Genomic DNA, 70,745 nt, shown 5'->3' on the forward strand with positions numbered 1-70,745 from the left:
CAGGTGAATGAGTCTCTCGATACTTGCACTCTGCCCATCTTGTTTGGCACTTGATGTGAGAGAAGTGTCACTGCACGCAGCAGCATTGACCCCGCCTTAAAACTGAGTTATCTGGGGATGTACTGTTACTTGCTTTGAGGATAGAGTGGTAGATTGACACACAGTGGCCTTCCTGCGGCGTTCATCCCTAATGGAGCTCCCTATTTCCCGGGCTAGCTGAGTGACCGGCTCAGCTAGACCATCTACACGGGCATTTGGATTAACACTAGATGAAGGGATTTCATCCACATTTTTTTTGTGGAGCAAAACATGGGGGAACCTCCTGCAGCTACACGCTTTACAGGGGTTTGATCAGAGTATGAGAAACACCTCCCCCTCCCAGCAGTGAATTTGGGTTCATCACCATTATAAGATGCCATAACACTAAACCACTAATGTTACGTTAAAATGTCTGTTGATGACCACACTTCTATGTTAGTTAATACATCGTTGTCAGAAAAAAAACAGGAAAGAAAAGACTGCAGTTCCGCTTTTTCCCACAAGGCGGCAATAGTACCTCATTGATATAATTAGTCTCTCGAGCAGCAGCACTGTGGTGATTGAGCTGAATCCGGGTCTAGAAGGCACCAATGTAACCGGTGCTATACTGCACCGCTGTAACTCTGTGTTGTGTGTGGTTGATTGAGACTATAGATGTGGACATGAACAAAACACTGTGTGTATGACTTTGTGCTTAAAAGAATCAAACTTGTCTGAAGACGACAGAAAAAGCATGCCTACCTCTCATAGTGCATCAAAATGATTTGAGCACGAGCACGCAGGGCATAACGTAAGTACACACTCCCCTACTCCCAGGATACAGGCATGCATGATAACAAATCAACATGACACATTAGTATATGAACCTGGTGAAATTCACACAGTACTTTAACAACTGTTACACACAGTCTGTTTACTACTCACTTAATCAGAATTCTTAGACCGGCAGGTAAGCGTGCTCTCGAGCGTCTAGATCTTCTTTACCATTCTGCCATCAGATTTGCCACCAATGCTCCTTTATAGGACACGTCACTGCACTCTACTCCTCTGTATTCTGGCCATCTCTGTATACCCATCGCAAGACCCACTGGTGGATGCTTATTTATAAAACACTCTTAGGCCTCACAACCCCTATCTGAGATAACTACTGCAGCCCTCATCCTCCACATACAACACCGTTCTGCCAGTCACATTCTGTTAAAGCTCCCCAAAGCACACACTGGGTCGCTCCTCATTTCAGTTTCGTTGGCAGTTAGCGACTGGAACGAGCGGCAACAAACACTCAAACTGGACAGTTTTATCTCAATTTCTTCATTCAAAGACTCAATCATGGAAAATAAAATAAAAATTAGAAACAGGGATTTTCATTTGCCATTGCAAAATGCTTTAAAAACATTTTTGTTGTTGTTTGCCCCAATGAACACAACCCTGGTCTTTACCTCTGTGCCCTTCCCCCACAGAGAGCCCTATTCTTCACAGTGGCGTGAAAAACATGAAGGTGCTGAAGACCACTCAGTCTGGCTTCGAGGGCTTCTTCCGAGACCGCTTCACCACTCTACAGGAGGCCACGGACAGGTGTTTCTGTACCTCTGTCTACGCCAGGTGGCGCTACAACAATGTCCAAAATGTCAACTTTGACAGTGCATGGTAATTCCCTGAGTTAATGACATTTACATTACATTTACATTAATGACCTGTGTAAAAGAACAGTTCAGTTCATTAATACTGTACATAGTGCCCCATAATACTCTTGACCTAACACCTGTGATATGTAAAACAGATATCATTTACACATTGGAAACAAAGCTGTCGATTAACTTTTTACTGCAGTGGGCTAAATCAGGGTCACACAGAGGGATTCTTGGTACTCTTAAACAAATCTACTTTGAAACAAAAGTAATCTGTAAGGTGACGTCGACAGACATGGCATCTCTGCTTCTAGATCCTAAGCAACTTTGCAGTATTTAAAAAAAACAAAAACATTATTAGCACAGAAAGTTTTTTGTGTTATTACATACAGCCGGAAATAACTTTTCGAAATCAGAGCGGCGGTAACTCACCAGCATTGCGACCAGGAATACAACTTTCCCAAATTGGATTATTTGTTCGTACCCCCCAGGGCAATTGAACTTACCCCAGAGGCCGCTCCAAGACGCCACCGGCAGAGAAGAGGTATTTGGAGTGGACTTCTAGTACAATTCAGGAGGCGTGCACACCATTCACCACTTCTGAGTATATTGCCTGCTAATGTTCAGTCTCTGGACAATAAAGTAGACAAGCTCAGGGTGAGGATCTCCTTCCAGAAAGTCATCAGGGACTGTAACATACTCTGTTTCAAGGAATCATAGCACTCTCGGGAAATACTGTCCCCGTCAATACAGCCAGCTGGGATCTCAGTTCATCGTGCAGACAGGAATAAAGAACTCTGGGAAGAAGAAAGGCGGTGGTGTATGTTTCATGATTAACTAATTATTCATGGTGTGATTGTGATAACATACAGAAACTCAATTTATTTTGTTCACCCAACCTAAAATACCTCACAACCAAACGCTGACCGTATTACCTCCCAAGAGAATTCTCTTCGGTTTTAGTCACAGCTGTGTTTATTCCTCCTCAAGTCGATACCACTACAGCCCTCAAGGAACTACATGGGACTTTATGCAAACTGGAGTTGGGGATTTTAAGAAGAAAATGTGTTCATTTCTTCGCCCGCTTTGAGGATAAGACAGTGCACCTACGTGGCCCGCTCCCAAAGACTGTGGGGTCTCGTTCTCCGTGGCCGACGTAAGACATTCAAGCGTGTTAACCCTCGCAAGGCTGCCTGCCCAGACGGCATCCCTAGCCACGTTTTCAGAGCATGCGCAGATTAGCTTGCTCAAGTTTTTACGGACATATTCAATCTCTCCCTTTCCCAGTTTGCTGTCCGCACTGTCTCCAAGATGTCCACCATTGTTCCTGTACTCCCTAGACCCACTTTAATTTGCTTACCGCCCCAATAGATCCACAGACGATGCAATCGCCATCACACTGCACACTGCCCTATCCCATCTGGACAAGTGGAATACCTACGTCAGAATGCTGTTCATTGACTATAGCTCAGCCTTCAACACCATAGTGCCCTCCAAGCTCATCATTAAGCTCGGGGCCCTGGGTTTAAACCCAGCCCTGTGCAACTGGGTCCTGGACTTTCTGACGGGCCGTCCCCAGGTGGTGAAGGTAGGAAACAGCACCTCCACTTCACTGATCCTCAACACCGTGGGCCCCACAAGGGTGCGTGCTCCCTGTTCACCCATGACTGAGTGGCCATGCACGGCTCCAACTTGTGAAATAATGAACAAACTGATAAGCTTGGGGAAATATTCAATATTCTACTCTTTTTTGCAGGAACTCTGTCAAGGAGACAATAATTGAGAAGTTTGCTGGCCCATACGATCGTGGAGAATACTCTCCCTCTGTGCAGAAAACCCTCTACGACACACAGGTCATAGTCCTGGATAGGGTGCCTGAGGTAGGTTCATGCAGAATAAACAAGAAGTCACTTTATGTCCAACATTCCACTCCAAAATGAAAGTTTGTCTTTCAAACCTTTAAAGTAGTAGTGTTCTGTTGAGAGAAATCCATGTCCTAGGCCATCTGTTTTATAGATCATAGCAATGCAAACGATATGCCACAATCAAAAATGGAATGGAACGTATAAGCACGGTGTAATTTGTAGATATGTGCGGCTTATCTTTTCCGTTCATTTAGGCATATAGCTAGATCTACACAACTGATGTCGAGGGATCTGTCATCTTTGACATTAGGCTACTTTTGAGGTCTGAAAACACTGTCAATTTTGTATTTTGGCTTGTAAAGTCCCTTTAATCTGACTCTGACTGAAGCTAGAGTGGCAAACTGCATGCTGATAAAGCCTATCTTCTCTCTTCCTCTAGTTTAGGGACAGTATATAGCCTAACTCACACACTCACATGCACACATGCATACACACTTTTAAACTAAACAAATATTTTTTTTTTTCCGTGATTACTGATCAATTCATTTATAATAATTAGGTTTTGTTATTTGTTATTTGGCTTCCAACCACACCTGCACAAGTATAAAAAACAAATAGTGGTATTGTCCATCACTTGTTTTTCCTTGGTGCAAATAAATAAAACTATTCATAAAGAATCTCAGAGTAGGAGTGCTGATGTGGGATCAGATTCTCCCCGTCCAAGCAATATCAATCATTATGATCAAAAAGGGGAAACCTAGATCAGCACTCCTACTCAGAGACGCTTTAAGAATATGGGCCCTTGTCTCAAAACACTAAGTGTTACTGTGTATGTCTTTTTCAGATTGAAGAGATTGAGATAGTCATGCCTAACCAACATTATTTCACCATTGACATGACGAAAATGGGTCTCACCAATAACAATGAAGTGAGTTGCAACCGGAGAGATACTCAGATGGCCTGTTGCTTCGAGTCAATGCTTCTCCTTGACCTGCCTTTAAGGAAGAGATGAAAAGAAAATGATTTGTTATGCGTTCTTCCTCTATTTAAACTTTTTTTTACACTAAATTGTATATGGGAAACTTTGAAAAAAGTGTGATGTTACAACTACTACTACAACAGTTGGCAGCATTTCTATGATTTAACAAGTTTATCACCACTGGTTGCTCACTGTGGGTTGAATATCTAGTTAACGTATTACCTTTTCCTTCAAGGTTCTTCTGCCATTGGACAATCCTTCAGGGAACATCATGGGCACAGTACGCAGGAAGCTGCAAGCAAAGCTATGAAAAGGAACACAAAGCTACCCGAAAAGACTTTAATCAAAGTGAGAACAAAATGATAATTAATGTCCCATCGGTTAAGGTCTCTCCAAACACAACATACTGATCAATCTACAAGGTTGTGTTCATTAGGAATTAAACGGAAAGCAAAACAAACTGAAACGGGGAGGCTTAATCTGTCCGCTGTTGCAAATGTATTTCCATTGCGTGCCTGTTAAGTGAAGTAAAACATGTACAAAGCTGTATCCTTGCTAACAATATTACTTCCCTGAAATTACAAACAGACACGTTTGTTCATATTCTCCATTTAAGAATTTCAAGTGTAGAAAGTGATTCAACCCACATGGTAAATCTTATCCTAAAGACGAGTCAAGGTGAAACTTTTGGTTTACACTAATTGCAATTGATCAAATAATTGTGTGTGCAATTACATATCATTCATATTTTATGAGACAACAAATATAAATATACAGTTGAAGTAAGAAGTTTACATACACTTTAGTGAAATACATTTAAACTCAGTTTTTCACAATTCCTGACATTTATGCCTTGTAAAAATTCCCTGTTGTAGGTCAGTTAGGATCACCACTTATTTTAAGAATGTGAAATGTCACAATAATAGTAGGGAGAATGACTTATTTCAGCTTTTATTTCTTTCATCACCCAGAGGGTCAGAAGTTTACATATACTCAATTAGTATTTGGTGGCATTGCTTTAAATTGTTTAACTTGGGTCAAATGTTTCGTGAAGCCTTCCACAAGCTTCCCACAATAAGTTGGGTGAATTTTGGCCCATTCCTCCTGACAGAGCTGGTGGAACTGAGTCAGGTTGGGAAACGTCTTCTTCTGTAGGCCTCCTTGCTCGCACACACTTTTTCAAATTGTCTATAGGATTGAGGTCAGGGCTTTGTGATGGCCACTCCAATACCTTGACTTTGTTGTCCTTAAGCCATTTTACCACAACTTTGGAAGTATGCTTGGGGTCATTGTCTATTTGGAAGACACATTTGCGACCAAGCTTTAACTTCCTGACTGATTCCTTGAGATGTTGCTTCAATATATCCACGTAATTTTCCTCTCTCATGATTCTATCTATTTTGTGAAGCGCACCAGTCCCTTCTGCAGAAAAGCACCAACACAACATGATGCTGCCACCCCCGTGATTCCCGGTTGGGATGATGTTTTTTCTGCTCGCAAGCCTCCCCCTTTTTCCTCCAACATAACAATGGTCATTATGGCCAAACAGTTTCATCAGACCAGAGGACATTTCTCCAAAAAGTACAATCTTTGTCCCCATGTGCAGTTGCAAACTATAGTTTGGCTTTTTTTATGACGGTTTTCTTCCTTGCTGAGCGGACTTTCAGGTTATGTAGATATAGGACTCTTTTAACTGTGGACATAGATACTTTTGTACCTGTTTCCTCCAGCATCTTCACAAGGTCCTTTGCTGTTGTTCTGGGATTGATGTGCACTTTTCGCACCAAAGTACATTCATCTCTAGGAGACAGAACGCTACTCCTTCGTGAGCGGTATGATGGCTGCGTGGTCCCATGGTGTTTATACTTTTGTTTGTACAGATGAACGTGGTACCTTCAGCCATTTGAAAATTGCTCCCAAGGATGAACCAGACTTGTGGAGGTCTACCATTTTTTTTCTGAGGTCTTGGCTGATTTCTTTTAATTTTCCCATGATGCCAAGCAAAGAGGCACTAAGTTTGAAGGTAGGTCTTGAAATACATCCGCAGGTACACCTCCAATTGACTCAAATGATGTCAATTAGCCTATCAGAAGCTTCTAAACCCATGATGGAATTTTCTGGAATTTTCCAAGCTGTTTAAAGGCACAGTCAACTTAGTGTATGTAAACTTCTGACCAACTGGAATTGTGATACATTGAGTTATAAGTGAGGTAATCTGTCTGTAAACAATTGTTGGAAAAATTACATTAGTCCTAAATAAAGTAGATATCCTAACCGACTTGCCAAAACTAGTTTGTTAACAAGAAATTTGTGGAGTGGTTGAAAAACAAGTTTTAAGGACTCCAACCTAAGTGTATGTACACTTCCGACTTCAACTGTATAACAAATGTATATAATTTCTGCTCTGTATGTAATTGTATCTCTTTAAACGGTTTAGATTGTTGTAACTCAGGGCACCATTGAAAAAGAGACCTTGTTCTAAATTGGGATTTTCTGTATAAATAAAGGTACAAAGAAAAAGGAGTGCACAATCATGGCAACACACTCTTTGAAATAAACATGTTTGATAAACACAATAAATCTATGTAGAAAATAAAGACCTGCAATATTTAGTAGGTGCACAGCATTTACCGCTACAACTTATTTCAATTGGAGTTTAAATGGCAAAATCAAAGTAATGTAACTAACTACTACAGAAAAAATACAGCTGTTGAATAAACAAATCAACTACCACATTTTTACTGAGTAAAAGTAATGCTTTAGCAGGTCTAATCAATCTGCAAATACAATATAATCATTCAGGTCTGAACTGTGAATTGAAAATAATTATCTGACTGTATAGGCTAACAAAAACTGGATTACATTAACTCCCAACGTGCTATGAAAACAACAATTGTGGATCCAATCACTGTTTTAAGAAACTTTAAAAGAGCATCTACTCATCTAATAAAGCTTGGCGATGAACAGACAACTATCACAAAGTTGACTCTAGTCTATTGCATGCAATGCCTTTGCAGCTCTGCCCACACTTCTTGATACTACCCATCCCGCATGCGGGAGCGTAACGTAGCCTCAAACAAATTAGCATAACGCAGCGGACATAAATCTTCTTATTCATGAAAATCACAAATGAAATATATTGAGACACAGCTTAAGCCTTTTGTTAATCACACTGTCATCTCTGATTTTTTAAATATGCTTTACAGCCAACGCTAGACAAGCATTTGTGTAAGTTTATCATGGCATAATGCTAGGGTTAGGGTTAGGGTTAGGGTTAGGCTCTGGCTAGGCTCTGCTAGAATCAGGCAACATTATCACAAAATAAGAAAAGCAATCAAATTAAATCATTTACCTTTGAAGAACTTCGGATGTTTTCACTCAGGAGACTCCCAGTTAGATAGCAAATGTTCCTTTTTTCCAAAAAGATAATTTTTGTAGGCGAAATAGCTCCCGTTTGTTCTCAAGTTTGGCTGAGAAATCGACCGGAAAATGCAGTCACTACAACGGCAAACTTTTTTCCAAATTATCTCCATAATATCGACAGAAACATGGCAAACATTGTTTAGAATCAATCCTCAAGGTGTTTTTCACGTAACAATTCGATAATATATCCGTCGGGGCAATTGGTTTCTCATAAGAAGCGATTAGAAAAATGGCTACTTGTGTACTTTACGCAAGATTTTCTGCGGGAGCCACCATGTGACCACTTGCTAAATGTGGTCCCTTATTCTTCAACATAAATGCGTAAAAAGACGTCAAAATGCTGTAGACACCTTGGGGAATACGTAGAAAACGTAAGCTCATTCGTAGTAGCTCATTCACAGTCATATAAGGAGTCATTAGCATGAGGCGGTTTCAAAAAATGCACACTTCCTGATTGGATTTTTATCTGGGTTTCGCCTGTAACATCAGTTCTGTTGCACTCACAGACAATATCTTTGCAGTTTTGGAAACGTCAGAATGTTTTCTATCCAAAGCCGTCAATTATATGCATAGTCGAGCATCTTTTCGTGACAAAATATCTTGTTTAAAACGGGAACTTTTTTACCAAAACTTAAAATACTGCCCCCTAGTTAGAAAAGGATCCAAAGGCAGGAAAAGGAAAATAATAGGTGGGAACCTTTTGGGAACAGGATTCATTACTACACTGAACAAAAATATAAATGCAACATGCAACAATTTCAACTATTTACTGAGTTACAGTTCATATAAGGAAATCAGTCAATTTAAATAAATAAATTAGGCCCTAATCTATGGATTTTATATGACTGGGCAGGGGCACAGCCATGGGTGGGCCTGGGAGCCAGGCCCAGCTAATCACAATTAGTTTTTCCCCACAAAAGGGCTTTATTCCAGACATAAATACTCCTCAGTTTCATCAGATGTCCGCGTGGCTGGTCTCAAATGATCTTGCAGGTGAAGAAGCGGGTGTGGGGTCCTGGGCTGGCGTGGTTACACGTGGTCTGCGGTTGTGAGGCCGGTTGGACGTACTGACAAATTCTCTAAAACAAAGTTAACCCCTGACACGCAGGCGTCCCATCTAGACATCTGGAAATGCAAATGCGCTACGCTAAATGCTAATAGTACTAGTTAAAACTCAAACGTTCATTAAAATACACATGCAGGGTATTGAATTAAAGCTACACTCGTTGTGAATCCAGGCAACAAGTCAGATTTTTAAAATGCTTTTCAGCGAAAGCATGAGAAGCTATTATCTGATAGCATGTAACACCCCAAAAGACCCGCAGGGGACGTAAACAAAATAATTAGCATAGTCGTCGCTACACAAACCGCACAAATAAAATATAAAACATTCATTACCTTTGACCATCTTCTTTGTTGGCACTCCTAGATGTCCCATAATCACTATTGGGTCTTTTTTTCCGATTAAATCGGTCCATATATAGCCTAGATATCGATCTATGAAGACTGTGTGATAAATGAAAAAAATAGCGTCTTATAACGTAACGTCATTTTTTTAAATTAAAAAAGTTGACGATAAACTTTCACAAAACACTTCGAAATACTTTTGTAATGCAACTTTAGGTATTAGTACACGTTAATAAGCGATACAATTGATCACGAGGCGATGTATATTCTTTATGGGGTACGTCTGGAAATAATGTCCGGGTAAATCTCAACCAAAATATCCGGTCGGAGACCTGAACAAATGGCTTGTCTCTTCTTCGTTTGACCAAGAAACAAAGCCTAGGCAAATGACAAGACTGTTGACATCGTGTGGAAGCTGTAGGTATTGCAACCTCAGCCCCATTTAATGTGGTTCGCCTTTAACAATGGGTTGAAGTGGCGGATGGATATATTTTTCAATTTTCAGTGATCAGATTTTCCTGCGCTTTTCGATGAAACGCACGTTCTGTTATAGTCACAGCCGTGATTTAACCAGTTTTATAAACGTCTGAGTGTTTTCTATCCACACATACTAATCATATGCATATACTATATTCCTGGCATGAGCAGCAGGGCGCTGAAATGTTGCGCAATTTTTAACAGAATGTTCGAAAAAGTAGGGGGTAGGAGTAACAGGTTAAAGGCAGCTTATGGTAAAGAAATGAACATTAAATTCTCTGGCAACAACTCTGGTGGACATTCCTGCAGTCAGCATGCCAATTGCACGCTCCCTAAGAACTTCACATTTTAGAGTGGCCTTTTATTGTCCTCGGCACAAGGTGCACCTTTGTAATGATCATGCTGTTTTGTCAGTTTCTTGATATGCCACACCTGTCAGGTAGATGGATTATCTTGGCAAATGAGAAATGCTCACTAACAAGGGTGTAAACAAATTTCTGCACAACACTTGCGAGAAATAAGCAATTTCTGGTATCTTTTATTTCAGCTCATGAAACATGGGACCAATACTTTACACGTTGCGTTCCTATGTTTGTTCAGTATAATTAGAATAAAATTAAGATTATTAAGACCATACGATTCCCATTAATCGTGATGAGACTGATTTGAAAACCATCATGCAAAGGCAAAATGTGTTTGTACTTACTTACTTAGTCCTCTTCGTCCCGGCGGATCATAAGACAGCAATATTCTTCTTCTACTTAGTCTGTCTTTGGCCACAGCTTGGCCCCTGTCCCGTGAGAGGCCGATCTCTTCCACCTCAGCCACCACTGTCCTTCGCCATGTCGTTTTTGGCCTGCCTTGCTTGCACTTTCCGGTTGATGTCCATCTGAGGGTAACTTTGGGGATCCTTTCTGGTGACATCCTAAGCGCATGACCGAGCCAACGGAACCTGCGTACGTTGATATCCAGGGCAATGTTCTTGCCGCCCGTCGTCCAATACAGGTACTCGTTGGAGATCTTATTTGGCCAAAATATGTTTGAGATCTTGTGGAGGCAGCCATTATGAAAGGCCTCAACCTGGCTCATCTCCGTTTTGACTACCCTCTAGCACTTGTAACCATGCAGAAGCAGTGACTTCACGCTGCTATTGTAGAGCCAGATATTTGTTTTGAGGCTACATACTTTTGAGCTCAAGATGGGACAGAGTCTACTGAATGCACCTCTGGCTTTGTTCAGTAGGGTGTTGATCTCATTCCTTGGCTCTGTGTCGATGCTGATGAGGCTTCCAAGGTAGGTGAAGCTGTCGACATGTGAAGTGCCTCTCCATTGATGATAATTGGAGGTGTTGGTGGTGTATTAATGCACATGACTTGGGTCTTCTGTATGTTGATATGGACACCAATCTATTTAGCGTACATGCTGCATCTGTTATACTTTTCCTGGAGGTGGATGTCCTCTAGATGTGAAAATAGGTTCTACTGGATTCCTCAGGCATGGTTCAGTGTTATTTCATGTGTTACCCAGTTGATGGTAACAAAACAAGGATTGGAGAGAGGATGCAGCCTTGTCTTGCACCAGACTTAACCTGAATTTACTCTGTAAGAGAATCATCAAGGATGACACTATGCTCAAAGTGTTCATAGAACTTCCCAGTAAAGTCGACAATATTTGGGATGTATTCCGAAGGCACCGAGGATTTTCCACAAGTTCTCACGGTGAACCCGACCGAATGGCTTCTTAAAATCAATAAATCTGATGTAAAGGGGCACTGCTCCCAAGGCACTGCTCAATGATTTTGCCTAGGTCGAAGATCCTCTTCCTTTGCGGAACCCTGCTTGTTCTTGCATGAGTTTATCATCGACAGCCGTATCAATCCTTTTTGAGGAGTATCCTGCAGAAGATTCTGCTGTGGATGGAGAGGAGTGTTATACAGCATCTTGCCAGTTGCCACGCTCGCTGAGGTTTCCTTTCTTTGGCAGCTTGAATTCAAGGCCATTACTCCAGCCTTGTGGTATGACGTTGTGCTCCCAGATCTTACAAAAGATGCCAGTCAGCACCTTGATAGCTGTGTTGACATCAGCTTTAAGAATCTCAGCTTGCAGAGAGTTAATCCCTGGAGCTTTGCCCCTCTTCATAGCCTTTATGGCTGCTTTGACCTCTGCTTCATCTAGTGCACTGGTATTAATGCCATTGATGTCATCCAATGGTGGTGGATCTGCTGGGTCATTATTCTTTGGACAGTTGAGGACCTCTTCAAAGTGCTGGACCTATCTTGTAGCGTGTTCCTTTTTAGTTGTTATCATTTCACCTTGATTGTCTTTGACTGGAATTGTGTGATTGTTACCTGTTATACAGTTCTCCTCTTGGTGCAGCTTGTTCTGTTTTGCTTGCCAGTTCCTGGACAAAGGCTTTCTTATCCCTCAGAGCGCTTTTTTCTTCTTTGTCCTTGGTCTTATATTCCTGCTGTGCTTACTCGATCAGTCTAGTTGATTTTGCGTTGAGGAATTGCTGAAGATAAAATGCTGAAATGTGTTTGTGGTGAGAGAGAAACATTGCAAATGTATCCACATTCCAATGTAATCTCAAATTGGTCAGATACTATGACAATTCCTCTAAGCGCCATTGGTAAGAAATTGACAATGACTGCATTTACAAAAGGCTTGAAAGTTGAATTTGTGTCTTTACACCAGGGTCAATTCCATTTAAATTCCAGTCAATTAAAAAAGTAAACCACATTCCAATTCCAAATTGTCCTTATTTAAACACATTGAGGATAATTGGAATGTCAGTGTACTTCCTGAATTGACTGGAATTTAAATGGAATTGATCCCAACCCTGCTTTACACATTACTATCTAATTGTGATTATACATTTTGATCACCAATTGTTTTAATCAATTTTGATAGCTGCAGTTTAAAAATGTACAGTAACAGAATATTCTGACTAATGGAGGAACTGTTTAATTCTATGGGATCTCAGTATTAGGGATCATACAATATGTACTGCAATTCTCACGATTCTATATATATTGCGATTCGATACTGCGATTGTATTGCGATTTGATGTTCCAAACATGTAACTGTATCAATTCTTCCCCCTTATTTTGATTTTATTCTCACATTTTCTTGAAAAATTGTCACAATAGTGATTGATATAAAGGTGTCGGTTTCAGTAATATCAAAGGTATCACATATTGCAGGACACATTTTTATGTTTCCATCATTCACATTTTTTCGGTGACATGTTCTTTATAGTCATAAAAACGTTGGATGGAAACCTGGTAACGGTGTTTATTTGTAAAGGACCACAGGAGGAGGCAGGTAGCTGGGTCCAGGGGCAGGAAGAAGTTCAAACACAGGGGGTCCAAAAAGGCAAGAAAAAGGCTAGTAACGTTGTCCGGGAGGTCAGGCAGTAGGTTGATAACAGGCAATCCGATAGGCTAAAGTACAGGCAGGGAATAGGCAAAAGGCATCGTTAGTGAGGTAGGTGAAAACTACATTCATCTGTACAAACAATAGTATGCAAGTATAAACAAAAAAAAACAGACTACGGTTTGCAACAACACATGGGAACAAAGATTGTACTTTTTGGAGAAATGTCCTCTGGTCGGATGAAACAAAAATAGAACTGTTTGCCCATAATGACCATCGTTATGTTTGGAGGAAAAATGCTTGCAAGCTGAAGAACACCATCCCAACCATGAAGCACGAGGTTGGCAGCATCATGTTGTGGAGGTGCTTTGCTGCAGGAGGGACTGGTGCACTTCACAAAATAGATGGCATCATGAGATAGGAAAATATGTGGATATATTGAAGCAACATCTCAAGACATCAGTCAAAAAGTTCAAGCTTGGTCGCAAATGGGTCTTCCAAATGGACAATGACCTCAAGCATACCTCCAAAGTTGTGGCAAAATGGCTTAAGGACAACAAAGTCAAGGTATTGGAGTGGTCATCACAAAGCCCTGACCTCAATTCTATAGAACATTTGTGGGCAGAACTGAAAAAGCATATGCAAGCAAGGAGGCCTACAAACCTGAGTCAGTTACACCAGCTCTGTCAGGAGGAATAGGCCAAAATTCACCCAACTCATTGTGGGAAGCTTGTGAAAGGCTACCAAAAATGTTTGACCCAAGTTAAACAATTTAAAGGCAAAGCTACCAAAAACTCATTGAGTGTATGTAAACTTCTGACCCACTGGAAATGTAATGAAATAAATCATTCTCTCTACTATTATTCATTTTTCACATTCTTAAAATAAAGTGGTGATCCTAAGTGACCTAAAACAGGGAGTTTTTACTGGGATTAAATTTCAGGAATTGTGAAAAACTGAGTTTAAATGTATTTAACTAAGGTGTATTTAAACATCTGACTTCAACTGTATGTAACAGAGCTATGACAGAGGCTTTTTCAATTCCAACAATGTTAGATTGAATAGACGCATAGCACAGATTGAATGACTGACTCCCCAGTTCAACATCAGTTCACAGTTCATCTCATACTTGTATTGGAGCAGCAGGATTTTATGGGTGATGACAAACTGGGCGTTTTTCTCCTTCAACACCAGGTTCCCCATGATCCTGGACCTCTGTCAGGCCTAAAGGAAAAATAACACTTACATTACGAGGGAAAGATATGAAACAAAGACGCAGACAGTTTGACACCTTTTAAACTGCTCTTAAATGCTAGTAAAACTAAATGCAGGCTCTTCGACCGATCGCTGCCCGCACCCGCCCGCCCGCCTAGCATCACTAACTCTGGACGGTTCTGAATTAGAATATGTCGACAACTATAATAAGTAGGTGTCTGGCTAGACTGTAAACTCTCCTTCCAGACTCAAATTAAGCATCTCCAATACAAAATTACATCTAGAATTGACTTCCTATTTTGCAACAAAGTCTCCTTCACTCATGCTGCTAAACATACCCTAGTAAAACTGACTACCCTACCGATCCTTGACCTCCGCGATGTCATTTACAAAATAGCCTCCAACACTCTACTCAGCAAAGTGGATGCAGTCTTTCACAATTCCATCTGTTTTGTCACCAAAGCCCCATATAATACCCACCATTGCAACCTGTATGCTCTCGTTGGCTGTTCCTCGCTACATATTCGCCGCCAAACCTACAGGCTCCAGGTCATCTATAAGTCTTTGCTAGGTAAAGCTCTGCCTTATCTCAGCTCACTGGTCACCACAGCAACACCTACCCGTAGCACTGCTCCAGCAGGTATATTTCACTGTTCATCCCCAAAGCCAACACCTACTTTGGCCACATTTCCTTCCTGCTCTCTGCTGCCAATGACTGGAACGAATTGCAAAAATCACTGAAGTTGGAGACTTACAGTATATCTCCCTCACTAACTTCAAGCATCGGCTGTCAGAGCAGCTTACAGATCGCTGCAGCTGTATACAACCCATCTGTAAATAGCCCATCCAACCTACTACCTACCGTATCTCCATTTTTTCCCTTTTTTTCTGCTCTTCTGCACACCAATATTTCTACTTGCACATCCTCATCTGCACATCTATCACTCCAGTAATAATTGCTAAATTGTAATCACTTCGCCACTATTGCCTATTTATTGCTTTACCTCCTTACTTAGTTTGCACAAACTGTATACAGATTTTTTATTGTGTTATTGAATGTACGTTTGTTTATCCCATCTGTAACTCTGTGTTGCTTTCTTTGTCGCACTGCTTTGCTTTATCTTGGCCGGGTCGCAGTTGTAAATGAGAACTTGTTCTCAACTGGCCTACCTGGTTAAATAAAGGTGAAAGAAAAATTTAAAATAACCTCTAGCCATCTCTCCTTTCCTGTTGACAGCCTGCACCAGCACAGTGACCACATTCTCCAGCCAGCACTCCGGGACATTTTCCAATAGCTTTCAGCACACCCTCTGCCACACCATGTCTGAACGGGTGCAGGTGGAGAAACCAGGGGCCAGAACCTCAGTCACCAACCCTACAGAAAGAGACACACAATTATCTAACTCTCCTGATGAATGGAAAAGTGTTTCAGTTGAAAATCATAAATGCAGGAGGAACACATTGAATGCAGCCTTACTTACCACTGTGTCCCTGAACACAAGGCTTCCCCAGTACATGGGCCACAAAACTCAGAGAGCAGTCTTTTCCATCTGGCATCAACAGTGTATTGACGGTGAGTGACACACAACAACATACATGTTCGATATAGACAATTAAAGTTAAAACAGCCATAAACAGGCCCCTTAATTAGAAAGTGCTATACTGCATTAAATAATCACCATCTTCTGCATGGAAATACAAACCTCTGAGCCTGACAGGTTCTCTCCAGCGCAGTCTAATGACGTTTCTAAAATATATAAATATATATATAAAATGTGAATCACATTTTTATTTGGCGTACCCCCATATCCCTGGGGGTGTCGAGTTCAACAGGGAGACGACAAAGACATCTATGCGTAAATATGTTCCATTTCTTTTCCGAATGAGCGGTTGTTTATGTGCAAAGTATTCATATTCCCGTGAGCGTAACTTCCAAATGTATGTACGAGAATTTGACTGTCTCTCCCTCTCTTTACATACCCCTCCCGTTTCCATTGTGTAACCAAACGGTCATGCTTTTGCTAGTCCACTAGGGACCTGTTTTCATTGTATGTAATCAATAACCTATGCTGTATGTGTTTACGTATTCTATGTGATGATTTAGTTTAGTCTAATTTATCACTTAGGTTCGGGTTCGTGCAGATATCCAAGGATTATGCAACATTCAGAATGAGACTGATGAGGTAATAATTAATAATTGACTGTTATTGATGCAAGAGATATTTAGATAAACTCAAAAGATTAAGTCGGGAGATAGTAACTCAGTAAACAACTGTTCCTGTGTGGTGCCCCAAATTCCTAATGAGTTAATTGTTACATTAATAATTTAATTGAGTAATAAACATAGGTAATTATAGCAGTCATCACATTAATGATAGTCACTTCACGACAGAAGACACAATGTAGGTAAGCTAATTGATGTCCCTCTTACTGCCCTGGATGACTCTGCTGATCCTAAAGCTATTGTGTGCAGTAATCATATGCCTATGAACCAGAGTTTTACTGTTAGCACTAAGATGGTGTGCCCTAGCAGGAAGTCCACTGTGTGCAGCTCACCCTGCACTAACATAAATAACCCAAGCATGTCTACCTTTGCTTAGCTTCCCAGTGAAGCAAGAAAAACAATCAACATCTCCAGAAAAGTGTTAAAAATAGCCCACGTTTACATATGTAGCTTAAAAAACAAGGTTCATGAAATCAATAATTTGCTAGTAACAGATGACATTCATATTCTGACAATCTCTGAAACTCACTTAGACAATACATTTCATGTTACAGTGATAGCAATACATGGTTATAAGATCTACAGAAAATACAGAAATGCCAATGGTGGAGGTGTTGCTGTTCATATTCAGAACCACATTCCTGTAAAGATTAGAGAATATCTTATATTAAATACTGTTGAAGTAATATGGTTACAGGTTCATCTGCCTCACCTAAAGTCCATTATCGTGGGAACTATTGTTACGATCAACTAGGAGTGGTGGGTGGAATCAAGTGCAGAGAGCAGGGTTCAGTCTTTCTTTCAAATTTATTCCCCAGCGCAACAAAACGGTCACGCCAACACACAGGGCGTATATAAGTTGCCAGTCCAAACAACAGGACAAAATAGTCCGGAGAATAAATACACAAATAACTCACACCATCAAACACAGAGTAACACAAACAAGCCCGCACAAATACCCAGCGGGCCTAGTGCCCTTAAATACCCTACAAACAAACCCTAATACAAAACAGGTGTGCCCAATTACCCAATAACCCAAAACAAATGGAAAGGGAATCGATGGTAGCTAATAGGCCGGCGACGACGACCACCGAGCACTGCCCGAACAGGAAGAGGCACCATCTTCGGCAAGGTTCGTGACAACTATAGACCACGAGTGCTAACAGTCAGTAGGTATCTGGCTAACATGTTTGAAATGTTTGATAGTGGATGTGATATCAATAGAGGTATATTATTAGTATTTCTGGGTGATTTAAATATTGACTGGCTTTCATCAGGCTGCCCACTCAAGAGAAAGCTTCAAACTACCAGGGTAGCTACAAACAGCAACATGTATTGATCACATCTTTAATAATGCTGCAGAAATGTGTTTGAAAGCAGTATCCAAATCCATTGGATGAAGTGATCACAATATGTAGCCATATCTAGGAAAACCAAAGTTCCAAAGGTTGGGCCTAATATAGTGTATAAGAGGTCATACAATAAGTTTCATAGCGATTCCTATGTTGTTGATGTAAAGAATATTTGTTGGTCCGCGGTGTGTAATGAGAAGCAAACAGACGCTGCACTTGACAAATATGTAATTGCTTCCTCCCAGTTACTAACAAGCATGCACCCATTAAGAAAATTACTGTAAAAAAATTAAATGCGGGGGGAAAAAGCAAACAATGCTCCATTTTTCATTGAATCAGATGGCTCATTCATCATAAAACCCACTACTTTAATGATTTTCTCATTGGCAAGATTAGCAAATTTAGGCATGACATACCAGCAACAAACACTGACACTACATATCCAAGCATATCTGACCAAATGATGAAAAACAAGCTTTGTAATTTTGAATTCCATAATGTAAGTGTGGAAGTCTATCAACAATGACAAGCCTCCAGGGTCTGACAACTTGGATGGAAAATAACTGAGGATAATAGTGGACGATATTGCCACTCCTATTTGACATATCTTCATTTTAGAGAGGATCTCATGTTAGATCTCATGTTTAGAGGAAGGCCCTAAAAATTGTCAAGGACTCCAGCCACCCTAGTTATAGACTGTTCTCTCTGCTACCGTATGGCAAGCGGTACCGGAGCGCCAAGTCTAGGTCCACGAGGCTTCTAAAAAGCTTCTACCCCCAAGCCATAAGACTCCTGAACAGCTAATCAAATGGCAACCCGAACTATTTGCATTGCCCCACCCCCCTTCTACGCTGCTGCTACTCTCTGTTATTATCTATGCATAATCACTTTAATAACTCTACTAACATGTACATATTACCTCAACACCAGTACCCACTGTATATAGCCCCGTCATTGTTATTTACTGCTGCTCTTTCATTATTTGTTATTCTTATCTCTTAGGTCTTTTTTCAGGGGGGGGGGGGGTTCTTAAAACTGAATTGTTGGTTAAGGTCTTGTAAATAAGCATTTCACTGTTGTATTCACTGTTGGATAGCAAAGCCCCCTTTACTGGCTCAAATAGCCACCCAATCAGCCTTTTACCAACCCTTTGTAAACTTGAACAAAATGGTGTTTGACCAGATAATTTCTTTTCTGTAAAAAAGCATTGTGACTACAGAGTTTCAGCATGCTTATAGAGAAGGACATTCAACAAGCACAGCACACAAATAACTGATGATTGGTTGAGAGAAATGAATTATAAAAAGATTGTGGGGGCTGTTTCAGTGCGTCTTTTGACATTATCATCATAGTCTGTTGCTGGAAAAAACATATGTCTTATGGCTTTACACCCCCTGCTATATTGTGGATTAAGAGTTACCTGTCTGACAGAACACAGAGGGTGTTCTTTAATGGAAGCCTTTACAACAAAATCCAGGCAGAATCAGGAATTCCCCAGGGCAGCTGTCTCGGCCCCTTACTTTTTCAATCTTTCCTAACGACATGCCACTGGCTTTGAGTAAAGTCCGGGTGTCTATGTATGCGGATGACAACACTATACAGGTCAGCTACAAGAACGACTGAAATGACTGCAACACTTAACACAGAGCTGCAGTTAGTTTCAGAATGGGCGACAAGGAATAAGTTAGTCCTAAATATTTCAAAAACTAAAAGCATTGTATTTGGGACAAATCATTCACTAAACCTCAACTAAATCTTGTAATGAATAATGTGGCAATTGAGCAAGTGTAAGGGTGTTCTTCTGGTGAAAGAGAGGCGGACCAAAATGCAGCGTGGTGGTTATTCATGTTTTTAATAAAGACGACTATACATGAACAGACTATACAAAACAAGAAAAGTGAAAACCTAAACAGTCCTATCTGGTGCAAACACAGAGACAGGAACAATCACCCACAAAACCCAACACAAAACAGGCTACCTAAATATGGTTCCCAATCAGAGACAATGACTAACACCTGCCTCTGATTGAGAACCATATCAGGCCAAACATAGAAATAGACAAACCAGACACACAACATAGAATGCCCACCCAGCTCACGTCCTGACCAACACTAAAACAAGGAAAACACATACGAACGATGGACAGAACGTGACAGCAAGTTGAGGAGACTAAACTGCTTGGAGTAACTCTGGATTGTAAACGGTCATGGTCAAAACATATTGATACAACAGTAGCTAGGATGGGGAGAATTCTGTCCATAATAAAGTGCTTCTCTACTTTCTTAACAGCACTATCCACAAGGCAGGTCCTACAGGCCCTAGTTTTGTCACACCTGGACTACTGTTCAGTCGTGTGGTCAGGTGCCACAAAGAGGGACTTAGGAAAATTGCAATTGGCTCAGAACAGGGCAGCACGGCTAGCCCTTGGATGTACACAGAGAGCTTACATTAATAATATGCATGTCAATCTCTCCTGGTTCAAAGTGGAGGAGAGATTGACATCATTATTACTTGTATTTGTGAGAGGTATTGACATGTTGAATGCCCGAGCTCTCTGTTTTAACACCCATGCATACCCCAAACAGACTATGGGAGGTGTACAGTACTACATAGATCCATGAAAACATGGAACTCTATTCCACATTAAGTAACTCATGCAAGTAGAACATTTTATTTTAAAAAAAGATTAAAAAATACCTTATTGAAGAGCGGGGACTGTGAAGCAACACACACATAGGCACATACACAATCTTTAGTAAAAAAAACAGCTAGTACATGGGAGAGGTGAGACTTGCAGCACGTCAAGCGTCTAAAATAGAACCAAGTTACATGCTGACCAAACCAGTCATGTTGCGTTGGCGAGCGTTGCAAAATAAATGTACACATACATGTTATTCAATAATTTCATCCAAACTGCTCACGGGCATCTGCTTAGCCAGGGACTAAAATATAACTTGGTTCTATTTTAGAACTTGGTTCTAGAACTTGGTTCTATTTTAGACACTTGACTTGCTGAAAAGGCTCAACTCTACCCGTTGGTTTTTACGAGCATATACCCAAGTGGGTGATTGGCTAAATCTGGTAGGGATAGACAAAATCAACATGTGCACAATGACAAATCAAATTCAATTTTAATTGGTCACACACACGTGATTAGCAGATGTTATTGTGGTTGTAGCGAAATGCTTGTGCTTCAGTAATATCTAACAAATTACACAACATATACCCAATACACACAAATCTAAGTAGGAATGAATTTAGACTATTTTTTAAATGTTATTTCACCTTTATTTAACCAGGTAAGCCAGTTGAGAACAAGTTCAACACATACAACAACACAGAGTTACACATGGAATAAACAAATGTAGTCAATAACGCAATTGAACAAATCTATATACAGTGTGTGCAATTGAGGTAAGATTAGGGAGGTAAGGCAATAAATAGGCCACAGTGGCGAAGTAATTACAATTTAGCAATTAACCACTGGAGTGATAGATGTGCAGAAGATGAATGAGCAAGTAGAGATACTGGGGTGCAAAGGAACAAAAAACAAAAAACAATATGGGGATGAGGTAGTTGGATGGGCTATTAACAGATGGGCTATGTACAGGTGCAATGATCTGGGAGCTGCTCTGACAGCTGATGCGTAAAGTTAGTGAGGGAGATATGAGTCTCCAGCTTCAGTGATTTTGGCAATTCGTTCCAGTCATTGGCAGCAGAGAACTGGAAGGAAAGGGGACTAAAAAGGAATTGGCTTTGGGGGTGACCAGTGAAATATACCTTCTGGAGCGCGTGCTATGGGTGGGTGCTGCTATGGTGACCAGTGAGCTAAAATAAGGCTGGGCTTTACCTAGCAAAGACTTATAGATGACCTGGAGCCAGTGGGTTTGGCGATGAATATGAAGCGAGGGCCAGCCAACGAGAGCATTCAGGTCGCAGTGGTGGGTAGTATACGGGGCTTTGGTGACAAAATAGATGGCACTGTCATAGACTGCATCCAATTTGCTGAGTAGAGTGTCGGAGAATATTTTGTAAATGACATTGCCGAAGTCAAGGATCGTTAGGATAGTCAGTTTTCCGAGGGTATGTTTGGCAGCATGAGTGAAGGATAATTTGTTGCGAAATAGGAAGCCGATTCTAGATTTAATTTTGGATTGGAGATGCTTAATGTGAGTCTGGAAGGAGAGTTAACAGTCTAACCAAACACCTAGGTATTTGTAGTTGTCCACATATTCTAAGTCAGAACCGTTCAGAGTAGTGATGCCGGACGGGCTGGCAGCGGTCGGTTGAAGAGCATGCATTTAGTTTTACTTGCATTTAAGAGCAGTTGAAGGCCACAGAAGAAGAGTTGTATGGCATTGAAGCTCGTCTGGAGCGGGTCCAGAGGGTCCAGATTGTCTAGGCCAGCTGATTTGTAGGGGTCCAGATTTTGCAACTCTTTCAGAACATCAGTTGTCTGGATTTGGGTGAAGGAGAAACGGGAGAGGCTTGGGCAAGTTGCTGTGTGGGTTACAGGGCTGTTGACCGGGGTAGGGGTAGCCAGGTGGAAAGCATGGCCAGCCGTAGAAAAAGGCTTATTGAAATTCTCAAATATCGGTGGTGACCGTGTTTCCTAGCCTCAGTGCAGTGGGCAGCTGGGAGGAGGTGCTCTTATTCTCCAAATTTCTGCTTGAAAAAGCTAGCTTTTTTCTTTCCTAACTGCCAGTGTATGTTGGTTCCTAACTTCACTGAAAAGTTGCATATCACGGGGGATATTCTATGCTAATGCAGGATGTTTTTGTTTTGGCCAAGGACAGTCAGGTCTGGACTGAACCAAGGGCTATATCTGTTCCTGGTTCTACATTTTTTGAATGGTGCATGCTTATTTAAGATGGTGAGGAAAGTACTTTTAAAAGAATAACCAGGCATCCTCTACTGACAGAATGAGTACAATATCCTTCCAGGATACCCGGGCCAGGTCAATTAGAAAGGCCTGCTCGCTGAAGTGTTTTAGGGAGCGTTTGACAGTGATGAGGGGTAGTCGTTTGACCGCGGACCCATTACGGATGCAGGCAACGAGACAGTGATCGCTGAGATCCTGGTTGAAGACAGCAGAGGTGTATTTAGAGGGCAGGTTGGTCAGGATGATATTTATGAGGGTACCTGTGTTTACGGATTTGGGGTTGTACCTGGTAGGTTCATTGATAATTTGTGTGAGATTGAGGGCATCTAGCTTAGATTGTAGGACGGCCGGGGTGTTAAGCATGTCCCAGTTTAGGTCACCTAACAGTAGGAGCTCTGAAGATAGATGGGGGGCAATCAATTCACAAATGATGTCCAAGGCACAACTGGGGGCTGAAAGTTGTCTATAACAAGCGGCAATGGTGAGAGATTTGTTTTTGGAAAGGTGGATTTTTAAAAGTAGAAGCTCAAATTGTTTGCGCACAGACCTGGATAGTATGACAGAACTCTGCAGGCTATCTCTGCAGTAGATTGCAACTCTGCCCCCTTTGACAGTTCTATCTTGTTGGAAAATGTTATAGTTAGGGTTGGACATTTCCAAATGTTTGGTGGCCTTCCTAAGCCAGGAGTCAGACAGGGCATCTGGGTTGCCAGAGCGTGCTAAAGCAGTGAATAAAACAAACTTAGGGAGGAGGCTTCATGAAACCAAGACTTTTACGGTTACAGAAGTCAACAAATGAGAGCTCCTGCGGAATGGGAGTGGAGCTCGGTGCTGCAGGGCCTGGATTCCTCTCTACAACACCAGAGGAGGTGTAGGATAAGGATACAGCTAAATTTTATAAGAACTGGTCGTCTCGTGCATTCAGAACAGAGAGTAAAAGGAGCAGGTTTCTGGGTGCGGAAGAACAGATTCAAGGCATAATGTACAGACAAGGGTATGGTAGGATGTGAATACAGTGGCGGTAAAACTATGCATTGAGTGACAATGAGAGAGGTTATGTCTCTAGAGACACCATTTAAACCAGGTGAGGTCACCGCATGTGTGGGAGGTGGAACAAAAGGGCTAGCTAAGGCATATTGAGCACGGCTGGAGGCTCTATGGACAAGGCATATTGACATTACGGAGAGGCATGCAAATCCAAGTGATCATAGGGACCAGTGAGTAGCTAGGCGAGCTGGATTCCCGGTGATTCAGACAGCTAGCGCGCTGGGGATAGCAGAAGGGCCTGAGGGGAACGTCGCGATGGAAGAGTCTGTTGTAGCCCCCTCGGACGGTTACGTCTGCAGACCAGTCATGATGGATCGGCAGGGCTCCGTGTATAGGCAGTAAAAGGGTCCAAGCCAATTGGCAAAATAGGTATTGCAGCCCAAGAAATTGGCTGATGGACCTCTTCAGCGAGCCGGGAGATAAACCTAGCATGAGGCTAGTTTCAGGCGAACTGGTGCTTGCTTCAGGACAGAGATGTTAGCAAGGAGTAGCCACTCGGATAGCAGCTAGCAAGCTGCGATGATCCAAGTGAAAAGGTTCAGAGCTTGCGGTAGGAGTCCGGAGATTTGAAGAAAAATCAGTCCGTAACCTCTGGGTTGAATCTCGCTGTGCAGACTGGCGGGAGTTGACCGACCTAAGGATAGCTGATGACCGCTAGCAGTGGCTAACTGACGACAAGCTAATTAGCTGGCTAGCTTCTGCTGGGGATTCTGGTTCTAAAGTATAGAAAATAGCAGATCCATACCACATTGGGTGAGGCAGTTGACGTCAGAGGTTTACATACAAATTAGCCAAATACATTGCTGACATTTATTCCTAGTAAAAATTCCCTGTCTTAGGTCAGTTAGGATCACCACTTTATTTTAAGAATGTGAAATGTCAGAATAATAGTAGAGAGAATGATTTATTTCACATTTTATTTCTTTCATCACATTCCCAGTGGGTCAGAAGTTTACATACACTCAAATAGTATTTGGTAGCATTGCTTATAAAATTGTTTAACTTGGGTCAAATGTTTCAGGTAGCCTTCCACAAGCACAATGTTATATGAGATTGAGGTCAGGGCTTTGTGATGACCACTCCAATACATTGACTTTGTTGTCCTTAAGCCATTTTGCCATAACTTTGGTAGTATGCTTGGGGTCATTGTCCATTTGGAAGACCCATTTGCGACCAAGCTTTAACTTCCTGACTGATGTCTTGAGATGTTGCTTCAATACATCCACATATTTTCCGCTCTCATGATGCCATCTATTTTGTGAAGTGCTCTAGTCCCTCCTGCAGCAAAGCACCCCCACAATATGATCCTGCCAACCCCGTCCTTCACGGTTGGGATGGTGTTCTCGGTTTGCAAGCCTCCCCCCTTTTCCTCAAAACATAACGATGGTCATTATTTTTTTACCTTTATTTAACTAGGCAAGTCAGTTAAGAACAAATTCTTATTTTCAATGATGGCAAAGGAACAGTGGGTTAACTGCCTTGTTCAGGAGCAGAACGACAGATTTTTAACCTTCCGGTTACAAGTCTAATGCTCTAACCACTAGGCTACCTGCCGCCCCGGCATTATGTCCAAACAGTTCTGTTTTTGTTTTATAATTTCTCCAAATAGTACAATCTTTGTTCCCATGTGCAGTTGCAAACCGTAGTCTGGCATTTTTTATGGCGGTTTTGGAGAGGAGGCTTCTTCCTTGCTGAGAGGCCTTTCAGGTTATGTCAATATAGGACTCATTTTGCTGTGGATATTGATACTTTTGTACCGGGTTCATCCAGCATCTTCACAATTTCCTTTGCTGTTGTTCTGGCATTGATTTGCACTTTTCACACCAAAGTGCGTTCATCTTTAGGAGACAGAACGCGTCTTCTTCCTGAGCAATATGACGGCTGCGTGGTCCCATGGTGTTTATACTTGCGTACTATTGTTTGTACAGATGAACGGGATTTCTTTTGATTTTCCCATGACGTCAAGCAAAGAGGCACTGAGTTTGAAGGTAGGCCTTGAAATACATCCACAGGTTCACCTCCAATTAACTCAAATTATGTCAATTAGCCTACCAGAAGCTTCTAAAGCCAAATATATAATTTTCTGGAATTTTCCAAGCTGTTTAAAGGCACAGTAAACTTCTGACCCACTGGATTTGTGGGTGAAATCCACAAATTCACAAAGTGAAATAATCTGTCTGTAAAAAATACTTGTGTCATGCACGAAGTAGATATCCTAACCGACTTGCCAAAACTATAGTTTGTTAATAAATTTGTGGAGTGGTTGAAAAATGAGTTTTAATGACTCCACCTTAAGTGTACGTAAACTTCCGACTTCTACTGTACATATGGACGAGCGATGTCAGAGCAGAACGGACTAAGATACAGTAGAATAGTATTGGAAAAAAACAGTATATACATATGAGATGAGTAATGCAAGATATGTAAGCATTATTAAAGTGACTAGTGTTTGATTCCTTAAAGTAGCCAGTGATTCCTAGTCTATGCCTATAGGCAGCAGCCTCTAATGTGCTAGTGATGGCTATTTAACAGTCTGATGGCCTTGAGATAGACACTGCTTTTCAGTTTCTCAGAGAGGCTCTGTTGTGCCTTCACAACACTGTCTGTGTGGGTGGTCTATTTCAGTTTGTCAGTGATGTGTATGCCAAGGAACTTAAAGCTTTCCATCTTTCCTGTCGATGTATGTAGGGGGTGCACCCTCTGCTGTTTGCTTTAGTCCACAATCATCCCCTATGTTTTGTTGAGTGAGAGGTTGTTTTCCACGCACCACTCTCCCAGAGCCCTCACCTCCTCCCTGTAGGCTGTCTCATCATCGTTGGTAATCAAGCCTACTACTGTTGTGTTGTCTGCAATTGAGTTGGAGGCGTGCTTGGCCACGCAGTCATGGGTGAACACGTGGAGCCGGTTCGGTCATCATGTAAGGATAACACGGGTGTAAACACAGGTTGTAACATAAAAACAAAATGGACAGGGATAATGATTTAATGTTAGAGATGTCACAACCTGTGATGTGAAGTGTCACAAGCTGGACAACTGCTGACCCTAGAGAAAAACCTAAGGAAATTGAATTGGGGAAAATGTCTCCCTCTATTTTGAGAAACACTGAACAAAAACTTCCAATGCATAAAAATGTTAAAAAAGTAAATTGAAACAATTTCATTAGGCCCTAATCGATGGATTTTACGATTGGGAATACAGATATGGATTTGATGATAACAGACACCATTTCCTTTTTTTAAAGGTAGGTGTGTGGATCAGAAAACCAGTCAGTATCTGGTGTGACAGACATGTTGCCTCATGAGGTGCAACAGACACATCCCCTTCGCATAGAGTTGATCAGGCTGTTGGTTGTGGCCTGTGGAATGTTGTCCCACTCCTCTTCAACGGCTGTACGAAGTTGCTGGATATTGGCAGGAACTGGAACATGCTGTCATACACGTCAACCCAGAGCATCGCAAACATGATTAATGGCTGACATTTCCGTTGAGTATGCAGACCATGAAAGAACTTGGACATATTCAGCTTCCAGGAACTGTGTACAGATCCTTGTGACATGGGGCTGTGCATTATTATGCTGAAACATGAGGTGATGGCAGCAGATGAAAGGCACTACAAAGGGTCGTCAATAAATGCAATGGTGTTCATTATCCTTAACTTACGCCTGCCCATAACATAACCCCACCATGGGGCACTCTGTTCACAACGTTGACATCAGCAAACCACTCGCCCACACGACACCATACACGCTGTCTGCCATCTGCCTGGTACAGTTGAAACCAGGATTCATCAGTGAAGAGCACACTTCTCCAGCGTGCCAGTGGCCATCGAAGGTGAGCCTTTGCCCACTGAAGTCAGTTACGAGTGGCACAGCAGTCTAAGGCACTGCATCTCAGTGCTAGAGGCGGCACTACAGACCATGGTTCGATTCCAGGCTGTATCACAGCCGGCCATGATTGGGAGTCCTATAGGGCAGCGCACAAATGGCCCAGCGTCGTCCGGGTTAAGGTTTGGATGGGGTAGGCTGTCATTGTAAATAAGAATTTGTTCATAACTGACTTTCCTAGTTAAATAAAGGTTCAATTTAAAAAACGACGCCAAACTGCAATCAGGTCAAGACCCTGATGAGGACAACGAGCACGCAGAGGAGCTTTCCTGAGAGTTTGAGTTTGTGCACAAATTCTTTGGTTGTGCAAACCCACAATTTCATCAACTGTCCTGGGAGCTGGTCTCAGACAATCCCACAGGTGAAGAAACCGAATGTGGAGGTCCCGGGTTAGCGTGGTTACATATGGTTGTGAGGCCGGGCGGACATACTGCCAAATTCTCTAAAATGTTCAAAGGGCGTTATGGTAGAGCAATGAACATTAAATTATCTGGTAATAGCTCTGGTGGACATTCCCGCATTCAGCATGCCAATTTCAGGCACCCTCAAAACTTCACATCTGTGGCATTGTGTTGCGTGACCAAACTGCACATTTTGGTGGCCTTTTATTGTCCCCAGCACAAAGTACATTTGTGTAATGCGGTTTAATCAGCTTCTTGACATGCCACACCTGTCAGGTGGATGGATTATTTTGGTAAAGGAGAAATGCTCACTAACAGGGATATCAACAAATGTGTGCACAAAATGAAAGAAACAATCTTTGTGTATATATATAACATGTCTTTTGTTTTTTGTTTCAATTCATGAAACATGGGACGAACATTTTACATGTGGCATTTATATTTTTGTTAACAATTTGTAACAATCACATATGACCCTTACACTTTTAAATTAAAGGTTCATAAATGTCAGAATTTTCATGAAAATACACCTCAAACGTCAAATCAGTGAACAATTCCTTATAGCATACTTTTGGTGAAAGATTGGAAGAAAACAGGTAGCCTGTGAATTATCTATACAACCTTAACGTGAATTACTTGCATAAAATCTGGTTTCATATTAAAACAAGAAAATAATCTCAAAATTGTGCACAACTTCAAGGTGAAACCCAAAAAAAAAAGACATTTCACATAATGAATGTTATTTCCAAGCATATAAGTAAGAGTAATGTTAATGTGATATTCAACAACAAAAAAAACATGACATCTAGCCTTTATTAAAACCTTATTGTCCATGAATGTCACTGCAGCATTTATTGCATACAGCATCTCTTCAGTCAAATTATATACAAAATATAATATTTTAAGAAATAAATGTATTACAGTGACATCTTTTGTTCCATAAAATCTGTTACAGCAAATTATGTTATACTTCTCTAGCAAACAAGTAAATATGGGTGGGAAAAAGTGGCCTTCTAAATGACATTGTGCAACATATCCCAAAAACTAAATACAGCGATTTTTCATATTATGGCCTACACTGGTATGCTTGTGACTATAAATTAGTTATACATTGAAACCATTTTCATCTGCAAGGAGTGTCAGGTAGCTCAGGAAATAGTGCCTTAATTTTACAAGTAACTTTGCAACAAACATTACACACATCATTCAAACTCACAAGTTGCTGTAAATTTACCATACAGTTTTGGAAAATGAATTAACACATTCATAGAGATTGGATTGACACATGCTTAATACCCAGGATGTTAACAAGGCATAAGATTGCAAAGTAGCCTATTTCATGAAATATTATTTACCCATATATATATTAAAAAAAAAATCAAACATACTGGGACCTATGCAAGTTTAAACATAAAAATATATCTAATAAATGTATCTCTAATAAGTATATATATAAAAAAAAAAAGCAATTGTTCCTCTGAAATGATCTGAACAAAATGCCATATGAAAGGAGCTGAAACTCAAGAAAAACAATTGCATGTGAAATCATGTTTTAGTTTGTGAGAATACAACATCTTCAATACCCATTCAAGGGAGTCGCTACAGTACACTGTTGTTTGGAGGGAGGTAACAAATGGAAACAGACATGCAGGAGTAAAAAATAATAATAGAAATGGCAGTTACAAAGTCTTCTGAGTGCTTTGCTAAATGATAATTTCAAAACAAAAAGGTGAGACTGAACCTGCCCATGTAACCAACACTGCTTTACAGACACAGCTATGTAACATCTGACAAAATTAAAGCAACTAAACCATTTACATTTGAACAGTTAAAGGAAAACATGTATTAAAAGGAAAATTCCATTGTTAATATCGTCCCAAAATGTTTTGCATGTCAGCAATGAAGTTTTCAAAACAAGTCACTTTCAAAATACAGAAATACTGCTGCATTTTGCATCATACCGGCTTTATTTCTGCTGACATGGAAAACATTTTGGGACTGTATTAACGGACTAATGAAACAAATACCAAAATATATTTTTTCCTTTAATTCAAAACAACTATAAGCTTCTGCAGTTTTTGGATGTGCTACCAAAAAGACAACCTATTGTATAGAGCAGGGATTCTCAAGCTTTTTGGGTCCAGGGACCCGTTTTGTGACAGCAAATTATATCAACCTCATAAATCAGAACAACTTGAGTGCGATAAAAATGGCCTAAAATGAGTTTTACTTGGAGTATCTTTACATGCACACTAATAATTTGAATTTAAACTGCTTATGACAGAAGGCCGAGTATGGCATTAGTCTTGTAAATAAACACTACTCTGCTTATCTGTGTAAGGTCATAATCTAAGTCAGCACACGCAGAATAAAACACCTGGTTTTCAGAGAAATCTTTCAAATAATTAGGACATTTAAACATCTTAATTGATGTTTCAGAGGTGTATTTAATCTGGCATGAGCAAGTACTGGGTAGCGTAAGCTTCCCTGTTATGCACGTGTGAAGTGAGTTCGGATAAACTGAAAGTATGCATCTTAAAGTTCACATTCAAATTTACCATACACATATCTGTACTCAGAATCAAATTGTCTTTGCAAAAATAACATGGTCAGTGTGGTAGAACGTTTGTGAATGGCGATTTTCAGCATTTATCCAAAGTCCAGATGTGTCCATGTAAACAGCAAAATCGTTCTTGCAAAGTACGTAAATGTTATAAACAAACTATTATATTAACCTCACTATTCACAATAATCTGATTGTGTGCATGTAACCGTGCTCAATGACGTCTGCAGTGGACGAACCGTCTCAGCCCGGGGAACTAACATTTAAAAAGGTCCGCCTCTTGCAATTGGAAATAAAATGATCAGTTTAGGCTAATTTTTTGCCATTCCACACATTTTGCCACAGCTTTAAATCTAATATTCTGCAATTCTACACATTTTACCATGAGGCAGAGAGAAAATGTTGCAGTTTTAAAGCTACACCAGCCTTCACTCTTCGCGGAAGGCTTTCCACTAAATGTTGGAACATTGCTGCGGAGACTTGCTTCCATGCAGCCACAAGAGCATTAATACGGTAAGGAACTGATGTTGGGCGATTAGGCCTGGCTCACAGTCAGCATTCCAATTAATCTCAAAGGTGTTCAATGGAGGTCAGGGCTCTGTGCAGGCCAGTCAAGTTCTTCCACACTGATCTCGACAACCCATTTCTGTACAGCTCTTGCTTTGTGCACAGGGATATTGTCGTGCAGAAACAGGAAAGGGCCTTCCCCAAACAGAATCGTCTAGAATGTCATTGATGCTGTAGCATTAAGCGTTTCGCTCTACTGGAAATAAGGGGTCTAGCCAGAACCATGAAAAACAGCCCCAGACCATTATTGCTCTTCCACCAAACTTTACAGTTGGCACTATGCAGGCAGGTAGTGTTCTCCTGGCATCTGCCAAACCCAGGTAGTGAGTGTTGCAACCGAGAACAGACCGTTTTTACACGCTTCAGCACTCGGTGGTCCCGTTCTGTGAGCTTGTGTGGCCTACCACTTCAGAGGATGAGCCATTGTTGCTCCTAGACATTTCCACTTCAAAGCACTTACAGTTGACCGGGACTCCAGCAATGCAGACATTTTACAAACTGACTTTTTGGAAAGGTGGCATCCTACGACAGTGCAATATTAAAAAGTCACTGAGCACTTCAGTACGGGCAATTTGACTGCCAATGTTTGTCTATGAAGATTGTATGGCTGTTTGCTCGATTTTAAAACACCTGTCAGCAACTGTGTGGCTCTAATTTGGGGTGTACACATACTTTCAGATATGTAGTGTGTACAGTGCATTCGGAAAATATTCACTTCACTTTTTATACTTTTCCCACATTTTGTTACGTTACAGCCTTATTCTAAAATGTATTAAATAATGTTTTTTTTATTATAAATCTACACACAATACCCCATAATTAAAGTAAAAACAGCTTAAGAAATTTTAGCAAATGTATTAACATAAGTAAGTATTCAGACCCTTTGCTATGAGACACGAAATTGAGCACAGGTGCATCCTGTTTCCATTGATCATCCTTCAGATGTTTCTACAACTTGATTAGAGTTCACCTGTGGTAAATTCAACTGATTGGACATGATTTGGAAAGGTACACACCTGTTTATAGAAGGTCTCATAGTTGACAGTGCATGTTAGAGCAAAAACCAAGCCATGAAGTCGGAGGAATTGTCCGTAGAGCTCAGAGACGGGATTGTGTCGAGGCACAGATCTGGGGAAGGTCCCCAAGAACACAGTGGCCTCCATAATTCTTAAATAGAAGTTTGGAACCACCAAGAATTTCCCTAGAGCTGGCAGCCAGGCCAAACTGAGCAATCGGGGGAGAAGGGCCTTGGTCAGGGAGGTGACCAAGATCCCAAAGGTCACTCTGAGCTCCAGAGATCCTCTGTGGGGATGGGAGAACCTTCCAGAAGGGCAACCATTTCTGCACCACTAAACCAATCTGTCCTTTATGGTAGAGTGGCCAGACGGAAGCCACTCCTCACGACAGCCAGCTTGGAGTTTGCCAAAATCCACCTAAAGGATTCAGACCATGAGAAACAAGATTCTCTGGTCTGATGAAACCAAGATGGAACTCCTTGGCCTGAATGCCAAGCATCACGTCTGGAGGAAACCTGACACCATTCCTACGGTGAAGCACAGAGATGGCAGCATCATACTGTGGGGATGTTTTTCAGCGGCAGGGACTGAAGAGACTAGTCAGGATCGAGGGAAAAATGAAAGGAACAAAGTACATTGATCCTTGAAGAAAACTAGCTCCAGAGCACTCAGGACCTCAGACTAGGGCGAAGGTTCACCTTCCAACAGGACTACGACCCTAAGCACACAGCCAGGACAACACAGGAGTGGCTTTGGGACAAGCTTCTGAATGTCCTTGAGTGGCCCAGGCTGAGCCTGGATTTGAAACAGATCGAACTTCTCTGTTCTCTGGAGACTTGAAAGCAGCTGTGCAGCAACACTACCCCTCCCCAAATACAGGTGTCCCAAGCTTGTGGCGTCACACCAAAGACGACTCAAGGATTTAATTGCTGCCAAAGGTGATTCAACAAAGTACTGAGTAAAGGGTCGGAATAATTCTGTAAATGTGAAATTCTGTAAATTTCCACAAATGTCAACCTGTTTTTTGCTTTGTCATTATGGGGTACTGTGTGTAGATTGAAGAGGGAAAAACAATTGAATACATTTTAGAATAAGGCTGTAATGTAACAAAATGTGGAAAAAGTCAAGGGGTTAGAATACTTTCCAAATGCACTGTGTGTGAATGTATATCTATATATCCACACACTACCAGTCAAAAGTTTGGACACACTAATTCCAGGCTCTTATTTTTACTATTTTCTACATTGTAATATAATAGTAAAGACATCAAAAACTATAAAATAACACACATGGAATCATGTGACCAAGAAATGTTCAATCAAATATATATTTTATATTTGAGATTATTCAAAGTAGTCACCCTTTGCCTTGACAGCTTTGTACAATCTAGCCATTTTCTCCACCAGCTTCATGAGGTCGTCAGCTGGAATGGATTTCCATTAACAGGTGTGCCTTGTTAAAAGTTCATTTGTGGAATTTCCTTCCTTCTTAATGTGTTTGATCCTATCAGTTGTGTTGTGATAAGGTAGTGGTGGTATACATAAGATAGCCATATTTGGTAAAAGACCAAGTCCAAGAACAGCTCAAATAAGCAAAGAGAAACAACAGTCCATTACTGTAAGACATGAAAGTAAGTCAATGCGGAACATTTCAAAAACAGAGTTTTATCAAGTGCTATGATTAAATTGGCTCATGAGGACCGCCACAGGAAAGGAAGACCCAGTTCATTAGAGTTAACTGCACCTCAGATTGTTGAATTGTGAAGCATTTATTTGGGCTGCAAACACATCAACATCAACTGTTCAAAGGAGACTGCATGAAATCAGGCCTTCATGGTCGAATTGCTGCAAAGAAACCACTACTAAAGGATACCAATAGGAAGAAGAGACTTGCTTGAGCCAAGAATCACAAGCAATGAACATTAGACCGGTGGAAAAAATGTTAAAATTCTTGTGAGACACAGAGATGTTGAATGGATGATCGACGCATGTGTGGTTCCCTCCGTGAAGCATGGAGGAGGTGTGATGGTGCTTTGCTGACGACACGGTTTTATTTATAATTCAAGGCAAAATTAACCAGCATAGCTACCACAGCATTCTGCAGTGATAAGCCATCCCATCTGATTTGCCCTTAGTGGGACTATCATTTGTTTTTCAACAGGACAATGACCCAACACGCCTACAGGTTGTGTAAGGGCTATTTGACCAAGAAGGAGAGTGATGGAGTGCAGCATCAGATGACCTGGCCTCCACAATCACCTGCCATCAAAACAATTGAGATGGTTTGGGATGAGTTGGACTGCAGAGTGAAGGAAAAGCAGCCCAGCATATATGGGAACTCCTTCAAAATTGTTGGAAAAACAAAAAAGCTGGTTGAGAGAATGCCAAGTGTGCAAAGCTGTCATCAAAGCAAAGGGTGGCTACTTTGAAGAACCTCAAATATAAAATATACTTGTTTAACACTTTTTTGGGCTACTACTGTACATGATTCCATAGGTGATGTCTTCACTGTTATTCTACGATGTAGAAAATAGTAATTATAAAGAAAAATCCTTGAATGAGGTGTCTACAAACTGTTGGTTACGGGCCCCCTGCAGTTCCCCCCACTTTGAGAACCCATGGTATACAGTAATTCTATACTGAACAAAAAGATAAAACGCAACATGTAAAGTGTTTGTCACATTTTTCATGTGCGGAAATAAAAAAGTTCCCAGAAGATTTACATTCGCACAAAAAGTGTATTTCAAATTTTGTGCAGAAATTTGTTTACATCCCTTTTAGTGAGCGTTTCTGCTTTGCCAAGATAATCCATCCACCTGACAGGTGTGGCATATCAAGAAGCCGATTAAACAACATGATCATTACAAAGGTGCACCTTGTGCAGGGGACAATAAAAGGCCACTCGTGTCACACAACACAATGCCACAGATGTCTCAAGTTGAGGGAGAGTGCAATTGGCATACTGACTTCAGGAATGTCCATCAGAGTTGTTGCTAGAGAATTGAATAATAATTTCCCTATCATAAGCTGCCTCCAACGTCGTTTTATAGAAGTTGGCAGTGCGTCCAACCGGCCTCACACCCGCAGACCACGTTTAACCACACCAGCCCAGGACCTCCACATCCGGCTTCTTCACATGCGGGATTGTCCGAGACCAGCCACCCTGATAGTTGATGAAACTGGGTTTGCACACCCAAATAATTTCTGCACAAACTGTCAGAAACAGTTCTAGAGAAGCTCATCTGCATGCTCGTCGTCCTCACCAGGGTTTTGACCTGACTGCAGTTCGGCGTCGTAACCGACTTCAGTGGTCAAATGCTCACCTTAGATGGCCACTGGCACGCTGGAGAAGTGCACTCTTCACAGCTAAATCCAGGTTTCAACTATACCGGGCAGATGGCAGACAGCGTGTATGGTGTCGTGTGGGCAAGTGGTTTGCTGGCGGTGGGGTTATGTATGGGAAGGCATAAGCTACGATCAACAAACACAATTATATTTATCGATGGAAAATTGAATGCAGAGATATCATGAGACGATCCATTATTGTGCCATTCATCTGCCGCCATCACCTCATGTTTCAGCATGACAATGCACAACCCCACGTCACAAGGATCTGTACACAATTCCTGGAAGCATGAAATATCCCAGTTCTTCCATGGCCTGCATACTCAGACATGTCATTCATTGAGCATGTTTGGGATGCAGTGGATCAATGTGTACGAGAGTATGTTCCAGTTCCTGACAATATCCATCAACTTTGCACAGCCATTGAAGAGGAGTGGGACAAATTCCACAGGCCACAAGCAACAGCCTGATCAACTCTATGCGAAGGAGATGCGTCCATTGTACTGCATGAGGCAAATGGTGGTCACACCAGACACCAGACTGGTTTTCGGATCCACACCACTACTTTTTTTTTAAGGTGTCTGTGACCAACAGATGCATCATATCTGTATTCCCAGTCATGTGCAATCAATAGATTAGAGCCCAATGAATTTATTTCAATTGACTGATTTCCTTATATGAACTGTAACTTAGTAAAATCTTTGAAATTGTTGCATGGTTTTGTTTATATTTTTGTTCAGTGTAGTTAAAGCCCATAAGATTCCTACCCCTCTTGGGGTTGTTGTACCTTAAAATATATCATCTCACTTCATCTGAATTTGAATACAATACCTTCTCGGAGGTTAAAAAAATAAAAATAAAATGCCCCATGACCTGACAAGTAAAACATTGCTACAAATGATAAATTAAACATATCACAGGTTTTTGCTTAGTAATTAGGTTTGCTTTGCTACTACTGTACCCCTCATCAAGGACTGCATGCCCATGTGACTGTGGTATTGTATTGAGTATTTTCCTTTTCTGACATCCATTTCTTTGTAAAAAGATACTGTATCTTTATATTATGCAGAAAGACACAGTCTACTTCTTAAGGACAGCAAAATGTTGAGGATTATAGACTGGGCCAAGAAAGTTGAATTAAACCGAAAACAAACACTGACGTGTAGGCCTAACACACAAGAACTGGCAAGAGTCACTAGCAAGAACTAGGAGAAACTTAAAAATCACTAAAATGTGTAATACCACCTACTACACAGCAACTCTTTGTGCCACTATAAAATGGGCATTTCATTGGTTTTTGTCTTGCTTTGCAAATAATCACTTGGTTTAAAATGGAGGGAAGGAGGGGGGGATTCTTTAAAGCAACAAATGTTTTAAAAACAAAGCAGGAAACAAAAGACAAAAAAACGTGGTCTACCTAGTATTTTTGTTTTGTGTCGCAGCACGAGGGGTGTCTGCATAATGTGCCTGTGTATACGTTTAGTGCTAACTGCACGCGAGGAGGATCATGGCAAGAAGGACCTCATTCAACCTTGTGGAATGAAGGAACTAGGCAATTGTTTTGAATGCGTCATGTCTCAGCTCCACCCTCAACAGACTGCAAAAATCCCAATACATGTGAGACCTTATGGAACCGCCTGCCTCCCCTTGCTAGAATTCGGAAAACTCCTTCGCACACTTTTCTGTGTCGGACACACGGACATCCTCCTCTTCGTAGTCGTCAAAGTTGCTTGTGTCTCCTGGTCCTCTGCACTTTGGTATGAAGGGAGCTTCCACCTGAAAGGCAACAGGTCAAGTGTGTGAGTGGCTCTGAAGACCACAATACAATCACAACAGCTACACATTGTTTATGTAATCATCAATCTATGTTGGTGATGAGGGTTAGAGGGGACAGCCCTGAACTCCCAACATCCTTGCCTACAAGCCTCGCAAGGCCTTTCTGGCAGTGTTTTTATGACGGTAAAAGCTCATATTTAATTACACCTCGAATGTCAATCTTTCTGGGGATACATAATGTGTTACCTGTTGTTTTTACTGTTCCAAACTAACCGTGGTTATTTCACACTTAAACTAACGATCGAGACATACCTTCCTCTCATAGATTGCGATCCAGTCCGTTGTGGCAAACCACTTGTGGTTCTTGATGTCATTCACCCCATTCTTCAGGTTGCCGTAGCGCTTGGTCAGGTCCACCTGGAGCAGGTTCCTCAGCAGGTCTTTCAAGTCTGAGCTGAAATGGGAGGGGAATCGTACCTGGAACACAAGAGAGGAGTTGGGCTTCAACTGTGGAGCTTATTGTTAAAATATGGATAAAAGTCACTGGGACGATAGAAACACGCACAGCAATGTTGGCAAATAACCAGAACATCAAGGGACACCATATAGGCTAATAGCTGTCATTTTTGACAGTAGGGGCCACTGCAAAATATATAGGTAAATCACCCCTGTGAAGAAAGTTTTATAGGACACTAATACGTATGCAATAGTTTTGCATAACATTCAAGAACGCATGGTGTCCAGTAACATGTCAGTCCAGACTACACATAACATCAATTCCTGCATACCTTGCCAGACACAATCTTCTCGTAGATCTGGATTGGCTGATCAGCGAAGAACGGAGGGTACCCGGCAGCCATCTCGTAGATCAGGACTCCCAGTGCCCACCAGTCCACAGCTTTGTTGTAGCCCTAGCAGAGAAAACAATCTTCAGCGACTTTCTTTGCACATACTGTGCAAACAACTAATTCATATCTACAGGTAGGTTGCAAACAGTCAAACACACTATGTACAGCACGCTATATTGGACACGATGGCCCACCTTGCTGAGGATGATCTCTGGAGCCAGGTACTCAGGAGTTCCACACAATGTCCAGGTCCTGCCTTTTACTCTTTTGGCAAAGCCAAAGTCTGTGACCTGAAACAGACCAACAAGGGCATTAGAACCATGTAATAATAACAGTCCACATTTGCATAGGGCAAATTTGCATGGGCTGTCAACGGTAATGTGATGTCGAACCTCTCATTATTTGCTACTCAATCTCAAGACAGAAGTCTTAGATGAGAGTTCATAGACAACAAATGCGGATATGCTTTGGTTTGGATATCGCTGTATCTGTACCTGGATGTACCCTTGGTGATCAATGAGAAGGTTTTCAGGCTTCAGGTCTCTGTAGATAAGGTCTAGCGAGTGGAGGTACTCAAAAGTGAGTACTATCTGAGCTGCATAAAACCGTGCGTGATTTTCACTGAAGACAGAAGAAAAATGTAAGTTGACGTGATGTCAAACGGGTGAAAAAAAATGAAACCAAAGACAACAGAGCACAATACCTTATAATTCATAGATTGTGCCCATTATTTGGTATCTCAAGTATACAGACATCCCAGGCTATGAACATGGTGTCAAAACTTTTTTGATTCACCTGAACCTCCCGATGCGTCTCAGATGCGAGAACATTTCTCCTCCTGGAACGTACTCCATCACCATGTAGAGGTTGGAGTTATCCTATGGTTCAAATAAAGTTAGAACACACACACTTACCGTGGGTTGAAATTGATACGATAGTTTTTGTCAAAATGTACAAGGACTAATTCCAACATATTTGCAAGAAGAACGATAAATTACAATAAATATTGGAATTAGATATTTCTATAAATAATTAACACAGCCGTTCACAAAGGAAAGATGTTACTGCAGCAGATAAGCAACCTCTGTTGCTGGGTGGGATGGGAGGAAAGCTTTCTTTTGGGAGGTGGGTCAGGGTCATCTTTGTATGCATTTATTTGATTGTTTTTGGACCTGTAAACCCCCCCCCTGGAAAAAAAATACCAAAATAAAGTTGGTCACCAACTTTTTTACGATACATTATTTTGGGGGGAGTTGCGTTATGGACAAAAAGTAATATTGTGATCAATGTAACTATTTTGCTGGATAACAATAAATACAATTGATTTACATTTACATTTAAGTCATTTAGCAGACGCTCTTCAATAGACAGTTACTTTACATTCGCATCAGGGCTATAGATAATTTTCCAGTGCCAAGTAAGACAGGTGAGATGGTAGCCTATGATTAAAAAGTAAGCCCTTTCATCTAACATTTCCAGGGAAAGCATGATTGTGCAACTGGTTAAAACAGAATCCATTATTATCAGATTAATTTGGGCATTTGTGAATATTGGCCTATGGTCTATATTATTCATCACCTGAGGAAGTGGGAACTCAAAACACTTATCTAGATTACTCTAAACATGATATTGTTGCTATACAGCCATATAGGCTAATTGATTCATCTATCGTACAAAAGAATTCCAGCGCTAGGCTTAGGCTACTTGATGTAGGCCAATCCACTGCAAATGGCGCGCTCCGCGGGCGCATCAAAACCAAACCATACTACAACTTACTCCAGTTGTAAAGTGGTGCCATGAATTCAATATTAAGAGGTGAGAAATAAAATATACTCACAGAAAGCTGTGACTCTCCTCTCTAACTGTAACAGCAGTTGCTTTGAAAACTGTAATTTTCCCGCAATTGCATTTTGAACAATGGTGATATGCTTGTGTTTCTCAGAATGCATCTCCCCCTCCTCCAGGCGCACAGTGGGGAGTTAGAGAGGCTCGCTAACACAGCAGCCGACAGGAAAACAGGGACAAGCAGATACTTTTCTAGCAGGAATCAACATACTCTCCCGGGTTCGATCCCAAGCGGTGTTACAGCTGGCCGTGACTGGTAGACCCATGAGGCGGAGCACAATCGGCCCAGCTTTGTCCGGGTTAGGGGAGGGTTTGGCCGGTCAGGATTTCCTTGTCACATCATGCTCTAGCGACTCCATGTGGCAGGCCAGGCGCCCGCGAGCTGTCTTGGTCGCCAGTTGTACAGCGTTTCCTCCGACACATTGGTGCGGCTGGCATCCGGGTTAAGCGAGCAGTGTGTTAATAAGAAGCAGTGCGGCTTGGCAGGGTCATGTTTCGGAGGAAGAATGACTCTCGACCTTCGCCTATCCCATACAGGAGTTGCAGCGAATTGGATGTCATGAAATTTGGGAGAAAAAAGGGGTAAAAAGTACCCTTTTTTTTTACAGGAACCAACATAATGCATAGGCTATTACTGTCAACCAAATAACAGGTCTAGAACAATCTACAGCACGTGTCCAAATCATTCCACGGAGGGCCGGGTATCTGCAGGTTTTCTTTGAGACCCCTGATTTACAGTAACATTGTGTAGCAAAATCACAGAAAATGGCTGGGGTACCAAGGAAGGCCATTTTTGGTTTATCATCCAAGCTCTATTAGCAGGATAACACTGCTCATCTTTTTCACCAATTGTATGGTGCACATTTTAGGACATCCTACTGCTGCTGACATACCTTGAAGGAATACTCTAGTCTCACGAGAAAGGGGAAGGACACCGCCTGCAGTATTCTCTTTTCGTTTAGCGTGTGTTCTATCTGCTTCAGCTTCACCACCTGTGAGAACAATGAGAGAGGAGGCATAACGATGAGGAGAGGGGGCATAACGATGAGGAGAGGGGGCATAACGATGAGGAGAGGAGCACAATAGTACAGAGAAAAGTCACCAGTCATCTGATAAAACTAATGCATGTGAGCGTACCACTATTGAAGAACATATGACCACATCCCAAAGAAGAATTTATGGTGGTGGCTAACTTTGGAGATCAAGGAATGAGTGCCTGGGCAATAGGCAACGTTTGTAGTACTTTAGTCTATTTAAAAAAAATAAAGTTTTACATGCATTGAACGTGCAACTTACAATTGGCTCATTCATCCCCCTCCTCTCCCCTGTAACTATTCCCCAGGTCGTTACTGTAAATGAGAATGTGTTCTCAGTCAACTTACCTGGTAAAATAAAATAAATAAACTGGACCTATGTAGCATATTTGTTTGTCAGAATGCTAGTAGTGGGAACATGTGTTGCTTACAAATCTACACACGAGAATAAAGAGAACAAAGTGTTTGCCTTTCCACATAAATTAATTTGATACACAAAATAATAATGTAAGAGACAATATCAAGAGAACATCCCTACTACATTTGGTGGCAGCCAATGCGATCTAGTCACCACAAGGCAGCACCATTTACGATGATCAGGGCAATTAAATATCAATAGGACAGTCCAATTGCTAATCTTTAACAGCTTTAGAATACAGCATTATGTGGTAAAAATACCACAGTGTAGGTAGGTTTAAAGCCAAACTGTCAAGAGGTCAGAGGTTCAAAAGGCACGTCAGTCACCGTTTGAAACCTGCATGGGACTGACATTTCATAAAATATCCTTCAAGTTAACAGACCCAAAGCAGGCAGCTGAAAGAAGTTACTCTGTAGCTAACAAAATATTGTTGCCTCAATGACTGGTTTATATTTTTAATTCAGATTTTCAACTAGTTTCCCTTGCTCTCACTGGGCCTAGCAAACACATTAAAAATGTACAAACACATTCATTTTAACTGAAACAGTGAGAACCGTTTAGTTCTGACCATCATGTGCCTTGATGTAAGATCAAGTTAACCCCCCAAAAATATACCAGTGCTATAACAAGCGTACAGGATCTCTCATACTGTCTCATTAAGTTTCACTTTAAAAATGTCAGGCAAAAAAATACAAGACATATTTTGTGGTTAACCAAGCCTCACAGCACCTAAGATGTATTTCCATTTCCTTTTGAACTAGTGTAAACCCATGCTAGATAAAGCCAGGCTTTCTCTGACACCAGCCAACTTTACTGTGCTAGGTGATTTAACCAGCCTAGGTTTTGTTCAACTTCATTCAAAACAAAACAGGGTCATGTTCATTAGGCACTAAACGGAAGAAAGCAAACTGAAACAGGGAAAGGCTACCTGGACATACCCAAAAAGGAAAGCTCATTTTCTTTTTCCATTATCTAACCTAATGAACACAACCCAGTGCATGTACCCACTTTCTGTTTGTCCAGGATCTTCATGGCGTAGAACTGTTCTGTTCCTTTATGTTTCACCAACATCACTCTACCGAACGAGCCTGTGCCCAGAGTCTTCAGCCTGTCAAAGTCATCCAGTCCAGTTGTGCTCTGAGGAGGAAAACACATCCTTAAAATGTGACAGCAAACAACAGTGAGCCGACGTTAACGTTGAAATTCAATACAGGGCAGCACACTTTAATGAAGGTAATTGTGCAGCGTTTACTGTCTATGCGATCTCCGCAAAGAAAGGGTAATATGCCTTTAATTAAAAAGGCACATTGTAGGCTGCTCATAGACTGTAGAAAGAATGGACGGAGCCATCGATGTAGTCACCCCATCGTTTACTTTGTGACGTCTCAGTGGCACATTTGAAGATCAGGAAGTGTCTTTTTAGCGTGTTGCCATCATGCTTCATGAAAGACTTTTTGGAACATTGCATGCGCAGTTTGAGCTACTCAAGGAAGTGATGTTCAGTATAATATATAATAATATATGCCATTTAGCAGACGCTTTTATCCAAAGCGACTTACAGTCATGTGTGCATACATTCTACGTATGGGTGGTCCCGGGGATCGAACCCACTACCCTGGCGTTACAAGCGCCATGCTCTACCAACTGAGCTACAGTGTTCTTCCAAGGATTTTTTTAACAAGGTGGTGCTGCTGAGTACAAAAGCCAGAGATTTTTGAATTTTTAAACACCAGTAAAGTTAAGGTTGAGCCATTTTGAATGTTCTATTGTTTTTGTGCATCTCTGAGTGATGTTCTATCGATTCTCTGGGTCATTTTATGTTTATGTGAGTTATTGGTGTTCGAGCAGGCAGAAATACGGCCGGTATTACGTAGCACCGTAAGTAAGTCGCTCTCACAGCATTGTAAGTTAAGAATACGACTTTTAGATTGCGAAAACGTCTATCGTACATGTCAGATTTTAATGCTGGACGATGAGATCCTCCAGAGCTATGACTTCTCTCGAATGAGCCATTGAACATATTTTTACGATATTCCTACCTTGAGAAATGTGTCATTTAACTAGCACATTTTTCCTATTTGTCTGCCTCTTTATCCAGGGTGCATTGCATGGTACAGTTGCCAGAGATACAGTTGAAGTCGGAAGTTTATATACACTTAGGTTGGAGTCATTAAAATTTGTTTTTCAACCACTCCACACATTTCTTGTTAACAAACTATAGTTTTGGCAAGTCGGTTAGGACATCTACTTTGTGCACGACAAGTAATTTTTCAAACAATTGTTAAGACAAGATTATTTCACTTATAATTTACTGTATCACAAATCCAGTGGGTCAGAAGTTTACATACACTAAATTGACTGTGTCTTAGCTTGGAAAATTCCAGAAAATGAAGTCATGGATTTAGAAGCTTCTGGAAGGCTAATTGACATAATTTGAGTACATTTTCAATGACGGCCTAGGAACAGTGGGTTAACTGCCTTGTTCAGGGGCAGAACGAAATTTTCACCTTGTCAGCTCTGGGATTCGATCTCGCAACCTTTCGGTTACAAGTCCAACACTAACCACTAGGCTATTCTAACTGACCTAAGACAGGGAATTTTTACTAGGATTAAATGCCAGGAATTGTGAAAAACTGAGTTAAAATGTATTTTGCTAAGGTGTATGTTAACCTCCGACATCAACTGTATTATAGAAAGGAAATAGGAATCTAATCAATGAAGGAACGTATAACGCCCCACCCAGCAGACTGTCGACCAATCATGTTCACGTTGTCATGCAGTTGCTAAGCTAATCGTCACACAATCCTTTCTCCAAGTCAGTGTATATGTCGAGAAACCTGCCCAATTTCCTCAAAAGCACGTAATGCCACGATTCCAAAGCTATACGATACTACAGATAGCAAGATGATTATCTCACATTTCGGAAGATATTGGTAATGTTGTACTTCTTGTTGACAAGATTCTTGCTAATGTTTCTCACTCCATGGAATGCGCTCTTTGGTAGCAAAATCGCCCAGAATGCACCGTGTGGCACATTGACATGGCATGGGCACCGTTTCCCTATCTCCTCAAAAGTATGTGCCTTTGCGAATGTTAGACTCTACTCTGGCTTGGAACGAAAGATGGCAGAAGCGGATGATGAAGTGGATTCTGAATACAATGACGGTAGAATCAAGCAGAATTGGAGTATTGTCCAAAAAAATTGAAAACTGCCAGTTCTGCCTGTGAATATTATTATTTGACCATGCTGGTCATTTATGAACATCTTGGCCATGTTCTGTTATAATCTCTACCCGGCACAGCCAGAAGAGGACTGGCCACCCCTCATAGCCTGGTTCCTCTCTAGGTTTCTTCCTAGGTTTTGGCCTTTCTAGGGAGTTTTTCCTAGCCACCGTGCTTCTACACCGGCATTGCTTGCCGTTTGGGATTTTAGGCTGGGGTTCTGTACAGCACTTTGAGATATCAGCTGATGTACGAAGGGCTATATAAATACATTTGATGATTTTGATTGAAAAATCTCGTAGGAGTAGTGTTTGTTAATGAGGAGCAGCTGAGCAGAGTCCCAATCATGAAGAAACCATTGGAGTTAACCAAAATGGTGGAGAGAGTGCTGGGTAAAATGAAGGCTGTGAGGATCCTCGGAGGGGCTTATTTTGATTTAGAAACATTCTCAGTGAAGCCCTTTGTGTCCTTACCAGGGTCTTAACCTGACCGCAGTTTGGCGTCACAACCAACTTCAGTGGGCAAAAGCTCACCTTAGACAGCCACTGGCATGCTTGAAGTGTACCTTTACGGCTAAATCCCAGTTTCAACTGTACCGGGCAGATGGAAGATCGCGTGTATGGCGTTGTGAGGTAGAGCAGTTTGATGATGTCAACATTGTGAACAGAGTGACCCATGGTGGCGATGGACTTATGGTATGGCCATAAGCTACGTACAACAAACCCAATTGCATTTTATAGATGGCAATTTGAATGGACAGAGATACCGTGACGAGATCCTGAGACCCATTGTAGTGTCATTCATCCGCTGCCATCACCTCATGTTTCAGCATGATAATGCACGACTCCATGTCGCAAGGATCTGTACACAATTCCTGGAAGCTGAAAATGTCCCATTGAGAACTTATGGGATGCTCTGGATCGACGTGTTCCAGTTCCTGCCAATATCCAGCAACTTCACACAGCCATTGAAGCGGAGTGGGACAACATTTCACAGGCCATAATCAACAGCCTGATCAACTCTATGCGAAGGAGATGTGTCGCGCTGCATGATGCAAATGGAGGTCACACCTGATACTGACTGGTTTTATGATAACGCCACTAATGTTTTTTTTTTTTTTAAGGCATCTGAACATCTGTATTCCCAGTCGTGTAAAAATTCATAGATTAGGGCCTAATTTATTTATTTAAATTAACTGACTTCCTTATATGAACTGTAACTCCATAAAATCTTTGAAGTTGTTGCGTTTTATATTTTTGTTCAGTGTAGTATTTTGTTACCTATGGGAAAGAAGTATTTTGTTATTGATCTCTTACCTGTGGTGGGCACTCCCATTTTCGTAAAAAATCTTCTTTGGCTTTAGCTAAGAACTCTTTCACTGAAAGGTGAAGAAAGAAGACAATTAGCACAGAATAAACACAGGTTAGACAGGTCTATAGAGCTATTGCATTTCTACTTAGATCAGAGTTGCTGGGTATCTAACAGTCAACATGTTCAGGGGATCACACTAACTACATAAACCGTTAGTAAGGTCAGGCCAAAGTAAAGTACCAGGTAGAGGTACTGTACTTAAAAACATCTTTATTAGCTAGCAATTTACAACGAAGAGATGCAAAGAGCACTCACAGGCTTTATAGATAGCCAATTCAAAGAGTAACAACAGTGCATTCGTTTCAGTGGGTTAACACTATTGAAGGGGGGAAAAATGTAATTAAAATTCAGCAAAAGTTTTAAAAGCCACAGCAAACTAACTACAGTGCAGGCATAGAAAGTGCTTTGCGGAAACCACAGCAGACATGAGCAGTCCATAGTCACCGAGGAATGACAAAGTAATTGGCTAAATCCATGAGTTTAGTCATGATGTTACTATTGAAGAAAAGCCACACATTTTCTACTGTTTTAGCAGCAGCCAGGTTGTAGTCCTAGCCTATTTGTTGAATGATATCTAGGCTATTGGCTGTCTGCTCTCTCTGTGACTTAGGACAGCTTATGGAAGAGAATGCGCATACCAAAAGTCTCTAGTTCACCAAGGTTTTTTCAGGAACATTCACCCACATGGAAGGAAATGATGAAGAGGAGAAAGAGGGAAGAAATGTTTATGTAAAAACAAGAATATTAGCTAGATACTTAAGTGGGTTAGATGTAACAACAAAATTACATTGGAGAAGACAACATAAGACTGTGCAATTTCAAATAGCCTAACTCAAATGGATTAGCCTGAAACCACTGGAGTTGGGGGGAATCTCAGTTTAATAAATAAACATGGATTTAATTCATTAATTGAAAGTCCACAATCTTCACAAAATCAACTCTCAATACATGAATGTAACTTCAGTTCATTTCCTAACTTGACTGGATTTCAGCCCAACTATGTCTACATATCAGATTTGTCTAAATCGCAATTATGTCTCTAAAAGGCAAAACGTTAAGACTGAGCTAGCTGTTGAGCTGACCGGGTTTTCTGCATGCAGCATAAGCCATGTCATTGGAGAACTTCCTGTCTGTCGGTAGCAGGAGTTGTAGCTCACTGCTGTAACTACACGATAATAGGGGCGTCTATTTCCATGGGCCTCTCATGTCTGACATGATAGTAGGCCTAACTGGTAAGGGAGACTACGTCTCTCACTAGCTGTTTGAAAGCTCACTGACCCCTCTAACTGACATTGAACGTAACATTGGACTGTTAAGGATAGATCATTAGAAAGAGAAAAAAGTGTTTAAAATAAAAAATAAAAATCAGAATAGAATACAAACCATCCACCCTCCCCGGCCAAGAAGTGGCACAAAGAAAATGACAGGACAGAGATCTCATTCAGACGAGGCAACAGAGACTGACTGCAACAATGATGCTGCGCATTTACAATATACATTACACGTTGATGACAGTGCAGTTTGTGTACGATGCATCATCGAAGTTACAAAGAAGGTTTTAAGAAGAACAAATAGCTACATAGACCTAGTTACTGGTGTGTTTTATTCCTGGTGAATTCAATACATTATCTAATAACTTCCTGACTTTGGGCACTGGATTCCAGGGCACGTAGCACTAGGTAGTGTTTTATGGGACTGACTCCGTGTAAGAACTAACCTAACTCTCCATGCAATTTTAGATCCATGGTGAAGATCAACCGAATGCTTCTATAGTTCGTAACATTGAGGAATCAAGCAAGTTCCATGGTTGTCATATGACAAGAAAAAAACCCCAATAAAAACAAGTAGGTCACTTCTGGTTTCATACCATTTGCTTCTGTTAAAACTTTAGTGTGTTTTAAGATTAATCTTTTGTTTTTTCAGACCCTATGTGCCTTTAGTTTAGCCTAAAGCACCAGTCTGGTCTCACTCTGGTTTAATTATCAGCCCTGACAAGTTTGAAGGAAACACAAGGCTCAGTTAAAGCGTATAGACTCATTTAGAAAAAGCACCAAAAAGTCAAGTGTTACTGTGTCCATGTAGCCATAAAGATACCAGGGGTGTATTCACTAGAAACTTAATATTTACTGGTTAGAGTTTTGCCAACGTTGACGTCAGCAATAATCAAATAAAAGCAGCTACACAAGTTGAGAGTTTGAGCTCGTCTAATAATTAGACCCACTTGGTTACACCTGCCTATTTTGATAGCTACAGCATGAAGAGCACACAGTAACTTACTCAACTTATCCCAAATGATGGTGAACTCTGAGACATGAGGCCCCTCACTCTCCTGGGCTTTTTGCTCTTGGTTGCCTTTGCGATACCTGTTGAAGAATCGGCTGGCAAGGTCGTCCAGCTTTAGGAAGGAATGATCCTTTCCCTGGGCCATTTAGAATTGAAATGGCGTTTTTCCCTTCCCAACGACTAGATCAAACTTCCAGCTAAAAGGTAACCAAACCGTTTTTCAACTGGAGGCCATACAGAGTGATATACACTTCCTGTTTGTGATGAATTGCAAACTGCAATGCTTGACTAACCACACACTAACATAGTATGGGCTTCCTGTTCAACTGTACTTCAGTTCTTGTAAAAGAAAGCCGCTTCGGAACTCTAGACCCCCGTCTAAACTATTTTCACTTTCATACTAGATTAACAGCAAAAATGTGTTTTAAAAACGTACAAAAACATTGCATCACAAAACGATGCACTTTGTTCAAGAACGTTCAATATTTTGTAAACAATACATCTAGGTCTATGATATAGGCTATTTAAACAAAGGTGATATTGCTCTCTAGTGGTAGTGCATAAAGGTTCTCCAGAGTTTTATAGTCTGTTGCATGCCCATCACTACAACTTGATAACATTATTTTTATTAGATTACATTGTAGAATGGACAAATAATACATCTGGTACCTGTAGAATATGTAGAAAAAAATATACAGTACCAGTCAAAAGTTTGGGCATACCGTCTCATTCCAGGGTTTTTCTTCATTTTTACTATCTTGTACATTGTGGAATAATAGTGAAGACATCAAAACTACGAAATAACACACATGAAATCATGTAGTAACCAAAAGTGTTTTTAAAAAAAAATCGAAATATATTTTATATTTGAGATTCTTCAAAAGTAGCCACCCTTTCCCTTGATGACAGCTTTCCACACTCTTGGCACTGTCCCCCAGTCATAACGCTTTTGTGTGGAACTTGGTTTTCAAAATAAACTTTATTTTATTGTCAAGCAGTCAGAGGCAATATCCTAGTCATATAACCAAGCAAAGATATCCCCTCTTTCTAAATAGATATTTCCATCTTCGTCCATGAAACCAATCGCATGTGCATTTTAGAATGGCACTTTCCCACAAATGACATTTTGGAACATTTGCGCATACCGCCATGTGGGGCACATTCATACCTTTTGAACCATTTGGGCTAGAGACACACGGTTTTCAGTAAAGTAATGGTGAAGCCATGACAGTGACGAAGCTGTGCCCAGTTTTTATCTATGGCACTCAGGCTGCACTAGGAAGGAATACAGTTTGACTGTGGAAAAAGTTTCCGGCTGAAAATGAGTCTTACAGGCTACTTGACCAGTGACCGGCACTTACAGAAAACAGAGCCGTCCCTACGCTTTTGGGCAGATTCAAACCCTACTGTTATGCTTGTTTACACTGACCTGCACTGCGGTCAGAATGCAATCATGGGTACGTTAAGACACCGTGGACCCGGCGCGATATATGGGCAACGGAGTACAGTGGCATATCCAACCCCTTCATTGAGGTACATTTTCTGACAAATCTCCCCTCTGTCATGGATGCCATGGTTGCCCTTAGTTTGAAGATGTAATCCGGAGCATTCTGGGTTCTCTTGTCGACTTAGTCTGAATAGTTGCAATCAAATGTCAGAATTTTCTCCCTCTCCTTAGCTATCGTACTCTAATCCACTAATTTCAAAACTCGGTCTTCCAGAAAGTGGAGAGCAACACTTATGCAGTTCTACTACGTGATATATTTTTTTTTTTAAAGCATTAGAAAGGAATACCTACACATGACCAACTCATATTATAGACAGAAGCGTGCAACATGGCAGACCAATCCAAACTAATCTTTCGGCATGTCCAGCTCACTCATTATCTCAGCCAATCATGGCTAGCGGGACGGTTGCTGTCGTTTTCCATGACTCAACCAACTAGGCTCGTAATTTAACAATTGTATTCGTATTTACATATGGAATAGAAGTTTGTTATTATGACACATGAAAGTTCACATGTTCCAGAAGGCATTTCTGCCCAAAAAGTTCTAATGGCTCTCCTGTGAAGTAGTGACGTGCGACATAAGCCTAGTTTCCTGAAACGAGTCACAATAAAGATGTCAACGCTAAACTAATGTTGAGATGTTCAGACTGACCCAACTTAAAATGCATTCAGATTTGATATTACTTATACTTAATAATTTCACATTTGCATAAATTAACATGGTTTGAAGTAGAACCACAGTAATATAGTGGTAGCTATTTAAAATAGCCCTGCTCCTTGGTCAGTTAAGTTACAAAACCAACTTTAAACCTTTCAGGCTATCTTATCATATAATAATAGTTGTAAGAGGTTAAGAATTGTAACACCAACAGTAACTCTTGAACCGTTTCAAGCTAGAGACATCAAACCAACTTTCATGTTCAGGCTAACTTCAAATTCGTACCTTTTAAAAATATTTTTACTTCTGATATTGAGATGTGCCGTCTCTTTCAGATCATCATTATCACAAGTCGTCCTATAATAAATGTGGCCACATATGCTCCCGGCAGGTCCAGTTATTCAGGAAAGCTTAACACATGCTCTGCCTCCTCTCCAATCAGTGGCTATTCCTTGCGCACCTCGACCATAATGCTTAAAAATTGCCAAAATGTATTACCTGTTATATGTGGCATGAACACAATGTTTTATTCAGTTTAGGTTACTTCAAAAGTCTCTTGTGGGCATGTGCACATTAATCCCAAAAATAAATTCCAGCATCCTCAAAATGGATTGACATTAAACAGGTTTCCATCTAACCTTTTTATGAGAGTAAAGTACATATTGGATTTTTTTTTAAAGTCACGACATTTTGGGCAGGCAATATTAAACTGGGGAAATTGTGTCACTTCTCTTGCGTTCATTGCACGCAGAGTCAGGGTATATGCAGCAGTTTGGGCCGCCTGGCTCGTTGCAAACTAATATGCCAGAATTGTACGTAATTATGACATAACATTGAAGGTTGTGCAATCTAACAGCAATATTTAGACTCATGGATGCCACCCGTTACATAAAATACGGAACGTTCCGTATTTCACTGAAAGAATAAACATTTTGTTTTCGAAATGATAGATTCCGGATTTAACCATATTAATGACCTAAGGCTCGTATTTCTGTGAGATTATATTATAATTAAGTCTATGATTTGAGCAGTCTGAGCAGTGGTAGGCGCAGCGGGCTCGTAAGCATTCATTCAAACAGCACTTTACTGCGTTTGCCAGCAGCTGTTTATGATTTCAAGCTTATCAACTCCCGAGATTAGGATGGCAATACTAAAGTCAAAGGTATATGAAATACAAATGGTATAGAGAGAAATAGTCCTATAATAACTCAAACCTCTTACCTGGGAATATTGAAGACTCATGTTAATAAAAGGAACCACCAGCTTTCATATGTTCTCATGTTCTGAGCAAGGAACTTAAACCTTAGCTTTTTTACATGGCACATATTGCACTTATACTTTCTTCTCCAACACTTTGTTTTTGCATTATGTAAACCAAATTGAACATGTTTCATTATTTATTTGAGACTAAATAGATTTTATTGATATATTATATTAAGTTAAAATAAGTGTTCATTGTTCATTCAGCATAGTTGTAATTGTCATTATTACAAGAAATATATACAAATCAGCCGAATAATCAGTATCGGCTTTCTCTGGTCCTCTAATAATTGGTATCGCCGTTAAAAAATCATAATCGGTCGACCTCTAGATTGTGCTCATAGGCGACGTTGTTGCCGGTGATGTCTGGTGAGGACCTGCCTTACAACAGGCCAACAAGTCCTCAGCCCAGCCTCTCTCAGCCTATTGCGGACAGTCCGAGTCCTGATGGAGGGATTGTGTGTTCCTGGTGTAACTCGGGCAGTTGTTGTTGTCATCCTGTACCTGTCCCACAGGTGCGATGTTCAGATGTACCGATCCTGTGCAGGTGTTGTTACACGTGATCTGCCACTGCGAGGACGATCAGCTGTCCATCCTGTCTCCCTGTAGCACTATCTTAGACGTCTCACAGTACGGACATTGCAATTTATTGCCCTGGCCACATCTGCTGTACTCATGCCTCCTTGCAGCATGCCTAAGGCACGTTAAATAAGGAATGGATTAAGACTATATACATCTGTCAGAGCAGCATTGGACTAAGATACTGTGGCATAGAATAGAGTACAGTATATACATATATGGGTGATGCAAAATTTACACACAATTAAAATGACTAAGATACAGTAAAATAGTGTGGAGTGCAGTTTATACATATCAGATCAGTAATGCTAGATACGGAAAGGTTATTAAAGTGGCTAGTGATCCATTTCTAAAAGTGGCCAGTGATTCCAAATCGATGTCTGTATGCAGCCGACTCTGATGTGCTAATGATGGCTGTTCAGCAGTCTGATGGCCTTGAGATAGGAGCTGTTTTTCAGTCTCTTCAGTCTCAGACCCAGCTTTGACAAACTTTTGTGGGCAGTGCAGTTGCCATAACAGGCTGTGATACAGCTTTAAAGGATGCTCTCAATTGTGCATCTGTAAAGGTTTGTGAGCGTTTTAGGAGTTAAACCAAATTTCTTCAGCCTCCTGAGGTTGAAGAAGCGCTGTGGTGCCTACACCGCACTGTCTTTGTGGGTGGACCATTTCAGTTTGTCAGTGATGTGTACACCAAGGAACTTGGTATACACAGAAGCTTTCCACCTTCTCCACTGCGGTCCAACTGCTGTTTCCTGAAGTTCACGATCATCTCCTTAGTTTTGTTGACGTTGCACGAGAGGTTGTTTTCCTGGCACCACACTCCCAGAGGCCTCACCTCCTCTCTGTCGGTTGTTTCATTGTTGTTGGTAATCAAGCCTACTACTGTTATGTAATCTGCAAACTTGATGATTGAGGTGGAGGCGTGGTTGGCCATGCAGTCATTGGTGAACAGGGAGTATAGTAGGGGGCTGAGCACACACCCTTGCGCGAAGAGGTGTTTCCTAACTTCAACACCTGGGGGCGACCCCTCAGGAAGTCCAGGACCCAGCTGCACAGGGTGGGGTTCAGACCCACGGCCTCAAGCTTTATGAGCTTTGAGGGTACTATGGTGTTAAATGCTGAGTCAATGAACAGCATTCTTACATAGGTATGACTCTAGTTCAGATGGACAGGGCAGTGTGCAGGCGATTGCATTGTCTGTGGATCTATTGGGGCGGTAAGCAAATTGAAGTGGGTCTAGGGTGGCAGGTAAGGTAGAGGTGATATGATTGATTTGGACAATTAACCTCTTTGGGCTAGAGGGCAGCATTTTGACGTCTAGATGAAAAGCATGCCCAAAGTAAACTGCCTGTTACTCAGGCCCAGAAGCTATTATATGCATATAATTGGTAGATTTGGATAGAAAACACTAAAATGTCTAAAACTTAAAATAATGTCTGAGTATAACAGAACTGCTATGGCAGGCAAAACCCCAAGGACAAACCATCCAAAAAAATATATATTTTCAGCCAACCACTGATTCCAATGGCTGTCATGTTTATTATGAGGCGAAATCCTCCCAGATTGCAGTTCCTAGGGTTTCCACTAGATGTCAACAGTCTTTAGAGTTTCAGGCTTGTTTATGGAAAAATTTGTTAAAATGCCACTTAGAGCCACTTATTTCTCCCATTTTGGCTGTAATGTTTTCATGCGTGTGGATAAGAGCTCGTTCTTTGTTGTTTATCTCCGGTAAAGACAATAACGATTCTCCGTCTTAAATTGTATCATTGATTTACGTATTAGGGTACCCGAGGTTTGATTATAAACGTTGTTTGACTTGTTCGGAGAAGTTTATTGGTAACGTTTGGGATTCATTTTGTGTGCATTTTGAAGGAGGGAAACCAGTGGATTATTGAATGAAGCGCGCCAGCTAAACTGAGTTTTTGGGATATAAAGAAGGACCATTTTATGTAGCTGGGACCTTTTTGAGTGCCAACAGAAGAAGATCTTCAAAGGTAAACATTTATTATATCACTATTTATTATATCGCTATTTCTGACTTTCATGGCGCACCTGCCTGGTTGAAGAATGTTTTTATGCTTTTGTATGCGGGGCGCTGTCCTCAGATAATCGCATGGTGTGCTTTCGCCTTAAAGCCTTTTTGAAATCTGACACAGTGACTGGGTTAACAAGACATTAAGCTTTATTTTGATGTATGACACAAGTTGTCGAGGTGGAACGCCTGCGCCAGAAAGGTTAATAGACAATGCAGTAAATTAAACATCCGTCACGTCCAGGACCAGAGTCTACGCAGACCGGTGCACCATAGCCAATCAGAGCTGTAGAAGTTATTTTTGCAAACAAGCCATTGCCACAGGCATGACATCATTCATTTTGAACTGGACTGTGTATTTACAGGCAGTTGCAACAGCGCAACTTTAGATCATGAGAACGCATTTATGAAAGCCACAACATACACCCGAATGGATTAATGCTAATACCTGACTTGTTCCAGGAAACAAGGTATATGACGCATTTCACTGGAGGCATTTGAACATAAACATGCCTTCTGAAACATGTTAACTTTCATGTGCCTTAAACTTGTACTCAATCCATAAACACGAATACATTGTTTAATTACGAGCCTCCTTAGTTTAGTCACGGAAAAAGAAAGGAACCGTCCCACTAGCCATGATTGGCTGAGAAAATGGATGAGCTGGACATGCCGGGAGATGAGTTTGGATTGGTCTGCCATGTAGCGTGCTGTTATGCGAGCTGATCAGTATGTGTTGCTACTCCTTTCTACCGTGCCATTTTTTAAAGATATAACTTTAGACATCGAGAACTACAAAAGTTTTGCTACTTTTCTTAACAACATTGATGCCCTGAATTTAGCAGGCGCTATCGACATATCAGTTGGAAAACGTTATGGGCTACTTTCTGCACAACGCTGGCCAAACAAGATGTAGCTACAACAAAACGGAGTTAAATGGTTCCAGTCTGCCGTGATATTGCAAGTTAATGCATACTGTTAGTTAGCAAGCGAACGTTAGCTTGCTGGCTCACTAGCTTACGTTACGTGTATGATCTGCGTAGTAATATTATTCAAATCAGAAATCTATTTGCGTTGCTAGTTACAGCCTAATCTTTTGCTAGCTAACATTGAACATAGTTTCTACCTGCAGATCCATACTACAGCTATGACAATGTTGGTATTGGTAGCAGTAAGAGTTGAGATTATGCCTGTTCATTGTTTAGCAAGCTACCTACCTGGCTAGCTAAATGTCTAAACAAGAGTCCACTTCGGCCAGATTATTACATCACCCACCAAATTAGCCAGGTGTTTCTGGGAGTGATTACAGCCATCTATTGTGTTTCATTAACATGTGTACATGTCTAGACAATAGTGACCCATCCACTTAGCTCGATGTGGCTGGGGTTTGGTAATTGCATTTCCTTCACATGACCCATCAATTTAGACAAGTGGGTTGGGTAAGTGTCATCTAATAATTATAAAATATTTTTATCTGGACACTTTTTGTTTTTGATATTGCTACTATGCAAGTACTATCTCTACCGTTTACACCTTTTGTAACCTGTGACAAATAAAAGTAGATTTTATTTGATATAGCCTGTTTACCACATTGCCTCACATGTGAATCCTTAAAGAAATGGGTGGGGGTAAGGCTTAAGAGAGGGTAAACAATGCTGTATGAGTTTAGACCAATGCCATTGGGGGTACGCCAAATAAAATGTGAAACATTTTTAAAAAATACAAAAGTAATTTTTTACATTTTTTTCCTTCACATTTTCAAACAGTCCATTTATATTTTGCAACTCAGCAATACATTTGGGCAAGGTTTCTCTCGCCCGAGTAGTTTCACTGCCAAAAATAAAAAGTTACACCATCTAGTGTTCAACGAAATAACAAAATGACAAATACAGGTAGCCGAGTCAAAATGTAAATCCAATCACATTACCCGTTACTCTCTCGCAGGAATTCCACTAAAGGTCTGTATGAGCCAAACGTAGCTGCTGCTCACGTTGGTATCTGTACTGATGACGCAAAAGCCATGACAGGGAAACATAGTGGAGTGGGAACGCGTGTGCAAGCAGTTGCTCCCGATGCCACTTGGGTACACTGCAGCATACACTGAGGCTCTTGCTGCCAAGGGAATGCCTGATAGCTTGAAAGATGTTTTGGACACTACAGTGAAAATGGTTAACTGTTAAAGCAAGGCCCCTGAACTCTCGTGTATTTTCTGCACTATGCAATGATGTGGGCAGTGACCATGTAACGCATTTACAACATACAGAAGTGCGCTGGTTATCAAGGGGCAAAGTATTGACACGTTTTTTTTAAAATTGAGAGACAAGCTTAAAGTTTTCTTTACAACCATAATTTTCACTTGTCTGACCACTTGAGTCATTACGAGTTTCTCAGTGGGTGATGTTTTTTCTCGCCTGAATAATCTGAATCTAGGATTACAGGGACGCGTCACATCTATATTAAATGTGCGGGACAAAGTTGAGGCTATGATTAAGAAGTTGGAGCTTTTTTCTGTCTGCATTAACAAGGACAACACACAGGTCTTTCCATCATTGTATGATTTTCTTGGTGCAAATGAACTCAAGCTTATGGACAATGTCAAATGTGATATAGCGAAGCACCTGAGTGAGCTGGGTGCGCAATTACGCAGGTAATTTCCCGAAATGGACGATACAAACAACTGGATTCAGTCTATCTGAACAAAAGAGCCTCATCGAAATTGCAACAGGCGGTTCTGTGAAAATTGAATTTAATCAGAATAGGGCTGAGCTCAGAGTTTCTTGCCTTGGCAAATAGCGCTATTAAGACACTGATGCCCTTTGCAACCACATACCTATGTGAGTGGATTCTCAGCCCTCACTAGCATGAAAACTAAATACAGGCACAGACTGTGTGGAAAATTATTTAAGACCGAGACTCTCCAATACAACATAGCAGAGTTATGTGCATTCTTTCAAGCATTATTAACCTGTGGTGAGTTATTCACCATTTTTTATGAACAAATAAAGTTTTTTATGTAAGATGGCTAAATAAAGAGCAACATTATTGATTATTATTATGTGTGCAGTCTTATAGATCAAACAACCATGGCAAGGTAGGCTGGCACCTTCAGACAAGAGTGCTCTGAAGTACATAGCTTGCCAGAGTGACTTTGCGAACACAAGCGATATGCTGACCGGACAACAGTCGTTCAGTATAGCTAGCGAGCAAAGTTATTCACATTTCTTGCTCGTTAACAAAATGACACGTGCATCTCTAGCTGTGTAGCTACTGAAAAACGATACAAGGGGGAAAAAGTCAGTCAGTCATCCACTCCTCCAATGACATTACGCCCCGCTAGCAGTTAGCTAGCTAGCTAACATTAGGCTCTGTTTTTAGCTTGCTACATAAATACATATTAGTTATGACTGACTTGGGGATCATTGCCCTTGCTAGTTTGATTAATTGACATTCCCTGCCTTAGTTACCTTTGTCCATGTCATTGAAACTTTAACAACCTGAAAATGTATTGGTGAATAAGAATCATGCATTGAACTGCATCCATTTATTCTGCCACGAGACTCATGCCTTAGTGTAGCAGTAACTTACATCATGGAATGTTTAGTTTTACATTTTTAAAACTTCAAAGTTGGTTTTGTATTATAAACTGGGAATATTATATTTTTTACTGAAATTATGAACTGATGATTGTCTGTTTCATATTTGCAAAGTAGTTAAAACGCTGCCAGTTCCACTTTAATGTCAGCGGTTTTCTGAAATAAAAAACGTTAGCAAACAGTTCAATTTACCACGTTATAGTAACGTTAACTACTTTACTTACGTAGCTGCGAAATTAGGTAGATGGTTATCTAACTACAGTAACTGGACAGCCAATGTCTTCGTGAATATCAACATTTAACATGCAAATTGTTATTTACTGTCTGACACTTTCCAAAATGTTTAGCTAGCTAACGTTACTCAAACACAGATTAATTAGTATACCCTCCCTCCCCCACCCTGTTGCACCGCTGGTAGTACGACGGCCGCATCGTCTACCCAACTGTCAGTGTAGCTAGCTTGTTAGCTCGTTAACGTTAGCCCACTGTTGCTAACGATTGTTACGTTAGTTAGCTAAGCCAGTTCGTCCCCTAACGTTAGCCTGCAATCCTTTATCAAATTGGCTCTTGAAATAACGAACATCATTAGTTATCTAGCTTTTCAGGGAAGATAGCAATAATCACTTACCGCTCTCTTGTTCGTTGCCTTTCTTAGCTGTAGCGGCGTTTCCCATCGCACTCAAATTAAGACACGGCGATATATTTGAAACGATGGTGGTGTTGATGGGTCCGTAGCTAACAAGCTATTAGACTTCTGATAGATACTTAATGTTCTGCTTATTAGCCAACGTTACTGTAGCTGGATGGCTAACTAACATTTATTCCGTTAGTTGCACTACCGAATGGGACTCTGCCAACCCCTTTGACCTTTCTTGCAGTTTACTTTATCGTTAGATGCCTATTAGTGTAACACCTCTATGTCACTGACATAAAGACATAGTCAGGCTTTTCACCTCAGCCTGTCGTTCCACCAGCGCAACAAAAAAAACAACAACAATATTTTTGCTAACACCGGAAATTACGAAAACTTAATCTTCTTCTATAATATTATGGTGGTCCGCAAACAAACGTTAGATGTGAATTCCGCCACCTACTGTACTGGAGTGTGTAGTCAATCACAGTATAGACTAAATTAATAAAGAAACATTAAGATAAACTAAACCCTACTATCTAATCCTGTACTACAAAGAAAATAAAAAAGAGCCCTACTAACTTCAAACCCTCCCTCATCCACCAAATCCCTACACATCTATCTTTCCCTCTTTTCCTCATACCGGTACTTACAACAATACATCAACACATGCTTTATTGTTTCATCCACCATACACAAACCATTTGCATGCTTGCCAACCAGATATAAGGATATAATAAATGCAATGTACAATTTCCTAGCAAAAACTACCACTTCCGTCCTAATCTGACCCTTGAATCTTAGTCCACCAACCTTTCTTTGGAGGGCATAAAAATGCCGCCCTTGGACTCTGATTCCTACCTCTGTTGCCATACATCTATCATAATGGCTCTAATCTTACATTTGATTTCACTTCTACACAGTGGAGCATGAATATAAATTGTATATCTTTTTAAAGGTCATTTGGCCCACTCCCGAATTCACTACACCTTGTCTCTCGATTCTCCATAATAACAATAATGCCTCCAATAGTAGGTCACTTCTATTAAATGTATTTATTTTTTATTTTTTATTTCACCTTTATTTAACCAGGTAGGCTAGTTGAGAACAAGTTCTCATTTACAACTGTGACCTGGCCAAGATAAAGCATAGACAACAGACAACAACACGGAGTTACACTTGGAGTAAACAATAAACAAGTCAATAACACAGTAGAAAAAAAATGAAAAAAGAGTATATATACATTGTGTGCAGAAGGCATGAGGAGGTAGGCGAATAATTACAATTTAGCAGATTAACACTGGAGTGATAAATTATCAGATGGTCATGTGCAGGTAGAGATACTGGTGTGCAAAAGAGCAGAAAAGTAAATAAATAAAAACAGTATGGGGATGAGGTAGGTAAATTGGGTGGGCTATTTACCGGATGGACTATGTACAGCTGCAGCGATTGGTTAGCTGCTCAGATAGCAGATGTTTAAAGTTGTTGAGGGAGATAAAAGTCTCCAACTTCAGCGATTTTTGCAATTCGTTCCAGTCACAGGCAGCAGATGACAAACTATTCAATACAGAATCTGAGCATACTACAATTCTGATAGGTTAAACGTCCTGGAGGGCAGCTACTACTAATCGCCATCAGTTCAACAGAGTATACTGACAGTTAGTCTTCAACATAACTCTACATCAACTTGCGTAATGTAAATGCCTGCTCCTGTATGACCACTATCTGGGTCCTTGGAGCCATCTGTAAAATCTGTAAACTATAAAAACTTCTACCAATGTAATTATTAACCAGTTCCCCTATATCACTCACTTTGGTCTCTTCACCAGTGGTTAATGCGTCTTACCAAGGACTTGGGCATGTCCTACTTCGACAATTTTGACTCCTTCTGGAATAGGCCTGGCTACTTTGTGGAAGACTGAATTCACCTGGGTGAAAATGGCTCCCGGCTGTTGTCATCAAACATTGGATAGGTTGTAGGTCACCTAAATTGATGCGATGACAATATTAGCATTACATGTAAGTCCGTTTTTACCATCTCCTCTTTGGTCTCTATGAGAGTTCCACATGTTGTATCTGAAAGTGGTGACATGCCAAATGGTGCTAACTGGATAAATGTAATTTTTATTCCTACTTTGTTTTATTTTCCTAATAGGTATAATCCAATCTTTGAGTCTCATGTTGTGCTGAAATCTCAAAGTAATCTGACTTGTATTGAAACTCCGTATGATTTTAAATGCAGAAATAGTTTGCCATTTTTACATCTTAATATTTGTAGTTTATTACCTAAAATAGATCATGTCAAGATCTGGTTCTCTCAGGCAGACACTGACATTTTTATTGATTTTGAGACATGGTTAAATGATAAAACCCTGGACGTTGATGTTTCTATGGATGGTTACAATGTGTTTAGGGCGGATAGGAAAGGCAAAGGTGGTGGTGTTGCTATTTACACAAGGAATATTCTTCCTGTGTCTCTGATAAAGGCTACCTCCAATCCTAAACCATTTTAATTGTTGGCTTTAAGTCTTCAGTTGGGTTCAAACTCAAAAATAACAGTTATAGGAATCTGTCATCCACCCTCCGCCAAGAATTGTGTACTAAACAAACTCATTGATTTAATTGCCATTTTTATCACTTGAGATTTTAATCTTGCATAGGGAACGCAGGATGCTGACTGTTTAAATGATTTTTGTACTAATATAAATTTGACCCAGCTGATCACAAAGCCCACTCGTCCAAACTTAAAGGACCCTACGAAATTGACTTTGATTGACCTCCTATTTACAAATACTCCATAGAAATATGCTGGGAGTGGGGTATTTGCCTTGGATATTAGTGACCACTGTCCTATTGTATGTGTCAGGGATATACAGACGTCTCGATCCAAACCTTGTTTTATCAACAAGAGGAATTTAAAAAATGTCAATGAACAGGCCTTTTTGTGACCTTTATTTTTGTGACTTTGATTGTATTGCAACTATACCTGACCCAGAGTTGGCTCTGAACCATTTCACAAATGTTTTCAATTGTATTGTAGATAAACATGCTCCCTTTAAAAAACTGAGAATTAAAAATTGGTCTTGCCCTTGGTTCAGTCCAGAGCTATCTGAAGTCATACACAACAGAGATGCTGCCTGGGCCAAAGCTTGATTCATGGACTCGGGCCCAGACTGGCAGTCTTTTAGGCTGTTGAGAAATCTATGCATAAAACTAGTTAAAAAAGCAAAATCAGATTATTATGTTAATACTCTCATGAAGTTACCCTGCTGGGTGAGGTTTATGGCCCCCCCATAAATACCTTTCCCCCTTATCTCTCCACTCTACAGAATGGACTCTTGGTTACCACTGAGAAAGTATGGTACCATCAAATGTTAGGGGAATGGAACAATATTTCCCTTTCTCAACCAGTTAAAAGTGTCCGTTGGTACTTAAAAAATGTGATGTCAGATCAGTTGTTGTCTGGGACATTATATCTGATGATAGGATGACATAAATTGTATCTACACATTCTAGAAAGTCTACACATTCTAGTTATCAGATTCACATGGAATTGTTCTAATTTAAATGTTTAAATATGAAACTATTTGTAATTCAAATTTAATGCAATTTTAGCCTCCTAAATAAGATAATTGTTTCATAGTAAAACATTGGCCCACTCAGTGGCCACTCCCAAGTGAACAGACATTGGTTGAGAACTATGAAACACGCCCTTCTCTACCCCAGTACAAAAGCTCATTGACGGAAGTCAAACTCAGTACCCGATGACGTGAGGACTGGTGTCCAAACATTTAAAAGGGCGAATTTCAATGTGGAGGTGACGATCACCACGCTGGAATGATGAATTTTGACTAGACCAGCCAGAATACAGTGCAAGCAGATTATGAACTTGGTATGAACTTTGAATGATTATTCACTAAAGAAGAAGTGATACCTCCTAGACGTTGAGTTATCAGCTGCAGCTGTAAATGTACGTGGCCTAGGAAAGGACAAACAATCTCAGAAGAACGACAGGGTGATTTAACGTATCCATTGTACAACATCACGCCCAGAAAGATTCTTCAAAGGACAATGCCGATCTCTGCTGGGTAAACCAGTCTTCCATCTTCGACCCATCGAAGCGCAGCTCAGTGTAAATATACAGTTGAAGTCGGAAGTTTACATGCACCTTAGCCAAATACATTTAAACTCAGTTTTCATCATTCCTGAAATTTAATCATAGTAAACATTCCCTGTCTTAGGTCAGCTAGGATAACCACTTTATTTTAAGAATGTGAAATGTCGGAATAAAAGTAGAGAGAATGACTTATTTCAGCTTTTATTTATTTCATTACATTCCCAGTGGGTCAGAAGTTTACATACACTCAATTAGTATTTGGTAGCTTTGCCTTTAAATTGTTTAACTTGGGTCAAACGTTTCGGGAAACCTTCCACAAGCTTCCCACAATAAGTTGGGTGAATTTTGACCCATTCCTCCTGACAGAGCTGGTGTAACTGAGTCAGGTTTGTAGGCCTCCTTGCTCTCACAAGCTTTTTCAGGTCTGCCCACAAATGTTCTATAGGATTGAGGTCAGGGCTTTGTGATGGCCACTCCAATACCTTTACTTTGTTGTCCTTAAGCCATTTTACCACATCTTTGGAAGTATGCTTGGGGTCATTGTCTATTTGGAAGACACATTTGCGACCAAGCTTTAACTTCCTGAATGATTCCTTGAGATGTTGCTTCAATATATCCACATAATTTTCCTCCTGCAGCAAAGCACCTCCACAACATGATGCTGCCACCCCCGTGCTTCATGGTTGGGATGGTGTTCTTCAGCTTGCAAGGGTCCCCCTTTTTCCTCCAAACATAATGATGGTCATTATGGCCAAACAATTCTATTTTTGTTTCATCAGACCAGAGGACATTTCTCCAAAAAGTACAATCTTTGTGCCCATGTGAGTTGCAAACCGTAGCCTGGCTTTTTTATGGCGGTTTTGGAACAGTGGCTTCTTTCTTGCTGAGCGACCTTTCAGGTTATGTCGATATAGGACTCGTTTTACTGTGGATATAGGCTTTTGTACCTGTTTCCTCAAGCATCTTCACAAGGTCCTGTGCTGTTGTTCTGGGATTGATTTGCACTTTTCACACCAAAGTACGTTCATCTATAGGAGACAGTACGCGTCTCCTTCCTGAGTGTTATAACGGCTATGTTGTCCCATGGTGTTTACATTAGCATTCTATTGTTTGTACAGATGAATGTGGTACCTTCAGGCGTTTGGAACTTGCTCCCAAGGATAAACCAGACTTGTGGAGGTCTACATTTTAAATGTATTTTTTTCTGAGGTCTTGGCTGATTTCTTTTGATTTTCACATGATGTCAACCAAAGAGATACTGAGTTTGAAGGTAGTCCTTGAAATACATCCACAGGTAAACCTCCAATTGACTCAAATGATGTCAATTAACCTATCAGAAGCTTCTAAAGCCATTACATAATTTTCTGGAATTTTCCAAGCTATTTAAAGGCACAGTCAACTTTGTGTATGTAAACTTCTGACCCACTGGAATTGTGATACATTGAATTATAAGTAAAATAATCTGTCTGTAAACAATTGTTGGTCAAATTACTTGTTTCATGCACAAAATAGATGTCCTAGCCGACTTTCCAAAACTATAGTTTATTAACAAGAAATTTGTGGAATGGTTGAAAAAGTGTATGTAAACTTCAATTTGTGTATTGCTGATTCAACGTATTAGCTAGGGTTCATGCAGATAAACAAGTACTTACAACAATCAGAATGAGACCGATCGAGGTGACGATTAATAATTGACTGCTATTGATATAAAAGATCTTCAGATCTTTAAGAGTGGATTCGCGAGATAACCGCTCTATATTATTCCTGGTTCGGTAGCCCACATTTTTTAATTAACATTGTTATCAGGAAGTATTCCAAAAGCATGAAAATACGCATATGTGCTGCCACTCCATCAGGGTGGGGAGAGAAATGATCTTGACAACTATTGCCCCATTTCAAGACTACCTTGTTTAGCTAAGATTCTTGAATCCTTGGTTAATGTACGACTTTGTTCCTTTTAATCTGATAATTGTATCCTTAATATAAACCAATCAGGGTTTAGGCCTGGGTATAGTACTACCACAGCAACCACGCTTGTTGTTAATGATCTTGTCTATGCCATGGATGCTAAAAAGAGCTGTGCTGCCTTGTTCATTGACCTGTCAAAGGTGTTTGACACTGTTGATCATTGTCACGTTCTGACCTTAGTTCCTTTGTTATGTCTTTGTTTTAGTATGGTCAGGGCGTGATTTGGGTGGGTTGTCTATGTTCGTTTTTCTATAATTTGGGATTTCTGTGTTCGGCCTGGTATGGTTCTCAATCAGAGGCAGCTGTCAATCGTTGTCCCTGATTGAGAATCATACTTAGGTAGCCTGGTTTCACTTTTGAGTTGTGGGTGTTTGTCTTCCGTGTCAGTGTTTGTTACCACACGGGACTGTTTCGTTAATTCACGTTTATTGTTTTGTTCCAGTGTTCTGTTGTGTTTTGATTAAACATTATGGACACTTACCACGCTGCGCATTGGTCCTCCAATCCTTCTCGCTACTCCTCCTCAGAAGAGGAGGACGAGATCCGTTACAATCATTCTGTTTTGCTGAAGAAATTATCAATAGTAGGCCTGGAATATACAGCCTGTTTATGGTTTCAGAATTATCTTAGCGACAGATAATTGGCGCTTTGAGAAGATGGCTGACGTTTTACTTTGTTCCTTTTAATCTGATAATTGTATCCTTAATATAAACCAATCAGGGTTTAGGCCTGGGCATAGTACTACGCTAGTTGTTAATGATCTTGTCAATGCCATGGATGCTAAAAAGAGCTGTGCTGCCTTGTTCATTGACCTGTCAAAGGTGTTTGACACTGTTGATCATTCTGTTTTGCTGAAGAAATTAGCAAGAGTAGGCCTGGAATATACAGCCTGTTTATGGTTTCAGAATTATCTTAGCGACAGATAATTGGTGCTTTGAGAAGATGGATGATTTACGTGCTCCTAACCAAACCAACTGTGTTTTGGGGGGGGGAGATTTAAATTTTTTGTAATGTAAATGTTTTTTTTTGTAATGTAATGTTTTTGTAATGTACTTATTTTGTACATAATGTTGCTACTAAAATAACTTCTGGACATCAGAAAAGCGATTACTGGCAGAAGCTTTTTTTCCATTAACAAGTTCGATGAGCCCCACGTGAAGGACATACTGCTTTCCTGGGAACAAGAAAGCAGAAAAAAAGAGGATACAGAGAAAAAGAGGGTGGAAGTCAGTCTGCCTTCTGAGAATTCCTAGCCAATCAAATAAGCCAACCACTGCCTTCCGTTCTACTAGCCAATGTGCAATCATTGGAAAATAAATCGATGACCTACGAGGAAGATTAAACGACCAACAGGACATTAAAAACTGTAATATCTTATGCTTCACGGAGTCGTGGCTGAACGATGACATTATCAACATACAGTTGGATGGTTATACGCTGTGTAGGCAGGATAGAACAGCGGCGTCTGGTAAGACAAGGGGTGGCGGACTATGTATATTTGTAAGCAACAGCTGGTGCACAATATCTCAGGAAGCCTCAAGATTTTGCTCGCCTGAGGTAGAGTATCTCATGATAAGCTGTAGACCACACTATCTACCTACTGAGTTTTCATCTGTATTTTTCGTAGCTTTCTACATACCACTACAGACCGATGCTGGCACTAAGACCGCACTCAGTGAGCTGTATTCCGCCATAAGCAAACAGGAAAACACTCATCCAGAGGCGGCGCTCCTAGTGGCTGGGTACGTTAATGCAGGGAAACTTAAATCCGTTTAACCAAATTTCTCTCGGCATGTTAAATGTGCAACCAGAGTGAAAAAAAACTCTAGACCACCTTTACTCCACACAGAAAGACGCATACAATGCTCGCCCTCCATTTGGCAATTCTGACCATAATTCTATCCTCCTGATTCCTGCTTACAAGCAAAAATTAATCCAGGAAGCACCAGTGACTCAGTCAATAAAAAAGTGGCCAGATGATGCAGATGCTAAGCTACAGGACTGTTTTGCTTGCACAGACTGGAATATGTTCCGGGATTCTTCCGATTGCATTGAGGAGTACACCACATTAGTCATAGGTTCATCAATACGTGCATCGATGACGTCCCCTCCCCCACAGTGACCGTACGTACATACTCCAAACAGAAGCCATGGATTACAGGCAACATCCGCACTGAGCTAAAGGCTAGAGCTGCCGCTTTCAGGGGAGTGGGACTCTGACATCCGACGCTCATCGGGCTTGCAAACCATTACAGACTACAAAGTGAAGCACACCCAAGAGCTGCCAAGTGACAAATCAAATCAAATCAAATTTTATTTGTCACATACACATGGTTAGCAGATGTTAATGCGAGTGTAGCGAAATGCTTGTGCTTCTATTTCCGACAATGCAGTAATAACCAGCAAGTAATCTAACTAACAATTCCAAAACTACTGTCTTATACACAGTGTAAGGGGATAAAGAATATGTACATAAAGATATATGAATGAGTGATGGTACAGAGCAGCATAGGCAAGATACAGTAGATGGTATCGAGTACAGTATATACATATGAGATGAGTATGTAAACAAAGTGGCATAGTTAAAGTGGTTAGTGATATATGTATTACATAAGGATGCAGTAGATGATATAGAGTACAGTATATACGTATGCATATGAGATGAATAATGTAGGGTATGTAACATTATATTAGGTAGCATTGTTTAAAGTGGCTAGTGATATATTTTACATCATTTCCCATCAATTCCCATTATTAAAGTGGCTGGAGTTGAGTCAGTGTCAGTGTGTTGGCAGCAGCCACTCAAAGTTAGTGGTGGCTGTTTAACAGTCTGATGGCCTTGAGATAGAAGCTGTTTTTCAGTCTCTCGGTCCCAGCTTTGATGCACCTGTACTGACCTCGCCTTCTGGATGATAGCGGGGTGAACAGGCAGTGGCTCGGGTGGTTGTTGTCCTTGATGAACTTTATGGCCTTCCTGTAACATCAGGTGGTGTAGCCTACCAGATGAGCTAAACTACTTCTATGCTCGCTTTGAGGCAAATAACACTGAAAAATGCATGAGAATCATCACGAATCTGTCTGCCACTCTGTACCTCCTGGACTCTGATCTGGTTTTTACCTTTTGCCTGTCCACGACCATTCTCTTGCCTACCCCTTTGGATTAATAAACATTGTATGACTCCAACCATCTGCATCTGGGTCTCACTTTGTGTCATGATGGTAATAATAGCTATAGTCTTTAGTTTTGTATGTAATAGTAGTCAATAGAGCAATGATCGGTTCAATGCCCTCTTGTCATCAGGAAGCAATTTGTGAGTATATTTACTTGACTGCAGTGCTGCTAAAGACACCTGAAAGCTGGGTGTGGCATTCCAGTTGTTCTTGGTTAGCTAGCAAGCTTCTTCAACCCACATTGACAGTAGTGAATTCTAGTGACGATAAAATCGTAAACCATTTCTAAGTAGTCAGAACACTCAAGAGGCAAAGCACAGCCCCAAAGCATCGGGAGTGGCTAACAAGCTCTTGCATGGTTTCCATGAAACATGTAGGTATTGCAGACTTGGTCAGGGAGAGGTTTAAAATGTCAGTGAAGACACTTGCCAGTTGGTCTGAGTACATGTCCTGGTAGTCCGTCTGGCCCCGCGGCCTTGTGAATGCTAACCTGTTCAAAGGTCTTGCTCATATCGGCTACGGAGAGCGTGATCACACAGTCGTACAGAACAGCTGGTGCTCTCATGCATGCTTCAGTGTTGCTTGCCTCAAAGTGAGCATAAAAGGCATTTGACTTGTATGATAGGCTCGTGTCACTGGGCAGCTCGCGGCTGGGTTTGCCTTGTGGTCCGAAATAGTTTGTAAGCTCTGCAACATCCAACGAGTGTCAGAACCGGTGTAGTAGGATTCAATCTTAATCCTGTATTGATGCTTTGCCTGTTTGATGGTTCGTCTGAGGGCATAGCGGGATTTCTTATAAGCTCTAGCCTTTAGCTCGGTGCAGATGTTGCCTGTATTCCATGGCTTCTGGTTGGGATATGTACGTATGGTCACTGTGGGGACGATGTCGTCGGTGCACTTATTGATGAAGCCGGTGACTGAGGTGGTATACTCCTCAATGCTGGTGGTTAGAGCGTTGGGCCAGTAACCGAAAGGTTGCTGGATTGAATCACTAAACTGACAAGATAAAAAATCTGCCGTTCTGCCCCTGAACAAGGAAGTTAACCCACTATTCCCCGGTAGGCCATCATTAAAAATAATAATTTGTTCTTAACTGATTTGCCTAGTTAAATAAAGTTTAAATGCCATTGGATGAATCCCGGAACATATTCCAGTTTGTGTTAGCAAAACAGTCCTGTAGCGTATCATTCACGTCATCTGACCACTTCCGTATTGAGCGAGTCCCTGGTACTTCCTGCTTTAGTTTTGGTTTAAAGCAGGATTCAGGAGGATATAATTATGGTCAGATTTGCCAAATGGAGGGCGAATGAGAGCTTTGTATGAGTCTCTGTGTGTGGAGTAAAGGTGGTCTAGAGTGCTGGTAGAAATGAGGTAAAACCGATTTAAGTTTGCCTGCATTAATGTCCCCGACCACTAGGAGCGCTGCTTCTGCATGAGCATTTTCTTGTTTCCTTATGGTTTTATACAGCTCTATTAGTGCGGTCTTAGTGCCAGCATCAGTTTGCTTTGTAAATAGATGGCTATAGATGAAAACTCTCTTGGTACAGTTTATCATGAGGTACTCTACCACAGGCGAGCAATACCTCAAGACTTCCTTAATATTAGACATCGTGCACCAGCTGTTATAGACCCACAACCCCACTCCTCGTCTTACCAGACGTAGCTGTTTTGTCCTGCCGATGCAGTGAAACCCCAGCCAAATATATATTATCCGTGACGTCGTTCAGCCACGACTCAGTGAAACATATGATATTACAGTTTTTAATGTCCCGTTGGTAGAATAGTCTCGAACGGAGATCATCCAGTTGATTTTCCAGTGATTGCAGGTTGGCCAATAGAGCAGATGGTAGAGGTGGGTTACCCAATCACCGACAAATTCTAAAAGGCACCCGATCTCTGCCCAATTTTCTTCACGCAAATGACAGGGATTTGATCTCGGAGAAGCAGTATATCCTTCTCATTGGACTCATTAAAGAAAAAAATATTTGTCCAGTTCGAGGTGAGTAATCGCTGTTCTGATATCCAGAAGCTTTTTTCGGTCATAAGAGACTGTAGCTGCAACATTATGTACAAAATAAGTTACAATGTGAAAAACACACAAAATAGCACAGTTGGTTACGAGCCCGTAAAACGGCACCATTGTATTTGTAATCTGATTCTATCAAAAATGGAATTCTCCTCATGGTTACGGAGGGATTCAATGGATGGTGCTTTTAAGTCTGAGGGGCTATCTCGTGCATCCATTTTTTTTCATCTATTGACATTCCCAAATACACTTGCCCTACCTTAGGCTATTGTACCACTTCATATGGAAAAACAAGCTCCAGAAGATAAAAAAAGAGATGGTATCACCAACAGGCATAGCCAAGTAAGTAGGGGTGCTGAGAGTGTTGCTGCAACCCCTGAAAAATACAAACGTTGAAAAAAAGATGTTTTGCACAAAAGTAGTGGATTGGGCCTTTATCAGTCCTGTATTTGCAGACCGTAATAGATCGTTACAAAAAAAATTCAGCATCGCAGCTTTGGCAAAAAAGGTAGTTGTATAATTAAGAACAGTATCTTGCTGGGTTCAATAGTTGGAATTGTAAGAGTTGTTGCTCTGTCCCTTTCTCTGCGATCATCATTCTAATGGAATCCAGAAAGAACAAAACCCTGTCCTCAAACATTTACATCAAAAGGTGCAAAGTTATGGGCAAAGACCCAAAACATCCACATCAAATTAAATATTCTTCTTGATCAAATAAGA

The 70,745-nt window shown here is 40.9% G+C and overlaps 2 protein-coding genes across 3 annotated transcripts in view; one reads left to right on the plus strand and one right to left on the minus strand.

The window, feature by feature from the left end:
* The window catches only part of uox (urate oxidase), a 16,597-nt gene extending 9,555 nt beyond the window's left edge, over nt 1–7,042 (plus strand). Inside the window, exons 5-8 of the mRNA XM_035774587.2 lie at nt 1,500–1,686; nt 3,424–3,547; nt 4,377–4,460; nt 4,747–7,042. Coding sequence (XP_035630480.1) covers nt 1,500–1,686; nt 3,424–3,547; nt 4,377–4,460; nt 4,747–4,821 — 470 coding nt within the window. The 3' untranslated portion in view covers nt 4,822–7,042. The remainder of the gene's footprint in view (nt 1–1,499; nt 1,687–3,423; nt 3,548–4,376; nt 4,461–4,746) is intronic.
* Nucleotides 7,043–28,995: 21,953 nt separating this feature from the next.
* prkacba (protein kinase, cAMP-dependent, catalytic, beta a) lies at nt 28,996–59,113 on the minus strand. 2 transcript variants are annotated; one of them, XM_035774592.2, is made up of 10 exons: nt 58,741–59,113; nt 46,146–46,207; nt 42,616–42,744; nt 41,049–41,147; nt 39,106–39,188; nt 38,805–38,931; nt 38,505–38,600; nt 38,251–38,373; nt 37,775–37,939; nt 28,996–37,462 (listed from the first exon to the last, which is right to left on the minus strand). In XM_035774592.2, the coding sequence occupies exons 1-10, from the start codon at nt 58,784–58,786 to the stop codon at nt 37,337–37,339; spliced, it is 1,056 nt and encodes a 351-aa protein (XP_035630485.1). In that variant the 5' UTR covers nt 58,787–59,113; the 3' UTR covers nt 28,996–37,336. The 2 variants fall into 2 exon arrangements, with proteins under 2 accessions (XP_035630485.1, XP_035630483.1); XM_035774590.2 differs by lacking the exon at nt 58,741–59,113 and adding an exon at nt 48,478–48,736.
* Between the last annotated feature and the right edge of the window lie 11,632 nt (nt 59,114–70,745).

The sequence above is a fragment of the Oncorhynchus keta genome, chromosome 8, assembly GCF_023373465.1.
Source record: "Oncorhynchus keta strain PuntledgeMale-10-30-2019 chromosome 8, Oket_V2, whole genome shotgun sequence".
Taxonomy (NCBI): Eukaryota; Metazoa; Chordata; class Actinopteri; order Salmoniformes; family Salmonidae; genus Oncorhynchus; species Oncorhynchus keta.

What these genes read in the sequence shown, in the direction of transcription:
- prkacba (XM_035774590.2), bottom strand. Translation starts at nt 48,628, where the DNA reads ATGGCCCAGGGAAAGGATCATTCCTTCCTAAAGCTGGACGACCTTGCC. An exon ending in AATGGGAGTGCCCACCACAG is followed by an intron (nt 42,745 to 46,145) that starts GTAAGAGATCAA and finishes TTTCCTCCTCAG; the next exon opens with AGCACAACTGGACTGGATGA. An exon ending in TCGCAATCTATGAGAGGAAG is followed by an intron (nt 37,463 to 37,774) that starts GTATGTCTCGAT and finishes GTTGCCTTTCAG; the next exon opens with GTGGAAGCTCCCTTCATACC.